Source organism: Benincasa hispida, chromosome 11 (genome assembly GCF_027475165.1).
Source record: "Benincasa hispida cultivar pf3 chromosome 11, pf3_genome.v1.1, whole genome shotgun sequence".
Taxonomy (NCBI): Eukaryota; Viridiplantae; Streptophyta; class Magnoliopsida; order Cucurbitales; family Cucurbitaceae; genus Benincasa; species Benincasa hispida.
The window spans coordinates 51,180,154-51,241,104 of record NC_143488.1 but is presented as its reverse complement, the minus strand read 5'-3'; the positions used below and the strand labels follow the sequence as shown (position 1 = coordinate 51,241,104).

Below are 60,951 nucleotides of genomic sequence, written 5' to 3'. Positions count from 1 at the left end.
ACCTTAGAAGGAACAAATATTAAAAGAATTTTAGCCCCTTTTTTAAGTAGAAAAGAATTTTAATTCAAATTTAGGGTGGGTTTGAATTAGATTTTTAGGTGTTTAATTTAAGAATAAGTCCTTTGAAAAAAATGGAGTATTTGACAACTATTCAAAATAGTTTTTTAAATATATTTTAATTATTTTTTTTTATCAAAAGTGTTTAAATAAAAATATTTTTTTTTTAAAAAAATATTTTTTTCTTAAGTCAATCAAAAAAGACCATTAGTTTATGATTTTTACTTGAGAAAAGAACACCACTCTATTTTTATTTTTACTTTTTTTTTAGAAAACAAACTGACCTTTTAAGTTTAATGTTGTTTTATCTTAAATATATAGTATATATTTTGTAGTATTTATAATACATGAAGTGAATTTGGTGGAGGATATTAAAGTTATTCCAACTTTGTTCATGATGCTAAAGTTTAGGTATAATAAGTTCTTTATTTTTATTTATTTTTTAATGTTGTATAGCAGTTGGAATTAAATTCTAAGTTTAACAACCTACCAAATACACAATTTACAATTAAAAAATGATTGGGCCCTTAAAAGTTCGTAATTTAATAATTGCTTTAATTTATCTTATTTTTCCAATGTTGAGATGATTGAGACCGAGTAGAGTAAGATCTCAACTACAATAGAATAACCCATGATTTTAGGGTAAAATCTACCAACAATAAAAGAAAAGTTTCACTAAAAAAGGAATTACAAATTTTCTTTCGATACAAAAAATAAATTCTCTTACAAGAATAAACTTTCTTTTAAAAAAATAATCTTTCTCTTTTTATCTCACTTAGATTTGAGATAGTTAATCATCAATACTTGCCTGTTTATAATTAATCAGGCTTTGTCATCAAATAAGAGTGTGTTTAGAATACATTTTCAAGTGATTAATTTAAATAATAAGTTATTTTGGAATAAATTGGAGTGGATGACAACTAATAACTTGTAGAAATACAAGCTATTCACTACAAGAAAAAGAGGCTCTCCCAATGCCTAAAACAACTGTCGAAAAATATATTGTCGAAAGAGAGGATCTTGCTCGACTACATAAGGGTAGCATTGGGAGTTAGTAATAAGCATCAGGAGTTCGGGAGATGGAAGCTAGCACTGACCAAACTACTGATGATTTAAGTAATTCGACAGAAGTTTGGTAGGAACTCTGGACGGAGGTCCCAACAGCTCACTATAGCCATCGGGAGATGGGTTTTAAAACCCCAAATCGAATAGGGCAGATCCAGATCTGCCTTTTTCATCTTCAACCCTAGCAGACCAGAGAACTGCGTCACGATTTGTTTGTCCGTCTTCCATCTTCTGTCATCCGTCCGTTTGTCCATCTTTTATCAGTAAGTCGATTGTTCGTCTGTCGTTAAGTCGTCCATTCGCCCATCATTCGTCAAACGTCGTTCGTTCGTCTGTCGTTCGATAAGCCTTTCTCTATTTTTTTTTATTGGACCTAAAATGCTTGATTTATTTACTCATTTTATTGTTTAGGAGAATGTTAGTTAAGGTAGCGACTTCTGATAACTCTATTTTTCATTTTATTGAGCCCTAATATAGGATTAAAATGTCTTGATTTTATGAAAATATATGTGAAAACATTCATGTGAATGAATTGATATTTGTACAGGATTGATTTTGTTAAATTGGATTTATAATTCTTCAATTTCTGAAAATATTAATGGAAGCATTAATATGTGGATGAATAACAAATAGTATCACTTTAGTAATTGGGTCTTTTTGTGGTTATGATCATAATTTGATTTTGTTAGATTGGATTTGTAGTTCGGACTCCCTTTTTTTATGAGCTTTTTTCTGTCCTTGTATATTTTTTTTATTATGTTCAATGAAACCTCACTTTCGTTTTATGAGTATATATAAGCCTGTAAAAGTTAACCACCATTCATTATGTATACAACACATGTTATAATTTGTTTTGGATTACAAGTTGAGTCAGAAAAGGTTTATTTTTAAGGATGAATAAAGAATAAGTCATTAGAGGTTGTGGAGCGACATTTATTAACATATGGAATATTCCCCTCATACTGTGAATAGGTATACCATGGAGAGCCAGTCAACTTATCTAAAAGTTTTGAAAGACATACAACTTATTCAATACATAATGATGAAGAAACTAGCATAGAGTGTAATGTTGTTGAAGAAAATGAAATGTTGAATCTTATAAACGATATACAAGTTCCAATTGAAAACGAAGACGCAAATAAAGAAGGTTTCGAGAATGAAACATCCTCTAATGGTCAAGAAAGAGATACCACAAACTTATTTGAGGATTTAATGGTTGAAGCATGTAATGAACTATACGCTGGTTGTTCGCAATTTTCGTCCTTGAACATTTTAGTGGAGTTATTATGTGTTTGTGGATGTTTATAAAATTTGAATGTTGTGTGGGTGAGTTGAGATTGGTTATACCTGTTTTGAAGTTCAACTTGGAATTTTTTGTTTGTTGTATAAATTTATGAATTTTGAATATTGTGTGGAGTAGGTTGAGATTAGTTATACTTGTTTTGGAGTTCAACTTGGATTTTTTTTTTAGTGGAAATTTATGAATTTTGAATGTTGTGTGAGATGTGTGGGATAGGTTAGGATGGGTTGTGTAGAAGTTTATGAATTTTGAATGTTTGTGGAAGTTAATGAATTTATGAATTTTTTGTTTCTTTTGGAGTTCAACTTGTGGTTTTTGTGTGTTTGTGGAGGTTTCAGGTTGAGAACATGTAGTCTTGGAAGTGTGTTCATTTTCTTCGTTTTGTAGGATTGTAATATTCATCTAATGGCTTTTGTTTGATTGTGAAAGTTTATGAACTTTGAATGTTGTTTGGTATGGGTTGAGATTAGTTATTCTTTTGGAGTTTAACTTATGGTCTTTGTGTGTTTGTAGAGGTTTCAAGTTGAGAAAATGTAGTCTTGGAAGTGTGTTGATTTTTTTTTTTTGGTTTTTGTTTTATAAGATTGTTACTCATTTCTTTGTTTTGTAGGATTGTAGGATTTTCTTTCTTTTATAGAATTGTATTGGTTTTTGTTTTATAAGATTGTTACTCATTTCTTTGTTTTGTAGGATTGTAGGATTTTCTTTCTTTTATAGAATTGTAGGATTTTCTTTGATTTGTAGGATTTGTAGGATTCACCTTATGGTTTTTGTTTGTTTTGTGTGATGTTGTTTGGAGATGATGTTGAAAATGTTGTTGGGGATGTTGTGTTGGAGATATGTGTTGCAGACGTCGTTGAGAGCTCTTTCTTCTATGTATTTGTGAAGACATTTATTTTTTAGACCATTTTGCCAACTTCTCTCTCTTTTGTTTAACAGAGAATACTATCAACTTTGTTAGTTTGTTTTGTTTCTTATGTGAATAATTTTTAGTTGCTTAACAATGTTATATATTTTAGATTATTCAGATCAAATTTAAAAAAATTAAAAATAAAAAAAATGACTATCTCCCGATGAAAAACGTTGGGTCCAGCTGTCGGGAGTTCAAATTCAGATTTTGAATTTCTGAAATTGAACTCCTGATGGCTTACTAACCGTTGGGATCTTGAAGAACTCCCGACGATGTCTATACATGTGTCAGGAGTTCCAAACTCCTGACGCCGCATAACAAACGTTGGGATTTATAAAAATTCTCAACGTTGTGTGTTGTCGTGTCGGAGTTGTACTCTGACGGATATATCCCCACCAAACTTTCGACGACTAGTTTGTCGTCGGGAGTGGATCTCCGGACGCATTTTTTACTATTTTTCAATGATTTGAAGCGTAAAAAAATGGGTGTTTTCTTCTAGTGATTGTTCTATCAAAGTTGAAATAATTAGGATTAAAATGATATAAACGCATTTATAATAAAGGAAAAATGCATGGAATTGCATTTATGTGATAAATTCATGAAAAAGTACTATTTTAAGTAGAAATTGTATCACTAACATACTTTAATGCAGGAATTGGGAGAATTTACTAAGTGTTGTAGACAAAGCCAATGCATGGAGCGTATGTTCGGCTAATTCGACGGATGGTATATACATTTGGCTCGTGCGATTAACATCAAATCACAACTTGCAAGCATGGACAACTGACAGGTGGCGTCTAAACGAGGCAGAATTGTAGGTGACTAACTCAAGGTATGGAATTTAATGCAGTCACATCACCAAGTGGCTAAGCTGATTGCTTATATAAGGAGAAGTTACTTATAGAAGTAAGAGTTAGACACTTAGAATATAGAGCTTAGAAAATCTGTAAATTCTTCATCTCTACCGATTGCAAGAAAGAAAAAAAAGGAACGATTGTCATCTCCCACCGTTGGTAACGAAGTGCTGCTAGAGGAAAGCTCGAGAACGTAGTTGTCAACAACAAGCACAAAAATGAGCCAAAGAGAACAAAAGATTGAACCTCGCGGCTTAACTCTTTTCCCTTACTTAGTATTTTCATTCATTGTCTTACTTGTTGAACTTGGATTCTATGTAACAAAACATATTTCTTTAATTCAATCTCCATTTCAACCATTTCCACATTTCCATCTATCGAATTACGCTAAGTTGTTTGTTTGTGGTGAAGTTTACTTGCTTGATATTTGCATAAAGTATATTGTTTGAGTCCACCTGATCAGTCGATTGAAGTAAAAGCACTTAGTTACTCGAGAGAGTAAGTATTTGTAGAACTCATCAAGCTAGGGCATTGAGTAATTTTTGAGATAAATTTATTCATGTCATTTAACTGCTCATTTTGACTAACGCATGCATTTTAGAGATAAGATAAATGTGGCATTTACATCGAGAGGTGTTAAACATAAATTAGAGAACATGTTAAGCACAAATTAGAGAACAGACTCTAAATGCATCGCGCACATACACAGATTCTAGCAGACATTTTTACCATCTCCACCTCAGTTTCACTATGCTTACATAGACTTGTTGTTATAACTAAGGAATCAACGCATACCATCTAACACCTAATCCATTCATCCACATATCCTCTTTCCCTTTATTTGAACTCCTACTTCCTCTTGCAAGCGTGCTAAGTTAGTTTAGTGTACATAACCAATGCATACATTTAATTAAGTAAACCACTGCAAATAGATCAATAGACCATCTTGCGTTAGTTTAGACTAGATTCCTTATGTTTGACCTTGGGCTTACCAAGATACTTAGGTTAGATTTATACTTGTGTCTAGCTTAAGAAAACTTGTATACAATTAGCAAAGTGTGCTTGAACATTAATTTATCATCTATCTAACGCATACCATTATCTTCACGCCATGAAATAGATTATTCATATTTCCACAATCATTTTCAAAATCAATCATCTCCAAAAGGAAGCAACAACAACTATTCAAAATAGTTTTTCAATGTATTTTAATCGATTCTTATCATGTTTGAATAAAAATGATTTTTTTGAAAATTACTTTTTTTTTTCCTCAAGTTAATCCAAATGGCACTCCGGCCACAAATTTGACATTTTGGGCAAACTGTAAATTTTTTATTAGTAATTAGAGGCTTATTTTATATTATAAATAATAATAATCAAATACTTATTTACTAATTTAATTACATTTTATGAATTTCTATCGTTTCATTATTTTTCCAAGTATATCTATTATATTGATATTTTATCAACGATTATATTGGCATTTCAAGTAAATTGCGCCCTCAACATTTACGCACACAACAGCATTAAATCCCAGAAGGGCTAACAAGTGATGATTTTATAAGATTTAACAAAGTTGAATGGAAAATGTTATTATTAATTCCCAATATTAAATTTCTGGTGTTTTTAAAAATTTGAATCAATGTTTAAAATATCAACATTAGATAGAAATATATGTCCACGATGAAAATATCGATAAAATATTGATATCATTAGATGTTTTTGAAAAAGTTGTAAAAACAAAATATTTAAAAAATATTTAAAAATATTTAAATTAATAAATAAATATTTTGAGCGTTTTAAACTATTTAAAATGTTTCTTATTTATGTTATACTACATTTTGTTATTTTTTTTTATGTTACATGAATTTTTTATAAAATAATAAAAATATTGATTCACTCTTTATATTGATATCAAAATTGTAAAAAATATTATAATTACACAAAATCTCTTTACAACCCTAATTATAGGAGCACTCTCTCGTAACATTATGCCACACACACAACTAAGCCATATATTAAGCTTAAAGTGCTCCAAATTGAGATGATTTGAAATTAAAGACATACTTCTTTTAGGAGTTTTTTGAGGAACTGAAATGTAATCAGGATTACTGAAAACCTAGGAGGTGTTGGAATATACGAGAAATTGAAGGTAGAACAGAAATTGAATCGTAAAACGTGAAAATCGTGGAAAAGAGAATTAGAATGAAAGTGAATTTAGTATATAAATCGAATCTAAAATACTCAATCCAAACATAGATTTTGGATTATATTACATTACAAGTTGATTCTATTAGGATTCTCCATCCATTAAAGTCTTTAAAAGTCATCACTTTCTTGAAGTTTATGCCTCTAATATTTTGTTAAAGTACAACAAAACAAATGTTTGAAATGAGACGGGAAGGTTTGAATGTAATGTGAAAGTTGACTAAAAGGCAAAGAAGGTGCAGTTTTTAAGAAACCTGATGCAAACACCAAAACAGAGAGAATCTTTTATTATTATTATTATTTATTTATTTTATCTTCATTGTGCAAAAAGTCAAGTTTTTTAGGCAAAAGAATATGAAGAAAATGTTGGATTCATTTTGTTTGAGTAAAAGCAAAGCATAGACCTTTTGTGAGTTTAAAAACATGAGGCATTTCCTCATTCATTTCCACCCACACATGTAATACAATCTTCATGTAATTTTCTTTAGAGACAACCATCATGGTGTCAAGTTTTCGAAAAATGTGCATTTATATTCACTTTATTCTTTTTTTAAAAAAAAAATAAAAATAAACTACAATATAAAATTTGTTTGAATAGATAATTTTTTTTTCCTATATCCATTAAATTCACTAGTATTAAAAGCCCATCACCCTTATTAATTTCAAATATGGCCATAAATCCAAATGAATTCCCGAATCTTGTCATTTTATCCGAACTCCCAACAGTCATTTATATTATTTTCGATATATTTGAGAGCAATTTTGAAATAATTAAAATTACTTTGTAACATGATTATTTAATTATTTAATTATGTTCTAATGATATAAAATAACAATTAAAAGTATAAAATTGAATATTAAATTGATTTTATGTGATAAAATACACGCTTTAAGAAGTAATTTCGAACATGACAAACATTTCAACTATTTCAAAATCACGACCAAATATGTATTTAGTCAATTCTATTGTTAGCAAAGAGTAAACAAAGTATAGGTAATCTTTAAGGGTTTAGCTTAAGCAAAATAAAATCATAAAGTTTATAAATTCTAATTGAATTGATTTTAATACAACTTTGCTCACAAAAGATGACAACTTAGCTCATAAAAATTTGTTGTTTGTATAAACATCCTAAGCTCGTTGTAAAACTTTATGTCCATATAAAATCATAAAGTGAATCATAGTTTGAATTGACTTTCTAAGTGTTTAAAAAAAAATTAAAACATTTTATAAGCACTTAAAAGATAATCCAAATATGTCATAAGTTTAATATAACTTTTATGCTTTATTTGGAACTTCATGGTTTTTAGGGATTTTAAATCATAACGGATTTCAAGTTATATGCTTTCTACTTGTTATGATTTTATTTGTTTCTTTAGCATGAACTAAGGCATAGCCCAAGACCTTACTATTATGACTATTTTGCCGAGTTTTTTGCATGGATGACGTTCTCCCACGCGCCTTTATGTTTTATTATCCGCCCTTCACTTCTAATGAATTATAACCTTTTGCTTACGTCAGAGAGCACTTTCAACTTTTCCAATGAACTCACGCTCGAGATGAGATCTCCAGCCCGATGCCTTTTTCAAAGCCCAAACTAGATACTATCATAATAATGCAACGGAGAAATTTAAAGGGAGATCCGCGGGCCTAATGATATAGGGTTGGGGATGAACTCACCAACCCGAATGCTTTTCCGAAGCCCTAACTCAATTTCAAGTATGCAACCCGATTGAATAAAATCCAAAACTCAAATGACATTACCCGTGACATTGCGACAGTGGTTAACGTCTCAGCCCGACGCTGCCTTTTTCGAAGCCCTAACCCGATCGCGACAATGGTGCCTTTTCCTTAAGAAAAAGTGCGAAGTATAAATTAAAAAACTTATAAATCCATTCAAGCTCTTTGCTCATTTGTCGACTGTTATGGACTCTACATTTTCATAAGAAGCATCTTTTTTCTATCTCCGCTCTTCTTAGTCGTCTTGAAATCTCTAAGCAGGTTAGTGGTCGTCAATTTTCCATTGTTCTGTTGGTCATATTTGAATGATTTAACGTTAATAGAATTGGATTGTTCTGTTTTGAAGAGTTCCTATCCAAAATCACGACTCATAATGAACTAGTCCATATATTTAATGTTCCTTCATATGAAAGTTGGATGATGGGTTACATGGATACACAATGCCCATATTCTTCTAAAACAGATGACTTAGTTATCCCAATTCCTCAGCATTCACACATTAGACGTGCAAACAAAGTTTTGAAGGAGAAGTTTTTGTTAACATAGTTGGACATGTTTAGGCGAACCACCATCTTTGGGCATTTGGTTGACCTAGACTTGGTGTTCAACGGTCCTCTTGTCCATTACATACTTCATAGGAAGGTGGTTGATGATTAGTTGGGTATCATGAGCTTCCTTATAGATGGAAATATTATCACATTCAGTAAGGAAAATTTTCTACTAATCACTAGACTATGGTCATCACCAGACTCCGGTGAAGACATCCCATCGAGTACACCCACCGTTATCTACGAAACAAGTACTTCAAAAACGTGGAGACCATGCATCCAACTGACATGAAAGCTGAATGTGTTAGGTTGAAATTTGATAATGACGAGGATGTAGTTAACCTAAGGGTAATACAAGATGGATTTACTCCTTCCAAGGTAAGTAGATGAATGTTCCCTTAAGTAGTGTCTCCGAGACTTTTCTCACTAGCCCGAAAGGGATTTCTATTTAATGGTTGGAACATAAATAGGTTGTTCATTAGGGAGCACTGATACTTAAGGATACAGAAGTAACCCAAGGGTAAAACGATAATTTGACCCAGTTGGTGTTACGAACATTCGTGAAGGACTAACTTGTTATTGGTCTATATCTGCAGTGAGAATAGTGCAGTTATAGGTTTTTAGTGGAATGTACCTACAATTAACGGACATTGATTTGTTTGTTAATGAGTTTAGCCAATTAATCTCATATCGTTAGAACTTTTGATCTGTAGGTTCATGAGGTCCCCTTCCTAACTCCTAAAGGGAATTGAGGTAACTATGTCTTGAATAGAGTTTGAAATGTTCAAATTCACTTAGGCAAATAGTATAATGATACATTATAATATAAAGTTTATATTTTGATCAAACTTTATAATATAAATTTAATTTTGGATATGATTCAAAATTAATCTATGGGAGAATTAAATATTTGAAGGAGTTCAAATGTTAATTTAATATGAATTGGATTCATATTAAAACTATATGTTAAAATTAAGGCGTATTTGATGCACATTAAAAGTATAGGTTATGAGAGAAATACAATTGAATATGATTCATTTGTAGGTTAAATTAAATATTTGGTAATTATTTAATTGGAGAATTAAATAATTGTTTAATTTAATTTAATTTAGTTTAAATTTGATTTAATTAAATTAATTGAATTAAAACTATAGGTTATCTGAGAGATGTTTCATTTAACATAACTTAAGTGAAATAATTAATTAAATTAGATCTAATTAATTATTAATTAAATTAATTAAACTAATTGATCATATAACTCTCATGTAGGGGAATTATCTGATATGGGAGTTATCTGAAACGTGGGCTATTCCACGTAACATCTTTCTTTCACTTTCCCCATTGGTTGAAAGACCTGCAAAAATTGGAGAAATGATACGTTTTTTGTTTTTCTTTTACAGAAAGGTTCAAATTTTAGAGGATAGGAATGTTACCCTTTTAGTGTTGTTCGTGATATCAATCCCAACTGGAGAATTGGCAATTTCATTCGAGTCTTCAAATGAAAGTAAGTAGCTATTTTCTTTCTCTGTAGAATTTTACTGTAGCATGTTTAACCTAGATTTAAATTACAGTAGGTTTAATTTTGTAAATCTATGTGATATTCTGAATTTCCCAGTGTACTGGTATTTCATGAATTCCTAAATTAATTTTGAATATGATTATATTTTCTTCCACTTCGTTAGGGCTTTGATCCCTACAGAAGGGACGTAGTCCAGGTCTGACGACATGTCGGATGTCTCCTTTTCTTTCTCTAGGGTCTTCTTAGTCCGCTCTGTTAGGGTTGATGCCCTAAAGTCTCATGTACTGTAGTTTGTAAACAGTATATACAAACACCGGTGATTGTTAATATATGATACTTACTTCACATCTTATTGTTTTGCTCGGTTATTTGTTTTATTTGTTTTACCATAAACCAATAAACATAAAATCCCTGGTTATCTGTATATGACTCAAGCATGTATGTGGTGACATACAAGTGGATCATGTCTTGAGTGATAACCAAAATGGTCTATAGTATATGGATAAAGGAGGGAAACCTTATTCTGGTAACGCTACAGACGCGGCCTTCTTTGTGGAATGGTCACAAGTGTTGTGACTTGTCACATATGGTCTGACCTTAATCATTCATGTTAGGAACATGCGAGCGGGGACGTCCTATACAAAGAGTTTGTATAATACTTGACCACGAAGTGTTAACGTCTCGTTATATAACACCGTTCATGACAGAGACTTCACTTCACTAGGATGACCATAGGTAACATGACCTCAATCCTGAATGAGTTAGGAACTCTTGCCATTAAGGGCGATCCTTTGATTTGTATGGGTACGAGTGGCCAGTTTGCCGATTCAAACCTACCATTTTGAGGATTCTTCTGATTTGGGAACTGGGAACTCAGCTACACAAGATGGAATTCACTCATTTCCTGAGGCAAGGGTAAGTAGATAGATGGCTCCCTTAAGGACTGATTCCGGAGCTTGAACAATGTGGCGCCACACCTTCTCTTGGCCCGAGAGGTGTTCACACATAGTTGGACTATGTTGTATTGATCATTAGAGGAATCAGTGGTATTTAAGGAGTGAGATGTAACTACAGAGGCAAAACGATAAATTGTCCCAGCTGTACTTACAAGCATCTGTGAAGGGTCATCGTACTCATGATTAGTTATATCCAATGAACATAGAAATATATCTGTGGTGAGAAGAGTTCAGCTGTTGGTCTTTAGTGGAATCACTGACAGTTAACGGATGGTGAATCTCGTGGCTAAAGAGTTTAGTCAGCTATTCACATACTATTGGAGATTCGAGTCACAGGTCCATTAGGTCCCCTGGGTAGCTTGGATAAAGTCGAGAACTAGTGTTTGGGTTAATTTGAAATGTTCAAATTGACAAGAGGAAGTACAATTATATATGATATAATTGGAATGGCTAATTATATATGATATAATTGGCTAAATGTATGAGATACATTATTTTGGAGGAAATTAGATATAAATATGATTTATATCAAGTATAAGAAAAATACTATAGTAGATATATGATATCAAACTATAGGATATAAATATAATATGTTTATATTTATTAAATAAATTAATTGATTAATTATTTTAATAATTAACCAATTTTACGTTTGAACGTGGGAACGTGGGCAGCGAAGGTTAAGGTAACCGGCGGAATAAAAAGTTGAAAATCGTTTTCAATTTAGAAGTAATTCATTCGTGCAATCGAGAAATCCCGCGTCCTAAAGAAACCGTGAAAGATTGATCACTGAGAGCCTATACGATAATTCTCAGTCGTCTAAACGATCGTGTACCAGTTTCCTAAATGATCGTCCTGTTTTTCCTAAGCGATCGTCCTAAACGATCGTGTAGTTTTACTATACGATAAGCGTCCCTGCTATACGATAGCAAAGTTCCTTCCGTGCGTACTTGTCGTCTACACGATTTTGTCTCCTCCGTCTTCTACCAAACTCACCAGAGCCCACTCTTTGGGTTTTTGATGCCGAGGATACTTGGGTCTCCCTGGTGGTGGTATTGTCCCCAATCCTTATTCGTCTACCTTCGGATCGTGCAATAACAGTCGACATACTCACCAGGTGCCAGTAGAGCGGTGGGAGGTTTTCCACTGTTGAGGGTTCAGAAGTTCGAAGATAGTCTTCAACTGGTATGTAATCCTTTCCCTGTTGTTTTATTGTATTCTGAGCATGCCGACAATAAGTTTTATATGCATAACTGTTAATATAGAATATATGTCGTTTGTATTCCAATCACTGTGAAATCGGAGCGATCTAAACTCGTCCATGGAACTCTCATTTTGAGATCTTTCACGCTCCACACGATGTTTCTCGAACTCTTCCCAAAATTCATCGGAGTTTGAAGTTGACTCACTCTTGATGGACTCTTACTCATTCGACGAATGAGCGGAAGCAGATCTTTCCAATTCATTGTGACACAATTTTCACATATACATTCAAACATATAGATATGCATTGATAACACTAAATTACTGGCATGCTTAAAGGATAAATAAACAAGAGACCGAGAGAACAAACTAGTTGAAGACTTTTCTTCAATTAAAATCTCGCTCTCTCCGTGAACGAACTCCTCTCGCTCTTGTTAGACCAGCAAGTAATCATCCAGCAACACCTCGATCGTCTACACAAACAACAAGAAAGGGGACGACAGCACCACTCGGAGCCCTCAGTATTCTCGTAGTGAGAATCCAAAGGATGGGCTTTGTTCGGACTTGGTAGAGGTAAGAAGGAAATGCAGTCGTGTACAAAGGATCAAGAAAGTGGGAGAATGGAAAGACTATCGTATAGTCGGGTGCTTGATCGTTTAGTGCGCAGTACACGATCATGTAGTAAAAACTGGGTGATCGTCTATACGATCGTTTAGTTCAGTGGAAGCGTTAAGCGATCGTCTAGGAAATGGTAGCGATCGTTTAGAAAAAGGCATGCGGGTGTGCGATCGTTTAGTAAACGCGATGCACTATCATATAGGCTTTCAAATACTATGCGATCAAAAATTTACACATTGTGAGAAATTATGCATATCCGTTGCAAACTGAAAACCATTTTCATTTTATTCTTCAGTTACTAAAACTGAATTGAACTTCCCACTAATACATGAATTCAGAGAAAATGATGGGAAATTATCTTATAACCGTCCAATTAATAAAATAATAAATATAATCATATTATATCTATAACCTATAGTTTGATATCATATATCAACCATAGTGTTTTCTTCTCAACTTGATATAAATCATATTTATATCCAATTTCCTCCAAATTTATGTATCTCATACATTTAGTCAATCATATCATATATCATTAACCAATTCAATTATATCATATATAATTGAACTCACTCTTATCAATTTGAACATTTCAAACTGACCCAAAAACTGATTCTCAACTTGTATCCAAGCTACCAAGGGGACCTTATAGACCTATGGCTCGAAGCTCCAACGGTACGTGAATAGCTTACTAAAATTTTTAGCCACGAGATCCACTATCCATTAACTGCCAGACATTCCATTAAAGATCGATAACTGAACTCTTTTTACTACAGATATATTTCTGTGTCCATCGGATATAACCAATCATAAGTACGATAACCCTTCACAAATGCTCGTAAGTACAATTGGGCCAAATTACCGTTTTGCCTCTGTAGTTACATCTCATTCCTTAAGTACTACTGATCCCTCTAATGAACAATATAACATAGTCCTACTATGTGTGAACACCTCTCAGGCCATGAAAATGTGTGTGGCGCCACATCGTTCAAGTCCTGGAATCAGCCCTTAAGGGAGCTATCTATCTACTTGCCTCTGCTTCGGGGAAGGAGTGAATTCTATCTTGTGTAGCTGAGTTCCCAGCACCCACATCAGATGAATCCCCAAAATGGTAGGTTTGAGTCGGCGACCTGGCCACTCGTACCCATGCAAATCAAAGAACCGTCCTCAATGGTAGGAGTTCCCAACTCACTCAAGATTGAGGTCATGTTACCTATGGTCATCCTAATGAAGTGAAGTCTTTGTCATGAACAGGAGAGAGCAGCCACCTTTCACCATTGATGCTCTATAAATACCAAGTGCATTCTTCAGAAAAAAAGTTTACGATATATATAATCAGTTGTCCAGTTCGCACGTCTTGTTCTTAGTTTTCTTCCATTTTAAGGCGGAGCAAGAGAAGAGTGGTGGCGTCGGAGATCACCCAGGACAACTCGAGAGAGAACCTTGGGGCGTAAGAGCAGAGAGTGGGCCGACTCTCGCGAGAGTGAGAATATCTTTAGAGCACGAGTAAAAATAGTGTAAACGCCTGGCAACAAGAAATTGCTACTAAGCTTTTTATTATACTTGCATTGTTATTTTGTACTTCATCTTCATATCTATTCAATGGATGTTCTATTTCTACATCTGCTCACTCTCTTAATACGCATGAATAGCTAAACTAGTTGAATGGGTTGAGAAGAACTAATCTAACATGACCTAGTAAGTTTATTGCTTGCGATTGTCTTATTTTATGCTGTGCAAAATATCCTATAGAGTTACTCGAAAGAGAGTCTAAAGAAAGAACCTAATGTCTCGAGAGAGCTAGGTTAGAATCTGGACTCGAAAGAGCAAGATTAGGCTTGATAAACAAGAGATAGAGACTTAGAGATAAGCTCTGTTTGTTAACTTGCATCGCATGCATCCTAGGAATGGGAATGATATTATGTGGTCACATATTTGTGGAATGTCATATTGTCATCGCATAAATAGAGATAGAGGTTTATGTGTAAACCCTGTAAACTTATCGCATATATATCGCATGCGTTCTAGCCTTAGAAGCCGTGGTATTCGCACCGAGAGGTGGTTTACTATTGTATGCATGTCGCATGATCGCAAGCTGAACGTATTCTAAGGAGTGTTAGTCAAAATCTTTCTCAACCCGTTCACTGCATACTCATCGCATTTCCTGTTTACCAACTCTTTTCAAACTTCGCCACATTTATTATTTATTTTTAATTAAGGCAATCAACAAACCAAACACTTTATTTATTTTCCCCGTTACCGCAAAGTTTTCATCAAAATTATCAACGTAATCTATTTTCACAAGTTCCTGTGTTCGACCTTGGACTTACTAGGAAACTCAGAGGAATTTACACTTGAATTCCGTTGGGGAAACTTGAGTGCACAACGCAATTCCATCAACGCATATCATCCATATTTCCACTTCATAAAATAATGCATCAGTCACCACATATCTGCTTAAGGTACATAAAGACAACCGGGGATTTTAAGTTTATTGGTTTTTGGTAAAGCAAATAAAACATTCAATATGCAAAATCAAGAAGTGAAGTAAATATCATTTATATATCACAAACTTTCATACAAACTGTTTACATACTACAGAACACGAGACTTTAGGGCATCATCCCCAACAATCTCCCATTTGTCCTAAAGCGAAGTGGGGTGTACAAAAACTAATACAAAACAATAAACTAGGGCACTAAGGCCCAGTACAACAAAATCTCCCACTTGCCCTAGTTCAGCTACGGGCGGTCCCGCAGACCCATGCTCTGAAGGTGAGCCTCAAACACTGTAGCCGTGAGGAGCCTTCGTAAACAGGTCAGCAACGTTGTGCTCCAAAACAATCTTTGCGACGATCACGTCCCCTTGATACATTATCTCGCGGATCAGATGATACTTTTGCTCTATGTGTTTGCCGCGCCTATGACTCTTGGGCTCCTTGGAGTTCGCCATAGAACCACTATTGTCACAATAGAGGGTGATGGACCTAGACATATCTAGAACAACTCCCAGTTCTGTCAAGAACTTCCTGAGCCAGACGGTCTCCTTAGCAGCTTCGCAAGCCGCTACGTACTTCGCCTCCATAGTGGAGTTAGCGATGCACCCCTGCTTAGTGCTTTACCATACTACAGCTCCTCTGTTAAGAGTAAAACTAACCCTGAAGTGGACTTGTGAAAGTCCTTATCAGTCTGAAAGTCAAAATCCGTATATCCAGTAAGGATCAAATCCCTAGATCCATACACGAGCATGTAGTCCCTCGTTCTCCGAAGATACTTGAGGATGTTCTTCATTGCGGTCCAGTGACCCTGGCCTGGGTTAGACAGATACCTACTGACTATTCCCACAGCGTAGTAGATGTCTGGACTAGTGCAGAGCATCGCGTACATCAAACTACCAACGACAGATGCATATGAGACCCGTCTCATTTTCTCAACCTCTTGAAGCGTCTTAGGACACATATCCTTAGACAAAGTGACTCTATGCCTGAACGGTAGTAGGCCCCTTTTGGTGTCCTACATCGAGTACTTGAGCAACATCTTGTCAATGTACGATGCTTGAGACAGTGCTAGCATTTTGTTCTTATGATCTCGAAAGATCTATATACCTAGAAAAAACTGGGTCTCTCCCAAATCTTTCATTTGGAATTGGGTCACTAGCCAGTTCTTAACTGCAGTCAGTAGACTTACATCATTCCCAATGAGTAGTATATCATCTACATACAACACTAAGAAAACTACTGAAGTGTTGATGATCTTCTTGTAGACACAAGGTTCATCAACGTTTTGGTCAAAGCTATACAACTTGATCGCAGTATCAACCCGTATGTTCCAAGATCGAGACACCTGTTTCATCCCCAACAGGTTGGTCGTTGTGGCCCTACCAATCTTTCAGAGTTAGGCAATTATATTCTTTGAGGTGAAAAGAAATACATAATATGTTACATATGTAACTTTATTCTTTATTAATTAGATTCGGGCAGATATTCAAATTGATATCTTCCATTATGGATTAACCCTTATCTATCCCCCAATTATAGTGTAGATGCATCATAAATCAAAAAAGGAACCTATGGGGGGACTGGACTAGTTTTGGAGGTGCTACGTGTTCTAGGTCCGGCTTGGAACAACCACCTCCAAATTCCATTTGAGAAAGATTAATCTTATTGATTAATCGGGTGGATCCATGCATGTATATATAAAGTAATAGTAAAGATGGTTCCTCTACCGAAATACTAACCCTAACGCAAAATAATTAAGTTCTTCCACCCGCAATAAGTTCATGTCGACTCTTGGGTTTTGAATGGACGCAATAACTGCACGCATTATTAATATCGCGATGTCTTCATCAGCTCGATGTCCAATTGCAATAACCATTCATATTCATCGTAGAATAAAAATATCGCACTCGCAATTTCATACTTACCTTAATCGCGATCAACTACTAGACACCATTAATTTAATCCACGCCAGCTTACTTGTTTGACCCATAACATGACTTGACATGCATAATCCATGCACATCCTCATCCATATCAAATTAACTAAATTTCACATTTTACTTTAAGGATGTCCTAACATTTGTATCCACTAGTATTATCGTGAAACAACCATTCTGAAGAACAAAATTCAATCATGAACAATACTGTCTCCAATTTTTTTTCAAGATGGCATCATCGGCAAGGGATGTCATTTTGAAGAACTTGTGCATCAATAATACAAAATATAAATTTGATATAGCTGAATGAGTAATGTTCTACATGAGAGGTTTGTACATTCGATTTGGTGGACAATGGAACAACAATAGAACCTACTCCATTTCTGGAACGTTGAAAGGGATATTGGTTCCAACAACAATAAATATAACGAATTAATAGCTTGTATTTGCAGTGCGTCTGGTATAGACCCCAATGAATATGATGTTGAAATCACCATTAAGGAAAATTTTGCGTAACCGTCCCCTCTACTAGACATATGGGATGATGACGGTGTGGAGTTCATCCTAGCGGACGAGCATTTATCGATAATCCAACTATGTATAATGACTACCTGGAAAGAACAAAAAAATACTGAGGATGATGATTATGGGGCGTATAACAACAATTTAGAATACGATGAGACCGTGAATTTAGACAATCATGACTACAGTGACTTCCATGATTCATGGTATGAGGCAGCCCATGATGAATGCAACGAACTACCAACTTGGGAACCAACTACGAAAATTTGTAGGACGCTTACATCCATCCTCCCGGTGATGATACATACCAATATCGGGGTGGTACTGGTAGGTGGAGGTCAACGTACAACTACAGATCCCATCCCACCTTAAATGATCCCGAACCCTCAAATGCAGTTGCACGACGAAACGCCAGTGCTCCTTCAACCTCACAACCGGACACTAACATCCCCAACACATGACACTTTTATCCAAACATGACATCACAACTCCCGATTGGAGGAACTGTACATATTTTCTATCAGAGAAAACTTTGAATTCCACATTCTTAAGTCGTGTAAGGATTTACTTACGTTTGCGTGTAAAAGTGACGATTGTCAATGGAGACTACGTGTCGTACGTATGAACGAATGTGGAATATTTAGGGTCTCCAAGTATTGACATTCATACACACTCCCGATCATTGATAAGCAATAATCACAGTCACGCAACTGCCTCACTGATTGGTAAGATGATTGCAAATAAAGTATGGGGTGTCGGTCGTGCGTATAAGTCAAATCACATTATTGAGAATATAGAGTCAATATAAGCTATGATAAAGCATGGCTTGCACGCGAGACAACATATTCACTAGTATGAGGCTCCCTGAAGACTGCAAACCCAAGTGTTGTATCTGACATACAATTAGAAGATACAATACACTTCAAAATATATGTTCATGCTCTTAGGCCCTTCTATCCGAGGGTATGCTAGCTATCGACCCATTAGTTATACCCTATCCAATGGAAAATATAAAGGTTGCATGTTGGTTACCATTAGTTTCGATAGTAACAATCAATTATACCCTCTCGTGTATGGAATAGTGGAGAAAGAGTTGGATGCATCATGGACATACTTCATGCGACACCTTCATCGTTGCATAAGCGAAGATCTGAACATGGTCCTTGTTTCTGACCATCACATTAATATATCAAACACAACGGATCAAGTCTTCCCAAACATATTGTTGGGTTTTATGTCCTAAAACTCGTGATTTATAAACAATTGAACTTATTCTGGAAATTCAATAAGATGTTATTGAATAGATGTTTGCTTAATAGAAATCCAATAAACCTAAAAGTCCCTTGACTATTCGATAAGTACTTGAACTTTATGTGGAGACATAAAAGTAGATCAGGTTCAAGTAAATAGTCAAAATGATTTATAGTATATGAATAAGGTTAGGTGCCTTATTCTGGTAACACTATTAGATGTGGTCTGGTCTTTAGTAATTACAAAGAGTTGTAAAGTGCTACAAACAAAGTGATCCTAATTCGTTCATATTGGAACATGAGGAGTGGGGGTGTCCTTGTGCAAAAGGGTTTGTACAAGATCGGATGACGAAATCAGTCACTCTTACTTTATAACGCTGTTTACTATTTAAGACTGATTATTTCAAAGCGATGACCTAGGTAACTTGACCTTAATCCTGAGCTAACTATGAACTCCTATTTATTCGGGATTATCCTTAGATTTGCATAGGTGAGAATTGGCTCAACAGCGCCGGCTCAATAACTTCCCATTTCAGGGGTAAAACTGGATAGATAGTTGGGGACATAGGGTGCAAGACGGAATTCACTCCTACCCGTTGCTAGGGATATTAGAGAGGTTGTTCCCTTAAGTGCTAATTCTGGGTCTTGAACAAGGGGCCCCACCCTCTCACTAGCCCGAGAGGAACTCGATTTGTTGATTGGATCACAAAACAATTGTTCATTAGAGGATTAGTGGAACTTGAGGAACAAGAGGTAATTTCGGGGGTAAAACAGTGATTTGACCCAGCAGTTATTACGAACAACCTGTGAAGGGTTAACTTACTAATCATGGTTATATAGAGTGGACATAATATATCTACAGTGAGGGGAGTTCAACTATTGGCTTTAGTAGAACCCATTAGTTAATGAATGGGGGTTAGTTCGATCTAATGAGTTTAGTCGATTAATCTTGGATCGTTGGAGCCCATAATCTGTAGGTCCGCGAGGTCCCCCTACTAGTTCAAAAATGGATTAGCTCTAGAGTAGCGTGATAAGTTAATTTGAAATGTTCAAATTAGAATTAAACGGAATTGGAGAATTTATATTTAAATATGATTTAAATATATAAAGATGGATTTGTGTAAAATTAATTTAATATTTGATATTAAATTAATTAGAATCATTTAAATTATTTAAATAATTATTTATTAATTTTATTAGAAAATTAATTTGTAAAATTAATAAACTTTGATTTTTGAATCAAATGTGATTTTAAAATCAAATTTAGTTTTTGGAAATAGAAAAATACACAAATGGAAAATTGAGTTTTTCCATCTTCATCTTCAAGTAGCTCACACTAAACCCACCATCTTGAGCTTCAATTACTCCAAGCATGAGCTGCATCTCATACAGCCATTCTTATTGCATGATGGTCTGCAATATATTGAAGATATTGGAGTGAATTTGAGGCAATGCAATCACAAGAATTTTTCTGAAAAATTCGATTGAAGAAGGAGTTCTTTATTGGGTTTCTTCTGTGAGTATTCTCCAAGTTCCCTTGATTCCAACTTATTTTGAGTCTCACAACTCAATCTAGAGCATCAAGAGGATAGTAGGAAAGATCTTGTGGTGGTCCGCACAAAGATCTTAAGAGTTTTTGCAGCTGGAAATCAAGTTTTCAAGAGTTCATCAAAGGTATGACTTGAAACCTATTAATTTCTACAAGAGCATACTTTATATTTTGCCAAAATTAATGAATTGGAGTGCTTATCGATCCTTGTTGCTTCCGTTGCGTGATGATACAATCTAACACATATTCCATGCATTGTATACTTACAACCCGAAAAACAACATAAGCAATGCACTTTCAGGATTGTACAATTTTGAAGTGTTTCAATGATGCAGCAAAAGTGGATAGACTATCTGAATCACGGGTATTAGAAGCAACTACGTGGATTCAAGAACGGGGTTGTGACGCAATATCTGGAGAACGTTGGCTTAGAGCGATGGACTTGGGTTCATCAATCTTCAAGACGGTATGACAATATGACAAATAATGGTACCAAGTACTTCAATGCACTTACAGCTAAGGTTAGACTCTTACCAATCATACCGTTGCTGGAATTTATTAGGGAGAAGCTGCAGAAATGGTTTTTCAAGCGCAGAACCCAATGGCCCACATGTACATCCTTATATTTGGATTACGCTGAAAAATAAGTAGCTAAGGAATTCGAGAGTGATAGGTGATACCAAGTAAGCCCGATTGACTGTCATACATTCATCGTGAAGGACGGTCACTTGGATGGTGTCGTCAACTTAAACACATATCAATGTACGTGCAAACTATTTAACTGCTTAAAGATTCCATGCTCACATGCAATAGTTGTTGCAAGGTCGAGGAATATTGACCCCTGCATACTTTGCAATCAATTTTATAGCGTGGAACCCCTAATCCTAGCATACGCATAACCAATATTCCTGGTCAGACATTCTTCTGAGTGAAGGAAACCACTAGACTTCGTAGAACGAGTTGTCCTACCACTGAAATTTGCAACCAGTGTTGGTAGGCCATGTGTCAACCAGATTCCGTCCAGCAGAGAACTGAAGGATCTCTTAACAAAGAATTCCATGAGCGCCGTCAGATCTCTCCAATTTTACCGTCACCGAAATATACCAAATACATTCAAACATATAGTTATGCAAGTATACAGTAATTAACGCCATGCTTTGAACACTAAAATGTAAGGGAAAGATTTCTCATACCAGTTAAAGACGTTCTTCAAGCTATGAAACTCAATGCAGTGGAAGACCTCTACCCGATTAATAAATGGCCAATAGATGCGTCGACTACAGCAGCACGAACAACCACAAACAAACAAACGTAGCGGGGATGACACCACCAGAAAAGAGCCCTAGGTATTTTTGGAATAAGAACCCAAAGCATGGTCTTTGGTGAGTTTGGTAAAGGTAAAAGGAAGAATTGATCGTATAGACGATAAGCAAGTGGGAGAGAATAAGAAGCTATCGCATAGCTAGATGCTTATCGATTAGAAGAAACTACACGATCGTGTAGGTTTTACTGAATGATCGTTTAGGAAAAGGTAGGCGATCATTTAGCAAACACGACACACTCCGATCGTTTAGGAATTAGTGTGCGATCGTTTAGGCGCTAGATAGGCGATCGTTTAGGTGCGAGGTATGCGATCGTTTAGGTGCTGAGCGACTATCGTATAGGCTCTCGACTTAAACGATCGTTTACGTTTCCACACCAACGCAAAACCTTCCGATCTTTTTCCGAACCATTCAAAATGAAACAAAATTTCATTTTTATTCTTTGGTTACAATAACTGACCTTGTTTTCTCACTAACGCACGTCCGAGAGAGATTTTAGGTTAATTATCATATAATTAATCAATTAAATTATCAATAAATATAATCATATTATATTTTTACCCTATAGTTTGATATCACATATCTACTATAGTAATTTCTCCTCTACTTGATATAAATCATATTTATATCTAATTTCCTCCAAAATAATGTATCTCATACATTTAGCCAATTATATCATATATAATTAACCACTCCAATTATATCATATATAATCGAACTTTCTCTTGTCAATTTGAACATTTCAAATTAACCCAAACGCTGATTCTCGACTTTATCCAAGCTGCCCAGGGGACCTAATGGATCTATGGCTCGAAGCTCCAACGGTCCGTGAATAGTTGACTAAACTCTTTAGCCACGAGATCTACCATCCATTAACTGTCACGCATTCCACTAAAGACCAATAACTGAACTCTTCTTACCACAGATATATTTTTTGTGTCCATCGGATATAAGCAATCATGAGTACGATAACCCTTCACAGATGCTCGTAAGTACAGCTGGGTCAAATTATCGTTTTGCCCCTATAGTTACATCTCACTCCTTAAGTATCACTGATTCCTCTAATGAACAATACAAAATAGTCCAATTATGTGTGAACACCTCTCGGGCCAAGAGAAGATGTGTGGCGCCACATCGTTCAAGCACCGAAATCAGCCCTTAAGGGAGCTATCTATCTACTTACCTCTGCATCGGGGAAGGAGTGAATTCCACATTGTGTATCTGAGTTCCTGACTCCCAAATCAGACGAATCCCCAAAATGGTAGGTTTGAATCAGTGACTTGGCCACTCGCGCTCATACAAATCAAAGGACCGCCCTCAATGGCAGGAGTTCCCAACTCACTCAGGATTGAGGTCATGTTACCTATGGTCATCCTAGTGAAGTGAAGTCTCTGTCATAAATGGTGTTATATAACGAGACGTTAACACTTCGTGGTCAGGTCTTATACAAACTCTTTGTATAGAACGCCCCCGCTCACATGTCCCCAACACGAATGATCAGGATCAGACTATCTGTGACAAGTCACAACACTTGTGACCATTCCACAAAGCGGGTCGCATCCGTAGCGTTATCAGGATAAGGTTTCCCTCCTATATTCATATACTACAAACCATTTGATACTGGGGTATGCCCTAGTTTATTGTATATTGTAAATTTTTATATTGTATTGTACATTAGTCTCCCGAGTCATTAGAACAAGTGGGAGATTGTTAGGATTAGTGTCCTAATTCTCCCGGAGTATCATTGTTTTGTAAAGATACACATTGTTCAATGAATAAAATAAATGTTATTTAATTCTGGCATTTACTCATATTCAATAAACAAAGCTCCTTGGTTATCTTATGTGAACTTAAGCATGTGAATGGATCATGTCTTAAGTGCTAACCTAAATAGGTCTGTAGTATAAGGATTAAGGTGGGATACCTGATCCTGGTGATGCTACGGATACGGCTCGCTTTGTAGAGGTTTGTAAGTGTTGTAAACTACTACAGATGGTAGATCCTGACCATTCATGTGGAGACGTGGAGCGGGGGTGTCATATACAAAGAGTTTGTATAAGACCTGAATCATGAGATGACTAGACTCTCTATATAATGCCGTTGATACTAGAGACTTGCATCTCACTTAAATGACCATGGGTGACACGACCTCAATCCCGAGTGTTTTACGAACTCCTGCTTTTGAGGGCGGTCCTTTGATTAGTATGGGTGAGAGTGGCCAGATTGCCAACTCAACATGCCTACCTTTTTGGGGACTTGTCTGATCTAGGAGTTGGGAACTCAATCCACAATATGAAATTCACTCCTTTCCCGAAGTAGGGATAAGTAGAGAGATTGCTCCCTCAAGGGCTGATTCCGGGGTTTGAACATAGTGGCCACAACTTCTCTTTGGAAGAGAAGACTCAGTCATAGTAGGACTATGACTTATGTTCATTAGAGGGATCAGTGGTACTTAAGGAGACAGATGTAACTACAGGGGCATAACGGTTATTGGCCCAGCTGTACTTACGAGCGATCTGTGAAGGTTGCCGCACTGCTCATTGGTTAAGATGGACACATAATATATCTGTGGTAAGGAGAGTTCAACTGTCGGTCTTTAATGGAGTGCCTGGCAGTTAACGGATGGTGGATTCCGTGACTAAAGAGTTTAGTCAGTTATTCACGTACCGTTGGAGCTTCGAGCTACAGGTCCATGAGGTCCTCTTGGTAGCTCAATGGATTCAGTTGAGGATCATTTCTTGGTGTTGATTTGAAATGTTCAAATTGAAAAAATGTATTTTTATTATATATGATATAATCGGTATGATGTATGAGATACATCTAGTGGAGGATTGATGTAAATGAGATTTACATTAAATACCATGGAATAGAAAAAAAAAACTATGGTTTATATGTTTCATGAGATGAAATATTAAAATTATAGGTTATAAATATAGTATGATAAGTTGGTTATCATTTATGTTTATAATAATATTAATTATTGGATAATTAATTCTTTTTCTTTTAAATAACTAAAGTAGTGGGTGGTTATTGGATCATGGTAACTGTGAGTTTAAAAGGAAAATGGTTTCCTATTTTTAAAAGGAAGGTTTTTCAAAAGATTAATTTTTTTTTTTTTTAGGTTTCTCTCCGTGCAAAAGAAACTCACGAAGTCGTCAAGTAAATTCGGATTCACTAAACGACGGTTGGGCGAGCAAAACGATCATGCAATATTTGCTAAACGATCGCTGGCCCAAGGTAAACGATCTGTAGTGTCTGTAGGCGACAGACCGAGCTAAACGATAGACTAAACGATCGCATAGCTTTTGCTAGACGATTTCATAGCTTTATCTAAACGATTAGGCATTGACCTATACGATAGGTCTCTGCCATCTCCCATTTTCCAATCGTGTATACGATCATTGTTTCCTCCATTCATCTGCCTTATACCAAGTCCGAACAAAGCCCACCCTCTGGATTCTCACACCGAGAATATCAAGGTCGCCTTGTTGGTGGTGTCAGACTCAACTCGACACCGTCGAGGTTTTCTGGAGGTCGTTCGTGGTGTTGTGGAGGTCGCTCGTGTTGCTGAAGAGTTCATGCCGAGGAGATCGTTGAGGACGAGCGCGAAGTGTTCGTGCGGTGTTGCGGTCGTGTAGATCAGGCATTCGAGGTTGCTGTTGTTCAAGCATTCGTGCAACGGAGCGTGGAGATATTTCTGCCTATGTGCGTAAAGTTTTTCTCATTGTTCATTTGAGATTTTCATGCTGTAATTTCTATATTATTTGCATAATTTCTATATTATTTGCATAAATTAGATATAAATATATGTTCATTTATGATTATAATTTGGAATATTCTTGTTCCGTTGCTCATGGAAATCTCACTTCCGATTTCCTTCACCATTTTGGTTATCACTCAAGACATGATCCACTTGTATGTCACCACATACATGCTTATGTTACATATAGATAACCAAGGATTTTAAGTTTATTAGTTTGTGGTAAAGCAAATAAAACATGCAACTCAGCAAAAAACAAGATGTGAAATAAATATCATATATTATACAACACAAGCGTTTGTACAAATTGTTTTAAAAACTACAGGACACGAGACTTTAGGGCATTAACCCCAACAAGAACACCATCCAACACAAAGGTGCACTAGGTGTGGAAATGAAAGACAATTAGGCAACATGCAGCCAATCATTATCAAGTAATATAAGTAGTGATCAGCGGAGATAGAGGTAATGTACATACTATATTTGATTTGGATTATGTTTTTTTTCTTTTCATTATGATTAATTAGTTTAACTTCTGTACTTTTTGTTTATTATTGGGTTAGGGCTTTGGAAAAGGCACCATTGGGTTGAGACATTCACCACTGTTGTAATGTCACGAATAATGTTACCCGAGTTTTGGATTTTATTCAATCGGGTTGCAAATTTGAAATTGAGTTAGGGCTTCAGAAAAGCAATGGGGTTGGTGAGTTCATCCCCTATTCGATATCATTAGGTCATCGGGTCTCCCCTTAAATTTCTTTGTCACATTATTATGATAGCATTAGGTTCGAGTTTTGAAAAAGGCATCGAGCTGGAGATCTCATCTTGAGCGTGAGTTCATTGGAAAGGCTGAAAGTGCCCTCTAGCATAAGCAAAAGGTTATAATTCATAAGATAGTGGAAGCGGGTCTTAAAACATAAAGACGCGTGGGAAAAGATTATCCGTACAGAAAACACCTATTTTGCCACGTTAAGTTTGTGTTAACACAATTTTTGTTGGAACCTTTTTCTTGAGTGTTTATTTTAATGGCTTGTGTTCGCCTGGTTTATTGATAATAAGTAATAGCATATTTAGGCACCAAGAGTGTATAGCATGTGAAAATATACAAAGTGAGCAAGAATGAATTGAGCTTTCTGTTTTAATTTTAATTTTTAATTTACAAATCATTATTTAAAGCCTATATCAATAATCTTTTAAATTTTCTTTTCTTTTTCAATTTTTATGCAAACATAAAGTTTTAAATACATTATGTTGAAAAATCTGGCCAAGAAAATTTATTTGATCTTCACATGCCATCGACTGAATTTATATTTTGAAGAAAAAGTGACATAAAAGAGTTACCATCTTTGACTAGAAAATAATACATCGTATACTTCTAATGTTTTAAATGTGCATACGACAAATTAGAGGAGCCTTTTGCATAAAAAATATTTATGTGAAATATTTTTAGAATTCAAAAGTCACAATGATGAGAAAAACTAAAATCATATTAAAAAACCAAATATAACTATTGAAATTATACAAAATATTCGAACTATTATAAATATTATGATAATAAATGTCCATTAGATGTTCATGTTTAGTGTATATTGACCATGTGTCATACCCTCATTTCTCAAAATGTTGTCCATGTGTCTCAACCTTACACATTACTAATGTTCATATAATCTACCTCCTGCTTGTCAAATTGCTTATAAGTAGTGACATTTTGTGGGTTTTGGAATACACATACATTGGGCAAAATCCAAAAAGATCGGAGAAAGTGAAGAAATCCATCATTTCTATTTTATTTACTTTTGTTATTTATATATTATGTTTAACCTATTTTAATATTTATTTATTTTATTAGTATATCATATTGTATTCATTTTAATATTATAGTTTATTGGTATCCGTATTTTCGTTGTGCTCCTCAAGTTCACAACACATTATCAGCACGAGCTCTTATCGTTTTTCCTGCTAAAGGTAGGTTCTAAAGATATGTCAGTTTTTTACTCTTCGTTATCATTAATAAATTAAATATTATTTTACATATTTGATATATATTAAATTTCTAATATAAATATAATATTTTGTAATGGTGTTACTATAAAAAAATATTAGAAAATTGGAATTTGTAGCATTTGATATTAATGGTAATAATTATTTGTCATTAGTGCTTAATGCCAAAATACACCTGGATGCCATAAAAATGTGATCATTATAAAATAATTTTTTTTCGGAAAGCTCGTCGTAAATGGATGCACTTGAGGTTTCAAAGTTTTAAATCAATATGTTAGAGAATAAATTTTTCTAAATTTTGGATATGCTCCTACAATAACAATATCGAGAGAAAAGTTTTAAACAGTATTATGAACTAATTTCATGTCTTTTCGTGGTTGAACAAAATAATAAGTCATTGATGAAAAATCATGAATCTTGACCAACTAGAACAACAACATTCCCCCAAGTGAATATTGTGAATGTTAATAATCGTAGTCGCAGTCGAGGTCGTGACTGTGGCAGAGGAAGAAATAATTATTATTTTCGTGGTGGTCATTCTAATCACTCGAATTTAAAAAAAAAAAAAAAAAAAAAAAAACCCACACAAAATGATGATTACAAAGAAAAAGCTCCACAAGATAATAGTTCAAAAAGTGTTGAAAATTAATGCTTCCAATGCAGAATGACTGAGCATTGGTCACGTACCTGTCGTATGTCAAAACACTTAATTGATCTCTATCAAGCATCCCTGAAGGAAAAAAAGAAAAACGTGGAAGCAAATTTTGCATACCAGGATAACGACATATTTGACCCATCCCAAATGATTAATTGGATGTGGTGGACTTCTTTAAATCTCTTCAAGAGAGGATTGACACAGTTGATGGAACATTAAGTGTTTCTTTTGATTTTGAGAATATCTAAACTTAAGGTGTGTTTGGAATACACTTTGAAATGTTTAATTTAAAAATAAGTTATTTTGGAAGAAATTGATGTGTTTGGCAACAACTCAAAATAGCTTATCGAGTTTATTTTAATCCGTTTTTATCAAAAGTGTTTAAATAAAGATGAGTTTGTTTAAAAAACCATTTTGTCTTAAGTCAATCCAAATGGGTCCTTAATGTTATTGTTTTCTTTTATCTATCTTCAGTTTTTTTCATCTCCATGTTTTTTTTTCCTCTTAGTAGATATTAACCTTTAAATATTCCAAATGTTGTTTTTCTTCTTGTGAAGAAACCTGAATCATCTTCATATGTTGGTGACTAAAAAATGAGTAAAGAAGATCTATGTTTGGCAGAAAGTGCAAACACATACAATACTTACAAACAAAAAATATTTGTCCAAACTGACAATGCTAAAAGCAAAAATCAATATGATTTCAGGTTTTATAAACCTGATTGAAGGCTTTGGAAAAGCAAATATTATTTTGCCTAGAGGAACAAAATTTACAATTGACAATGCATTGCTTTTTAGTCAATCAAAAAGAAATCTACATAGTTTTAAAGATATACGTTGTAATAGTTATCATATTGAGACTAATAGAAAAAATAATGTGGAATATCTTTATATCATATGTACTGTCTCATATAAAAAAAACGTATATTGAAAGAGTTGTCTGCTTTATCTTTTGGATTATATTATACTCATATACGAGTAATTGAAACATATGAAACAATGAACCTGAAGTTCATGAATCCAAACATATTTACAATTTGGCATGACAGATTAGGTCATTCGCGATCTATAATGATGAGAATAATTATTGAGAATTAAAATAGACATTCATTGAAGTGCCAGAAGATTCTTCAATCTAATGATCATGTCAAGCTTGCTCTTAAGGCAAATTAATCATTAAACCATCACTAGTCAAAGTGGGGATTGAATCAACTACATTTTTAGAATGAATTCATAGTGATATATGTGAACCTATTAACCCACCAAGTGGAACATTTAAATATTTTATTGTATTAATAGACGCATCCAGCAAATGGTCACACGTGTGTTTATTATCAAGTTGAAATCTTACATTTGCAAGATTACTTGCTCAAATAATTAAGTTAAGAGCACAATTTCCTGATTATACAATTAAGACCATTCATCTTGATAATGTTGGTGAATTTACATCCCAAGCTTTTGATAATTATTGTATATCAATTGGGATAAGTATTGAATATATTGTAGCTCATGTTTATACCCAAAATGATGAGCAAAATCATTAATAAAACATTTGCAGTTAATTGCTAGACCATTGCTTATAAGAGCTAAGCTTCCTACATCTATATGAGGACATGTTATTTTGTATGCGGCCTCACTTGTATATATTAGGCCAGTAGCTTATCATAAGTACTCACCATTATAATTAGGTTATGGCCATAAGCCAGATATTTCTCATCTGAGAATTTTTGGATGTGTAGTTTATGTTACAATTACTCCACCACAACGTACTAAGATGGGTCCTCAAAGAAGGTTAGGAATATATGTTGGATATGATTATCCATCAATTATTAAATATTTTGAACCCTTGAAGGGTGATGTATTTACTGCACGAACTGTTGATTGTCATTTTAATGAGACAAATTTTCTAACATTAGAGAGAGGAATAAAAAAGTTGAAAAAAGAAATTATGTGGAGTTCATCGTTATTGTCTCATTTAGATCTCCGTATAGATCAATGTGAATCTGAAGTCCAGAAAATAATTCATTTGTAAATATAGCAAATCAGTCACCATATGCATTTATAAATGCTAAGAAAGTGATTAAGTCACATATACCAGGTGCAAATGCTCCATTAAGTGCAGTAAGTTGTCACTAATTAGTCCGAGACACACCAAAAGCGTGATAGACCATTGGTTCCAAAGATAAAAATCCTCGAAAAAGAAATAGTCAATAAATGACTCAGTTAAGAATATGGATGTTTTAAAAGATATCCTAGATATGAGTACTCATAAGGATATTGAAGTAAATAATGATAATAATGAGATCTCAATAAATTATGAAACCATATAACTTGACAACATTTTTTCATACAATATTACTCACAATATTATTTATGAAAGTGAGTATGAAAAATATCGACATAGAAAGGAATGACTTATGTAGAAAGAAACAATCTAATATAAATAAACTCATTTTTCAAATCGTGAAGACTAGTATACCAGACATCAGAGAATGTCAAACATGTGGGATACAAGTGGAGTATTTGTAAAACAAATAGAGTGAAGTCATAATATATAAAACAAGATAGATCCCACAATAATTCTCGCAATAGACTGGTATTAATTATGAGAAAACATATTCTCTAATAGTCAATATACAATACCACGAGATATTCAATTTATCTGATTGTGTATGAAAAGTTTAATATACATCTTATGGATGCAGTCATACCACATTTATATGAATCTCTTAATAATGATATTTATTTATGAAAAATCCTAAAGAATTAAAGGTGTCATAATCTTATAATTCAAATATTAGATAGTTATATATATATATATATATATATATATATATATATATATAATAGAGATTCTTATAAAATATTCCTGACGAATGTGATATAATCATCTTATTCAATATTTGTTGGTATGATGGTACAAAAATTGTTGGGGTTGATGCCCTAAAAACTCATGTCCTATACTTTGTAAACAGTTTGTACGAACGCTTGTGTTGTATAATATATGATATTTACTTCACATCTTATTTTTTGCTGAGTTGCATGTTTTATTTGCTTTACCACAAACCAATAAACTTAAAATCTTTGGTTATCTGTATGTAACGTAAGCATGTATGTGGTGACATACAAGTGGATCATGTCTTGAGTGATAACCAAAATGGTCTGTAGTATATGGATATAGGAGGGAAACCTTATCCTGGTAACGCTACAGATGCGGCCCGCTTTGTGGAATAATCACAAGTGTTGTGACTTGTCACAGATGGTCTGATCCTGATCATTTATGTTGGGGACATACGAGCGGGGGAATCCTATACAAAGAGTTTGTATAAGACCTAACCACGAAGTGTTAACGTCTCGTTATATAACATCGTTCATGACAGAGACTTTACCTCACTAGGATGACCATAGGTAACATGACCTCAATCCTGAGTGAGTTGGGAACTCCTGCCATTAAGGGTGGTCCTTTGATTTATATGGGTGCGAGTGACCAGGTCGCCGATTCAAACCTACCATTTTGGGGATTCGTCTTATTTGGGAGCTGGGAACTCAGCTACACAAGATGAAATTCACTCCTTCCCCGAAGCAGGGACAAGTAGATAGATAACTCCCTTAAGGCTGATTCTAGGGCTTAAACGATGTGGCGCCACACACCTTCTCTTAGCCTGGGAGGTGTTCACATATAGTTGGACTATGTTGTATTGTTCATTAGAGGAATCAGTGGTACTTAAGGAGTGAGATGTAACTACAGGGGCAAAATGGTAATTTGACCCAACTGTACTTACGAGCATCTGTTAAGGGTCATCGTACTCATGATTGGTTATATCCGATGGACACAGAAATATATCTGTGGTAAAAAGAGTTCAGTTGTTATTCTTTAGTATAATACCTAACAGTTAACGATGGCGGATCTCATGGCTAAAGAATTTAGTCAACTACGCACGGACCGTTGGAGCTTCGAGCCACAAGTCCATTAGGTCCCCTGGGTAGCTTGGATAAAGTTGAGAATCAGTGTTTGGAATTCGATTGTATATGAAATAATTGAATTGGTTGAATATATATAATATAATTGACTAAATGTATGAGATATATTATTTTGGAAGAATTTAGATATAAATATGATTTATATCATGTGAAGGAGAAATTACTATAGTAGATATGTGATATCAAACTATAGGGTAAGAATATAATATGATTATATTCATTAATTATTAGATTGGTTAATTATATGACAATTGGCCTAAAACTTCTCTCGGTCGTGCGTTAGTGGGAGTAGCTATATTTGGTTACGGTAACCGAAGAATAAAATGAAATTTTGTTTCATTTTGCAAAAGTTTGAAAAATTGGCAATCGGTGTGAAAACGTTACGATTGCATTGTTTGAGAGCCTATACGATAGTCGCTCATCGTCTAAACGATCGCACACCTCGCGCCTAAACGATCGCACACTCGTCCCTAAACGATCGCATAGTGTGTCGTGTTTTCTAAACGATCGTCTACCATTTACTAAACGATCGCTTAGTAAAACCTACACAATTGTGTAGCTTCTTCTAAACAATAAGCACATAGTTATACGATAGCTCCTTTTCTCTCCCACTTGCTTATCGTCTACACGATTTGTTCTTTCTCCAACCTCTACCAAATTCACCAAAGATCACACTTTGGATTCTCACTTCAAGAATACCAAGGGCTCCATTTGATTGTGTCGTCCCCGCTATGTTCACTTGTTCGTGACTGTTCATGTTATTGTCGTTCATGTAAACAATCGTGCTACTGTAGCCGACTTGTTTGCTGGGCGATAGAGTTCACTTAAAGGTCTTTTGCTGCATCTGAGTTTAAAGCTTGAAAAGGGTCTTCAACTGGTATGAGAACTCTTTCCCTTATTTTTTAGTGTTCAAAGCATGTCTTTAATTAGTGTGAATTTGCATAACTATCTGTGTTAATGTATGTGTTGTATTTCGATCACAATGAAATCGGAAAGATCTGACCGCGCTCATGGATGCTCTTCGGCAAGAGTTCCTTCTAACCCTATTTGTTCATATCCTTTTATAAAGAAATCACAACCTGAGATTTACTATATGTTGATGATTTAAGCAGAAACTCTTGAAGAGATTTTAAAGACAATAAAATTTCTGAGGAAAGAAATTGAGATGATAAATTATGACTTAGCTTGCAAATAATGCATAGAGCAAATGAAATTGCATCAATTTATACATTAAAGATCTTTTGTGGATTATGTACATCATTGAATACTCCTATGGTGGTTCATTCACTTGATGTGAAAAGGATATATCATATGATCTCAGAAAGATGATGAAGAATGTTAGATCTTGAAGAATCATAAATTTTGAGAAATAAGTACACTTAGATAGCTTGACTAGTTTATGCACTGCACTTTGTAGTATTTTCAGTAATTTTTAGATATATATATGATATTCCTCCAAAAGGAGGATATTGGAGTAGAGTTAAACATATAGTACGTTTTATTTGAGAATTAATTTACATTGATTTATTTTATTCTAATAAATCTAATTATGATCTAGTTGGTTGTGAAGATGTAGATTAGTTATCTAACCCATACAAGCTAGATCTTAAATAGGTTACTTAGTACATGGAGAAGAATTTTCATATCATGACGATCAGTGAAACGAATCATAATGGCTACTTCCTTAAACCATGCTGAAATTCTTGCAATTCACGAGGCTAGTCGATAATGTGTATGGTTAAGATCAATGACTCAGCACATTCGTAGAACATACAGTTTTTCTTCTAGTAAAAATCTTCCAACGATATTATACGAAGACAACATAGCATGTATATCCCAAATCAAAGGAGAATATATTAAATAAGATAGAACAAAGCATATTTCACCAAAACTTTTATGCACTCATGATCTTGAAGAAAATAGTGACATCACTATACAACAAATTTATTCAAATGATAACCTAGCAGACTTATTTACAAAATCATTACCAACTGTAACCTTTGAGAAATTGGTGCACAATATTGGAATGCAACGACTCAGAGATCTCAAGTGATATTTCCATGAGAGGACTAAATATACTGTATTCTTTTTAAGAATATTAAATTATATGAAATATGTACTCTTTTTCCTTCATTGGGATTTTTTCCCAATGGGTTTTTTTCCTAATAAGGTTTTAATGAAGCATATTTCATATATATAATAGACATCTAAGGGAAAGTATTATAAATATTATGATAATAGATGCTCAGATGCCCATACTTAGTATCCATTGACCATATATCATGCCCTCATTTTCCAAAGTGTCGTCCATGTGTCTCAACATTAAACATTATTAGCGTCTATGTAATTCACCTTCTACTTGCTAAATTGTTTATAAATAGTGACATTCAGTGGATTTTGGAATACACACATTGAACAAACTCCAAAAAGATTGGAGAAAGTGAAGAAGTTCATCCTTTTTATTTTATTTACTTTTGTTATTTATTTATTTCATATATTTATATAATATGTTTAATTTATTTTAATATTTATTTATTTTATCATTATATTATATTATATTTATTTTAATATTATAATTTTTGGTATCCATATTCTGTTATGCTCCTCAAATTTATAACACGAACAAAATACTTCTACACTATTTTTCAAACATCAACATTTTGATTACCTTTAATATTAGTCTCTTGTATGAAATTATTATTTTTTTCCATGCTAAATATCCATCCCACTTCCAACACATGAATTAAGAACTCAAAGCTATTATTATGCATGACAAATTCACATCTCAATTAAAAAGAAAAACCACTCAATGGCTGTCACAAAACATTGTAAAAATTACATCATCAATTAAGCTTTGGCTAACTATTCAATTTTTTAAAATTCATCTTTTGTTTTGGTATCCATGTTTTTAAAAATCAACCTAAATAAAACTAAAATATATATATAATTCCTTGACACCTAGATATTGTATGATTAGACGGGTTGTCCTATGAGATTAGTCGAGGTGTATGTATATTGTCCAAATAGTATATATATATATATAAATTAAAAACATTAAACACTTATTTTAAGAGGCCTTAAATCACCTGTATGGGAAGCTCTTAAAACACGAGCTAATGGGAGAGTCCACAGTTTGCTAGAAGCTTTTAAAGCATGCGGGGGCAGAGAGAGAAGCCTTCCCATCCAACCTAAGCATTGAAAACCATCACCTACCAAATCTTTTTCAATAAATATGCCAAATTCATTCACCTGCTCCAAGTGGCAAACAGCTAAACAAAAGCTATATTCAATTAAAAAATTAACCATCTAGAAGACCTGGAAGCGGGAACAACATATTTGAACTATAACTCTGAATATCTGACCCACCCAGTTTTGAAATGAGGTAGGAGTTCAAAATAAAAAGCCTACTACTAATCCTAGATGAGATTTCCTTTTATACACTGAGTTGATTGTGTTAGGTATAAACAAAGTCCCATATTTAGGAAATAAAGAAATCTATGATATATAAGTGAGACAATTCTCCGTGAGGTACGATATAAGGATATAAGTATGATATTAGTAAGGGGTATAAGGGTAATTAGATAAAAAGTGAGACAATTCTCTGTGAGGTAGGCATTAGTTGAGTGGTTTAGAACTCGAGTCTATATACTGAAGCGGGTGGTAATATTCAAGTGCATTCCTTTATATTTCAATATAGTCCATATCTTGATTTCAATTAGGAAATATCCTAGCATTTACATAGATGACTTATTCTACTAAACAAGGTAAAAAAAAAGTGCAGTAGAAGAAGACAGATTTGTTTTAGCTAACCAGACTCAACTTTAGACAATGAGAAGTTGATAGTAATAGTGTACTGCTGCCAAATTCTCTGACGATCATCAACAAGGAACCGAACCCAACAATCAATTTTGACATGTTCAATTTGCTTCAGAAAAAAGAAAATATACTAGGAAGTACAGATAATTCATGTGAGGCAAAGAATCCGTATCAGATATCGATACTTTCAAATACTTTTCAAATACATATCTAACATGCGATTTAACATGTCTATTATTACGCTTACTTTTTTAAAGAAAAAAAGATAAGCAACTCATTTAATATTTCTCAATCTAAAACTAAACGGTCTATTTAAAAACTCACTACTCGAATTCAAAACTAAAAAGAAAAAAATAATAAAAGACCAAACCTTAAAATCATCTAATCTTCATCTTCACATTTAAATCCCTACAAAATCCACCAAAATATAACCCACTTGAATATCTTCAACAATTCAACGAAGAAGTTTTTCGTTTATCTTTATACTTCTCTCTCTAATATTCTTCTTCTCTGTTCAATATGAGTCTATTTTTATTGCATTTTATCAATTATTTTACTTCAACATCTTAGATGTTACTTTTTGTATTGTATTTTAATATTTGTATTGTATTTTGTACTACTGTCATTAACTTGTATGCTAAATTTATTTACATCCTAGATTTTTCTTAAGAAAAAAAAAGTATTTTCAACGTATCAATATCCTAATTTTTTAGAAACTGGCGTATCATTGTATCCGTATCTCATATTTGTGCTTCATAACATGTATATCTAAGTTAAGGTCAAGAGTGAGGATCAGGCTGCAGTGAGGTTTCTAAATGTACGAAGAATAACAAGTAACATTGAATAACTACTGAGTTCATCAAACTATTGGTCAAATGAACCATACTCTTAAGGAAAAAAAGATATAAAAAAGGACATGTACATAAAAGTAAGGATGAAACAATCAAGAAGATAATGCAATAGTCACGTAAAGCAAATGCTAAAACTAAAACAGGACCGGTGCCCGACACCATGAAAGAAGGTGCAACACAGACTCGAACAGTGTCCAGGAAAGTTGAAGGCAGTAAGTCCGACACCATGAAAGAAGGTGCAGCACGGACTCGAAAAGTGTCCAGGAAAGTTGAAGGCAGTAAGTTTTTTTTTTCTCCCCCTCTCTCTATAAGAAACAAAACTTTCATTGAGATGGATGAAAGGATACAAGCATAATACAGAAATCAAGCCCAAAAACAAAATAGCCCTCACACCTAGTTACAGAAAGGGGCTCCAATCCAAATTAATCATACCAAGCTGATAACTACAAAAAAAATTGTATTAACAAATGCCTACAATAGTGAGTTAAACCTAATAACATCCCAAAGATCCTCCCCAGACCGCTCGACCACAGGAAAAATTCTACTATTCTTCTCAAAGCCAAATACCCAGCAACACAGCAAAAAAAACAAGGATGCCAAAGAACCCTTCCTTTGTCATGAAAAGGAGGATTCAAAAACACCTCGTCAAACATCGAACATGGACCTCTATTATAAGCAACCACATGCTTTCAACAGAACAGATTTTCAGATCATGTGATAATTAAATGAGTAATGAATAGGTAAACCATGCCATGGTTAATTCGACCTCTATTATGAGCAACCACATGCTTTCAACAGAACAGATTTTCTTTTTTTCTTTCTTTTTTTTTTTTTTTTGTTTGTTTGTTTGTAAAAGAAACTATCATTGATATGAATAAGGGGAAGACCCCGAAGAACTACAATAGAGATTGCCAATTACTGACTAAGAAAGATAAACTGAAATGAATGAAAGGGTGCTTCAATTTACACCAAGAAAAAGCAGTAGACAAGACTAACTCAACAGAACAGATTTTCAGATCATGTGATAATTATATGAGTAATGAATAGGTAAACCATGCCATGGTTAATTGTAATTTTATGAAGGTATATTTATTAAATATTTCCTTTTTGCGTATCCAATGTAATGCAGGGCATTCACACGTTAAATTATGCAATGAATGCCTTTAATATGCATGTATGAATCTGTTCATGTACAAATACTTCTGCTTTCTGCAATATCTTTGAAATCGATGAAGACAATGCATAAAGCTTCCATCAATTAAACTTTTTACCTTCTAACACATCCGAGACTCGTTAACAAAAAGGGAGAAGCCACTTTTTGGCATTTACATTCCTCATGCATGCTTAGTATGATATAGACGGGAAGAACAAATAAGGGACAAACACCTTTTTCAATAATAAAATTTGAAGCAACATGGGAACTGAGCACAAAAGAAATGGGAGAAGTTACAAGAAAGAGCTTCCTGTATGATGATGCAAACCAGTAAAAGAAGAAACATAATCAAGAAGTACATATTAGCAAAAGAAGGAAACAAATAAACCATTTTAACAATTTTAATCCTACATAAAAGCAAACTTCACACTTTGCCAAATTTGACTTGCAGTCATCAATCTAATGCATAAAGTCCTCTTATTTCTAAGTCTAACCACAACAACAAATAAACACCAGAATAACAGAGTCCTAAAAGAACACTCTTCTTCAGATGGAAGTTTGCAGCTTTAAGTACAAAACAAGAAACATCAAACTGAAAAAGAAGTTTGAACTGAACTTCCCTCACCAAATGGAATCTAAATACTAACTAGCCAAGATTCAGAATGGCGTTTGACAAAAGTACGGAATCTTTCTTTGTTAGATATCAAACAAACCATGATAATTTAACACAGAAGCCAAAGAAGGTGTATGAACTTTCAAAGATTAAGCCATTAAGGGATTAAAGGTTAGAAGAAGATTTATAAAGGAATTTCAACAAAGATTTGAAAGAAAACACTTGAATAGAATCAAGCACCCAGCTTACTATCATCATATGGGACTAATGATGCCTGCACTGTATCTATATGGATAAAAAACTCGATAAGTGCCTCAGAAGCAAAGATTCCACTCAAGATTAAAATCAACTAAAGAAGAAACAATATAAACCACGTTGCATGGAAACTATATAAAACATGGTACAAGAGAGAATAAAATATGCCCACCAGAGTTTATGATGAAAAAATTGCAAGGGACAAGTGCAACTTATTAAATCAATCAATCACTAGCCCCATCTCAAGCAATGCACAAAGGGCAGAAGAAGGTAGAAACATTACTATTTGGTACATGTATTTCACGTAGTTTGGAGCAGCTATAGGAGTAGCCCATATCCAAGCAATCCTGCGACAAAAAACACCTTAAAGAATCCATTTTCTTCGTACATAAGATAAACAATAATGGAAGGAAAACTAAGAAAAATGAACAACATCAATAATCAGACCAATGACTAAACATAATCAAAGAAAAAACCCATGCTAAGGTACATGAAATGCGTCCTGTCAATGTATCCCCAGGTTTCACCAGTCAAACAAAACGTCAAACGAACGAGAAAACAAAGAAATTTACAATATCACGCGTCTAATTTTCACTGGTATAAAGATATAATAAAGTTTACAAGAGAGACCAAACATCCAATTGAATCAACAATCATTATACTACAACCCAGAAACAGATGAAAAGGGTAAAATATAATAGAATACAGGAAATCAATCGGAATGAGAATTGTAATCGTAGGAATCGGTGTCGTCGGAATCAGAATCGGAACCGGAGGAGGAAGAGGAAGAAGAAGAGAGGAGAGAGGGAGGGCAGAGGGAGGAGAGGATGGAAAGAGAGATATGGCGGAAATGGCGGAAAGGGAAACAGAAGATGAGGTAAAGAACATGGTGACTGCTGAAGCGCTCGGGATTACAGGCAACGTATTGACAGAGATCGGCAGAAATATTGGCGACCCAAAGGACAAGAGGACTGTTCAACACCATGGCTGAGCTTTGATTGAGAAAAATGGGAGATGGAATTCGGGACCTGGTTCTTCGTTGATCGCACCGCCAAGCTCAAACTCCCAACGCCGCAGGGACGACTCTACAGCCTCCTTCGCCGCCGGGGGATTGGATGAAATTGTCAACTTGGACTTTTCCTTTTCTTTTCCTTTTCCCTGTTTGGCTTTTTTTTCCTTCTAAAATTGTCATATAGATAATTACATTACTAAATTATATCAAATATCGCTAACTTTTATTTTATAAAATATAATGAACTTTTTAAGTTAGGATTCAAACTGGTGCACCAAACATCTCCTTTTATTTTTTATCTATCTTGTTGTAATTAATCAAACTTATTAAAAAATTTAGTCATATCATTACGATGTTTAGCTAAATAGTATTTCTAGTTAAAAGTCGGTTTGAGCCAATGATTGTGAGGCTCCCAACTTCATTGTATTTTTCTTTATTTATCCGAGTGTTATCTTATTCTTGTTTAAATTTTTGTGAGATTTCATTAATTGTTGAATGATGCCTCAAGTATATTGATTGCTTGTAATTATGTGATGCTTGATTTTAATTGTAAAAGAGTTGGTTCACAAGTGTATTTCTATGTCTTTTCCATGATTATTGTAGTTTGCATGGTAAATCATAGTATAAAAGAAGTGAAATTGGTTATGTGTATCTATCTCGCGCATATTTAGTTTTGTCTTAATCTTCTCATTGTCGTAATTAGTATCTTGTTAATATAGAACATCATCATGCCCAGTTAGTTAGATAACAAGAATTTGTTGCAATGCCTTGTTAAAATCAATAGACTTGGTGGAATTAAACTTATCTTGACTTTTTTGAGTAAGTAGATTAATTGTCTAGAATTTAATTGAATTGATTTAGTAGGTCTAGGATCATAATTACAATTTGATGAGATCCTACTTTTTTAGCATAATTAAGATAGAGGATTTGAATCACATACCTCTTGGTCATTAACGCACTCGATACAAGTTGATGCTCATTTTGACTGATAAGATCAACTTGAATCGAAAACATTACAAAGATTGATTTTTCTTTCCTCCTATTTATGTGTTATTTACTTTAGTGCAACATACCAAAGTCTCGCTATTTTTATCTTTTTGTTTAAATATAATTCTAACAAATTGACTGGTTTGTTTCCTTGAAATTTTGACCTAGTCCACTATTTTTACAAGTTAGAGTAGGAAATCAAAAAGTCATCACCTATATTAAAAGAGTTCAATTAAGTGACATTGAAAAGGATTGTCCCAACTTATATGCAACTTTTGTCTTCTTTTGAGATGAAAATTACTCCTTACCGTAATGTATCCAAATCCAATCATTGAATTGAAAAAATAGTTCATTATGTCCTTTGTTAATTCTTGTTGTAACTTTGGAGTTTTCAATCTCAAGCCTTTCCTTAACCTCCTTGTGCAAGGCCTTGATAAAATTTACCTTATTTGTGGTTGCATCATTCATAAAATATTAGAGGGAATAAGAAGTAAATAGAGTGGTATAAGTGGATTGAATCCATAAACAATTTGAAAAGAAGAACGAGGTATTGTACTATAAATTGTTTTATTATATGAAAATTCTACAAATGAAAAACACTCTTCCCACGACTTTCTATTCTAAGAAATAATAGCCCATAAGTAAGCTCTCAATGTTCTACTAACCATCTTAGTATGTCCATAAAGTTTGAGTTTTGACGAGAAGTAAGGTCGAGAGCTCCAAGAGTAAGGAAAAATGGAGGGATCCAAGAGATATGAGATAAAAATAGAGATATCAAATGTTGACACAATATCGAGAAATATTCATGTTAGACTGTCCAAACAAGAGATTTGTGATCATTAAAAATGGAGAAATTATCACAAATGGAGAGGAAATGATGACAACGATAATGGTGTTCTACAAATTTCAATCGAACCTATCACATGATCCAATACCAAGAAGATTCAGCAAGCATGAATTCTCCATCTACAAAATTGGATAGGGTTGATTCGACATTCATTTCATGTGTTACAAGATGCGAGTAAGAATGGACCATTTGGAGTTTTGGAGGTTAACATTTGTAAGGTTGACAAAGCACTTTGACGACTTCATTTATTATTTTCGTTCCATAAAGGTTAGTTTCAAGTTTAGATAATTAAAGATGGGTATTACCAAACTTGTCCATCATTACCATTACTTTTTTAGCTAATTTTTGGACATTTGGTGGTTAGGGGCTTCTTTTGTAGGAAGGCTATGGATACCAACAAATTTGGTTAATAAAAATCAAATTATGATCACGTGAAAAACAAATCAACTCTCATGTTTGAAACTTTTTTCTTTTAGAAATCCAAACAACCACCTTTGTCGTTTTCAATTTTTCTTACATTTTTTTTATGGGAGATTGCATCTTAGGTATTAAATCAAGTCTCGATCAAATTTGATTGTAGAGTGACTCAATTCAGAACAGAATTTCCAAATCTTGATTTTAGATCCTTAATCTTGAAAGGTAATCTAATTAGCCATATCTCTTGGCTGACTTGAGTTTTGCATAAGGAGATGTTAATAATTTTTTTTTATTCAAGAATTATTTCTTCAACAAAAGAGATTATTAGAATGAAAATTATGAATTTTTTTTATCAACTTCTTATCGAGATTCAAAATATCTGAATACTCTAAAACAGAAAAAAAAATCTCCATTTGTAACTTAACGATTCTGCTCTAACACATAACACAAGTTGCTTTAGTCTTAACAAGCTGATTTTCAGCTTTCAAAATGATGGAAGACACTTTGAAAACCTCCCTATACTTTTTTTAAACATTCTTCCTAACAAGCTAAATTTGAAAGGAAAATTTGTGGATGACCCACTCTTACTACATGTGGAAAGGAAGTCAAGGGTAACCACATGGGCTCCAACTCATAATTTCATTCACTTTGACTAAAATAATATACATTTTTTATTCATTACGTAGCTTTCAAGGAGAGAGCAACAAGAAAATGATGAAAGTGCTCTTTCAACGTGTTGAAGAAGATGAAGCCAAATAATATATGTGAATCAAGAAGAAACAAGATCAATCACATTCTTTTAATGCTTGATTTTTTTTAGATGAATACAAATAATTTTCACTCATATACTCACTATTGGAATATTTTAAATTTTTTTTTGAAGATTAAAAATATTGATACAACTTTAGAAGTATCATTCAATTTGTTCACCCATTATAATTATTGACACCATAAACTCACGCAGGCCTTGAGTGCTACTTCAACCTACTATTTTGGTCTAGACACATCATTTGAACGAATTTGCAAGATTACTTGCACTAGTGTGATGTCGAGCTGAGTATACTTCAATGTCTAAGTTAGTATACAAAATATTTAACTCTAAGCACACATAAAATTGCTTACACATTGAGACAATTGACATCGGGTATTTACAAGGCTCATTATTTGACTCCTGCTTGTGGACGTGTGTAATATTAGAATAAGTATTGCCCTCAAGGTTATAGAGTGCTTGTAGCAAACTCGGCTTGATCATTTTTCCTTTGATGAAACTACATGAGTTCAGTTGGTCGACCTAAAACTCGATAGTTTGACCATGCACGTACTCCTATGCAAGCTTCTATTCTATTTTTCATTAGGCTTATATCTGTCCTGGACTTGAATCTTGCCTTAGGCAACCCTCAACGATAATTTTCTAATAATCAACACCCATGCAAATTCCTTCGACTTGGGAACCAATAGGAGGAGTCCACGTCAGCAAAAGGGATGGGGGGTTGAAGGAAGCAAACGTAGGTATTGGATTGGATTGGAAGTGTGGTTCCATTTCAGGAACAGAAGAACAAGAGAGAGAATAGAATATGGGATGCGATGCTCTTCCACGCGCGAAACCGATGGAATGGAATTGGAAAACTGACGATTCTGAGTGAATTTAGTGCGCAACAGTCGCTAAACGCTACCCTTGTCCAGATTCTTTCATTCCTTTCTTCAATTCCTTCTTCTCTATTGCCTTCCATCACTCTTCTCTCTTCTGGGTTTTCTCTCTTTTTTCTCTTCTGGGCGTTGATTTTCTCTTCTGGGTATTGTTTCTTTCTCTCTCTTTGTTAATTTATTTCGTGTTTCTTTGTTATTTGTTCTTAATATCACGATTCATTGCAAATGTACATTTCTTTATTTGTTATTTGTTATTTGTTCTTAAAAAATGTGTTTCTTGGTTGTTTGGAACTTTGGGGCTGATTTTGTATCTGTATCGTTAATGGATTGAAATCTAGTTATTTAATCGTGGTAGTTCTTATGAATCCATTAACATGGTAATTCAGAACAATTGTGGCGAATGAAATTTGTGAGCAGTAACATCTTTGTCCATGGTCATTGTGCATTTCGCTTTATTCTTTTAGCTGTATGATTACTCCATTTTTTAAGCTGAAGAGAGAAATGGACTAAGAATTGTGGAAGGTAACACGACATCCTTTAGATTGTACAATAATCGAAGGATATGTTCTGGCTTTAAAAAGAAAGGTTTCTGACGTTCTAAGTTAATATTAAAGTTCAGGAACAATTAAAACGGAGTTGGAGATGGAATGTGCAACCATCAATATTATGTAGAATATCTTTTATGGCCTGTAAGAAGCCACGGACCCCTTCATTACCAACCAATGGTTTTATCTCGCTAATAGTAGCATTTATGAGTAGAAACAAAACCTTTTTAAAAGTAACAAAAGATAATAAAACTGACAAACTGGTCATTGGAGAATAGGTTCTAAATTTCTAGTACAGGCACTGAGCATACATAGAACATCCACAAATAACACACAAATATACAAATATACAGTGTGAGGTTTTTCAGAGTACAAGGTATTGGCTTGGCAACGTCCACAAGAAAGTTGGGTGGGGGCTGGCAAGCAATCCACTTTTGGAATTTGAGATTAATCAAAATAAAGAGTCATGTATAAGAGTTACTCATGTTTATACCTTAATAATTAAATTTCATCATGTTTCCAACCATTTCACCTGTCAAAATAAGTACAGTAACAGAAAAGAAAGTACTCTTTGAAGACCAAGAAGCAGAAGTGCCTTGTGGGAGGATAACTAAAGAAACGTTCTGTTTTTTCATTTTCTATGGTAAATTTAATAAAAAAATTCTTTATTAAGTATATGTGTTGTTTCTCATGAATGGCTGATAAATCAAGCTTCCTTTCTGTTCTCCACACCCACCCACCTCCTAGCTAGAATTGACAACTTCGGATTCTTAAGGTACGATATTTATTTCAACATCAACCAATATGGAATCTCTTCTTTCATTTATAGGATTATGATATTGATGGATAGCTTTTGTGCCCATATAAATTGCAAGATAGAATGAACACTATAAATATGGCCGTAAAAATATTGCAGTAACAAAAATTAAAAGTAGACTGTGCACAAACAAATAGCATTTTATATTGTTATATATGATAGAGGGAATAGATTTTACTAGTTTCTTCTTCAAGAGAAAAATGAGTTCTCTTTTTGAGGTGATTGAAGAGAATATGAACCATGAACACAATTTCCCTCTGGATCCAAGCCACACATTGCCATAGAGCTATTAGGATGCCGAATAAGATTCATATTGAATTCCCCTTCTAGAAAACCTATAATAGATTAGATTTTGGAATCTTATCTAGTTTTATGAAATGTTTTAGAAGTTAAGATGTTATTAGACAAGGACATTATAGTCAGATGACTTGGTGACCCTTTCTCCCTATGCACGCCTTACTGGCAAATATGGCTATAAATTTACAAGAGATGGGGTTTTCTGTTGTCCTATTTTATTTTTGTAAGAAATGATGCCTCTTTATGTGGAATTTTCACCCCCTACTATGGTCAGTGCCATTTTAATACGCCTTCTAAGTTCGCTCGTGGTTACCACTTAACATCTGGAGCGAGCGAAAACAAGTTTAACTTTTGCATACATAAGCTACTAGGTAATTGAATCTGGACTTGACGGAGAGTGCTGGGTACAGTGTTGAGCCAGATGCTTTTATTGGTGTCATGGTGGGTCATCTGAATTTGTTTCTATTAAATAATGAAATCAAAGATACCCAGAGAATTTCTAGGAACAATTTCTTTTCTCATGGCGTTTTTGTCGTTCAAATTCATGATCGTCACTTCCAGTCAAGTTGTGGTAACTCAAGATTTTCCTCCAACCTTTTTTTTTTTTTTTTTTTTTTTCTCAAAACTACTTGTCATGTTATATGAGATAATATTCAGTCTTAAGTTCTAACCATTCTTGTAATTTCTCGATCAATCATTTATTTTCTTATATTCCAGTCTCCTTGTTCAATCGCCATATGCCATAAAATTTTCTTTCTAAACTGTTGGCTGTAGCAATGAAGTGAAGGAATAAAAGAGATTTTAAGCTGACATGACTTATAGTAGTGATCCCAATTTAATTATTATAAGAGTTCTAGATGAAGAATATTCTGGGTAACTTATAACGTTGTTAAATGATCAATTACTTGTAGATATAGAAGATCAATACACTCAAATGTCTGCTGTGGGAAATGGAAATAATATTTTCTGGCACAATTGTCCCGTCGGAAAGCCTGAAAGGGAGAAGCTTCTCAACCAAAAAGGCTGTGTTGTATGGATCACAGGCCTTAGTGGATCAGGTCTATTCTCATTTCTTTATTACACATTAGCCATATAAGGATGAAATGTTGTATTTTTTTTTTCCCTGAGCTTCGCTCATAGTATTGTCCTTCTTTATGGACTTTTGTTTTTTAAAGACATTATGGGTCATTTTCTGTTATTGGTAGGGTGTTTTTTGGATTCCATTGGAGATTAGGCGATGAATTGATTTAGAAGTGGCTTCATTTTGTTACATTTGCCATTGGCTTGTATTTCTTAGCAGCACTATATGTATATATTTATATATATATATAGAGAGAGAGAGAGAGAGAGAGAGAGGATTAGAAACCGCCTGATAAATGAAGTTACAAGAGACTAGAGAGGATCACTAGAAAATAGGATTGTTCAAGACAAAGGAGCCTATAAAAAAGAGAAGAAAATATACAAAATGTAGTTAAGAATAAAAATAAACAGATGACTACACCCAAATTTTTTTATTAAAAAAAACATGCTTTGTAGTGAACACCCAAAAAGAAGCATTGTAGTCTGTTACACTCCAATTCTCTTTTCAAGATTTCTTAAGATCTTTGAAACTTCTGTTTCTCTCGAGGTGCCTCTTGCTGAAATAGCCATCCTTTTTAACTAAAAGGAGGATGGTCAAGCTCCTCATCCAGCATACCTTGACACCTTTGTTATGAGAAACTAACACCAATTGTCTCAAGAGATCTACTACAAAATTTTGTGACCAAATGACATCTCCATGAAATATTATCCAGATTCTTAGATCCTTGATTATACAAACCGCACAACTAAGGCCTAAAATCCAAAGATGAGGTCTCTGGGCATAGTCCAAGGTGGTAATCCTCCCCAAATGACATCTTCATGAAATATGAAGGGAGGAGGATGAGTGTTTGACAAATAAAGAAAGTTTTCTTTCGAACATTTTTCTTTTATATAATCTATTTTATCTTTCAGGGAAAAGCACTGTAGCTTGCTCATTGAGTAGAGAGCTTTATGCGCTAGGGAAAATTTCTTATGTGCTAGATGGAGACAACCTCCGGCATGGACTAAACAAGGATCTTGGTTTTAAAGCTGAAGATCGTGCTGAAAATATTCGCAGAGTTGGTAAGTATGTTTCCTTTTGAAGTAGTACTTGATTTGAATAGAATATTCATTAGGATCTTTATTTCATGTTAGATGAACCTGGAAACAACATCCACAATAATATAACTCTGTCTAGTTTTTTATTATGTGATGGATTTGAAGCATCACAATGCATATGTGTCTATTGTAGTTCATCTCGCTGAGTTGGTTGTTAATATTCCTTTTACAGGTTATTGTTTTATGAGGTTTTTTTTTTTTTATGGGAGGAGGTTTGTGTGAGGGAAACAAGGAAATTGTTAGAGTGGGTAGAGGGCTAGAGCCCACGTTGAAAGTGCAAAAGTCATCACCTTGTGATTGCCGGCTCGTCGTTCGGTCACTTATAGAATTCTATCTTCCCTTTTTTATTTTTCTTTCTTTGTTTTTTTTTTTTTTTTTTTTTTTTTTTTTTTTTTTTTTGTTTGGGAAGAAACCAAACTTCCATGGAGAAAAATGAATCCCATCACTATCGTGGCTATTATTGCTTGTTTGAAGTAACATGAACGAATGGATGTTGGATATGACTATTGAATCTAGTTTCTGAAACTAAAAATGGTTTAGTTTTTCTTTCCTTATGGCTAATTAGAAACATCTTTCGTATACCATTTCATTGGTTTCTTTTATACCCTTGGATATTTTCGAATTTTCATTCTATCACTGAAATTGTCTCTTATCCCAAAAAAAAAAAAAAAAAAATGTCCTTGTAGCTCATGGCCAAGCTGGAGCTTGAACTATAAAACCTTGGAGAGCATCTCTAGGCATTCCACGTCTTTGTGCACAAGACTTTTGCTTAACCTGCCCACAACTTTCATATAACATGCCATTTTCTTGTCATGTACTACTAAAATGTGTTTATGCATATTTCAGATATTTAATTTTTTTTCCTCCTTGTTTGGGTGTCCATCACAGGTGAAGTAGCAAAACTTTTTGCTGATGCTGGTTTAATATGCATTGCTAGTTTGATATCTCCATATAGAAGAGATCGGGATTTCTGCCGTGAATTATTGCCCGAGGAAAACTTTATTGAGGCAAGATTAAGTAATGGCTGAATCAGATGTTGTTTTTGTTTTTGTTTTTGTTTTTGTTTTCATGAACATGGAATTCCCCTTTGTTTGTTCAGGTGTTCATGAACATGCCTCTAGAATTATGTGAGGCAAGAGATGCAAAGGGTCTTTACAAACTTGCCCGAGATGGGAAGATCAAAGGTACACTTGAAGAATCCATTTTTTTGCTCCTTAAAAGCACTTGCAGAAAGAATAGAAATGAAATGTTTGTTATCAAGGAAATGCTTCTCATCTAAAAAGAGCACTTGCAGATAGAAATGAAAATGAACAATCACATTGCATTGCAGGTTTTACCGGGATCGATGACCCCTACGAACCGCCTCTGAACTGCGAGGTACTATATCATAAACATTGCATTTTCATCAAATCCTTGTCCAACATTTTCATTTCTTTAGCAATGTAAGTCTGTACCTGATGCTTTTCCAGATTGAATTAAGGCAGAATGATGGAGTTTGCCCAACCCCATGTGCTATGGCGATGCAGATAGTGACTTACTTGGAGGAGAAAGGATTTCTTCAAGCCTAGCGACAAGCTCTACTTGCGAAGACTTCTCCAACCGTCGGCTCAACCACCCGTTGGCTACATCAAATGGTTCGATCTCTGATGGCAAATATGTTAAAGAATAGACTGATAGGTAATCAGTATATAATATAAGATGAGGTTCCTAGAACAAGGAAGAATACAAAATGTAATTTTAGATTTTTTCTAAAGATGTAAATCTGATCTTTCTTTCCTGGTAGAGATAGATGATCTTGATTTTATGGAATTGCTCACTTATTCTTTCTGTTAAGCAATGTAATGTAGATATGAAGTCAAATTGGAAATGCTTCTGACTTGTAGACCAAACTGAAAATTTACCTCCATAATTCAATATTTATTTGGAAATCTGTGATGGATAGCATTTCAAAATATAGCATATTTTTATTATGATTTAGAATTATGTTGGATTTATTTTAGTTGATATTCTAGTCAAGGCAATCAAATTGACTGATTTTAAATCATTGTCTAGTATGGTATATTTGATGTTAACATACCATTTTGGTTATTATTGTGTATGTACTTTCGGTTATCCAATTTTAGTACATGTTTTGTCCATAAACCTTAAACTTAGTCCCTCTTGTTAGTTTATTGTTGATTTAAAAAAAATATATTATTTAGCTTTTTTCACTATAAATTTTGAAAACATATTTATTATAATATAATTTCATTAATTAAGGTCTTGTTTGATAATTATTTAGGCCTCGATCGATTATTATGTTTTGTCTTTTGTTTTTTAAATTAAGTATATAGATATTATTTCTACCTCTAATTTTTTTCATTTGTTATCTACTTTTATCAATGGTTTTTTATTAATGGTTTAAAAAATCAAGCCAAATTTCAAAAACTAAAAAAAAAGTAGATTTGAAAAACTTGCTATCAATTTTAGAATTTGGTTAAGAATTTAACCATTGTACAAAAAAAATGCAAATAAAAAAATGTCCCTAGTTTTCAAAAACCAAAAATAAAAAATGAAATGGTTAAAAAAATAGGGTCTTAATTTTTAGTGTTTGAAAATTAAGTCTATAAACACATATTCTACCTATCTATAATTTTTTTTTGTTTTGTTATATATTTTACCTATATTTTAAGAAATCAAGTCAAATTTTGAAAACTAAAAAAAAAAAAAAAAAAAGTTATTTTTATTTTTAAAATTTAACTCAGAATCCAAATAGATAGATAAATATGCTTAATTTTAAAAAAGTATCTCAAAACACTATAGAAATTGAGATAAAATATGCTTAATTTCTTAAAAAAAAAATATGTTATCAAACGAATCCTAAAATTTTTAAATGGATTAAAGTTTTAAATTAATAATTATCAATCTAAATTGTAATATCTTGTACGATAATTTTTTTTTTTTTTTTTGAAAAGATAATAATAATTTTGTTTTAATTTTTTATGTTATGAAATTTATAATTTTTGCCTCGATTTGATATTTTAATTTTATATTTGTTTCAAATGTAATAAAATGAAATTAAAAAATTTACAAATATAGCCAATTATTTTCAACCTTTCTTCATTTAAAATAATTTTTCTTTATTTTCTTTTTAAAAAAATCTCTCTTTTTCGTTTTTATTTTATCCCTCTTAAGAGATTTGATAAAAGAATCTTCTCCATGACATTTGGAAAGATAGAGAGGAGTGGCACAAAACAGACATGGTTAAACTTTTTAAACTTCTAAAGTTTCATTTAATAATTCACAAACAATTTCTAAAACAACTTGATAACATACGTAAAATTAAAGAATATTAAAACCATAATAAACGTAATAAAAACTATCTATTAAGGTTTGATTTCTTCGTTCTTCATTTTCAAAATCAGTCCCAACAATTTAGAACGCATATCAAACTCAACATAATTACAATCCACGCTCTCACAAATCCCATCTTTTTCTTCGTTTCGAAATCGATCAACATTGGAATAGCATTCACAGATAACCCTAGAAATTTCCATTACATATAATCCACAATCGTACCAATTCCTCTGTTTAGGTGCCAGACACTCCATGAATTTGGCCGAATCATGGATAATATAGTCATTCAAAGATTCATATATTGAGAAAGCTAATTTGCAGTTTACCTGATTCACACTATCGTAATGCATAAATAAATTTCGTTTTCTACAATAGACAAAAAGGCTCCAGTGAGAATTGTCATTGTTGACAGTGAAGAAGATGAGTTTCTTCTTCTGAAGGTCTAGGGATTTAATTGTGGATGTGAAACTGTCCAAATCGATAGCATTAGCTAACAAAAATGAGACGCTCGTCGGAATTAGGAGGATTTCATCATATTGGTAGTAAACAGAGAGATGAACAAAGTAGAAATCAATTACAGTGTCGTTTAAATAGTTTTGATCTTCAAGACTTTGCAAATCTGATCTTCGAAGCACAACATTTTTGTAGGTCAAGAACTTGGGGTCCTCCATTTAGAAGTTTGAGAATAATTTTATGTGGAAATTTCTAAAATCATGGATAGAAAAGACGAGTTGCTAGAAACTAGAAAAATTTTACTTACAACCTTACGATGAAATTCTTTTCTTACTCTCAAACAAGAGAATATAGGACAATTTGAAATTAAAAATATAGACTACTTTTATACTACTTTGGATGATCATCCTATGTATTTTAGAAGTAGGAATAAGTTATTTTATTATTCATTTAACAGGGTTAATTTACTAATTTCGTTTCCTTCATCCAGAAGGAACTTTGACAAAGTAAATTATTTCATGCGGCTTTTTATTAGATAAAAATAAAATTTAAATTTTGTTCAAAAAAATTAAAAGTGTATTCGAATTTTGGAGGCAAATGCAAAATTGATTTGTTAAAAAAAAAAAAATTGTTATGATACCTTTTTGAAGATTATAGTTTATAAGTAAGTGAGTGATTAATTATTATTATTATTATGAATTAACCACTAATAGCTATGTTGAATGAGAAATTTTGGACCAATCGTAAATTGCCATGTCATTTATTAAATTAATGACGAAATTCCAAATAATTGAATTCGAGACTAATTAGAAGTTGACATTTGTCCCAAATTGAAGTTGAAAACATAAATTGGCGAAGTCTGATGATGCCACATGTTTTCTTCGTAACCGTTGGATTGAATAAAATTACTTCGGTCCAATTTGATATTATTATTTGGGCTAAAAGTCCAATTTAGCCCATAAATAGGCTTAAGTTGACCAAAATGTCAAATAAGGCCCAAATCTAATTGCCCATGGACCGACCAAGCCCAAGCCTATGAATTCTAGTGGAGAACTCTATGAATAGAGGAGTTCTCCTTATTTGTGGGGCAACAATTCTATACTCTAGAGAGCTTATAGGGAATTCTTTACAATCAGAAAACTCTTTGACTCCTGAAGCTGACCACACCTGAAGACTGAAGTCCTTTAAAGATGCAAGCATTCTGAAGACTGAAATCCTTTGAAGATACAAGCCTTCTAAAGACTGAAGTCCTTGGAAGATACAAACATTTTCTACATTCAGAGAGCTCAGAGAGAATTCATCAACAAGCAGAAGACTCCTAAGACTCCTGAAGCTGCACTCCTAGAAGACAGAAGATCCTTGAAGACCCAAAGACTTTTCCAAGACTTCTACTTCAAGAACGTTCGGTGCTTTTCTTCTTCAAGTCAAGCACATTCACCCAACTGAGAAAGAATCAGAGGATCAAGTACTAGATATCGATCAGAGGATCAAGTACAACTTTAACATCAACACCAACTTAAGTTCAACTCCACGAAACAAGTTTCTCCAGAAGCCTCGTGCGAACACTAATCCTCCAATAAGATCAACAAGCCTAAAGGCCGATCATCCAAGAAGATCATTAAGCCCAAAGGCCGATCATCCAAGAAGATCATCAATCCCAAAGGCCGATCATCCAAGAAGATCATCAATCCCAAAGGTCGATCATCCAAGAAGATCAACAAGTCCAAAGGCCGATCACCCAAGAAGATCAACAAGCCCAAAGACCGATCACCAAGAAGATCAACAAGCCCAAAGGCCGATCACCCAAGAAGATCAACAAGCCCAAAGACCGATCGTTCAAGAAGATCAACAAGCCTAAAGGCCGATCACTCAAGAAGATCAACTAGCTTAAAGTTTATAGTTTATTTTGAAAGCATCAAAATACTGTGTATTAGAGATTGTACTAACTTTCCACAAAATTAATACAAATACAAAGTTCAAGTTCCACGAAATAAATTTCTCTTGGAATCTTGTGCGAACAAATTGGCACGTCCAGTGGGACATCTCTACCTCTCATCTCTCTCTCGTCATCCAAGTCTAACAAATCTAAAAATGGCACAAAAGAAAGTTTCATCCAAAGCTACCATTGCAAGCAACACTTACATAAGCTCTGTCATCACGGAGGAAATCTGGGACCAGTTGATGGAATCTCCTAAAGGTGGGATCGTCATCAGAAAAAATCCCTTGTTCGACAACTATGCTTTTGCTACTGATTTATCAGAGAAAGAATCACATTTTGATGTAGTGTCTGTCATGATGACTGACGTAACAGCAGAATTGTGGCCGTGAGGCTTTCCTCTCATACCATGCCTGTTTCAAAGTAGTGATCTCTTGGCATAGCTGAAACTCGATGTCAGAAAGCACGTTCTTCGCATAGAACTGAGTCGACCATGGCAGAGATGGAGGTAAAGATAAATCTTCTAATGAAGGCTGTAGAGGAGCGAGATCGTGAAATCGCTGCTTTAAGAGATCAGATACAAGCTCAAGATACTGCTAAATCAAGTCAATCCCCAGCTACAAAAGCCAATGACAAAGGAAAGACTGTCTTGCAGGAAAGTCAGCCACCACAATTCACCTCTGTTGCCTTCTTGTCAGTTCAACAGCTCTAAGATATGATCACAAACTCTATAAGAGCTCAATACGGAGGACCATTGTAATCTTCCTTTATGTACTCGAAGCCATACACCAAGATAATCGACAACCTGAGAATGCTAACTAGGTATCAACCTCCAAAGTTCCAGCAGTTCGATGGAAAGGGCAATCCAAAACAACATATTGCACACTTCATTGAAACCTACGAAAATGCAGAAACCAGAAGAGACTCGTTAATCAAGCAGTTCGTCCGTACCTTGAAAGGAAATGCTTTCAATTGATATACTGATTTGGAGCCAGAAGTGATTGGCAGTTGGGAACAGTTAGAAAGGGAGTTCCTGAACCGCTTCTACAGTACAAGGCGCATTGTTAGCATGATGGAGCTGACGAACACCAAACAGTGAAAGGGAGAGACAGTCATCGATTACATCAACCGATGGAGAGCTTTAAGTATGGATTGCAAAGATAGACTTAATTATCTACAGTGGAGATGTGCACTCAAGGGATGCACTGTGAGCTTCTCTATATCCTACAAGGGATAAAACCTCGTACGTTTGAGGAGCTGGCAACACGCGCTCATGATATGGAGCTAAGCATTGCCAACAGGGGAACTAAAGATTTCCTATTCTCTGAAGGGAAAAAATACAAAAATGATGCCAAGGGCACTGAAAAGATCGTGAGTAGTGCTACAAAAGAATCTATGGTCGTTCATGCGACCCCATTGAAATTTTCCTCCAAAGAAAAACAAACAAAATTTAAAAGAAGGCACAATGAGGGCGAGAAACGTCGTCCAACTCTTAAAGAACGACAAGAGGAGGTTTATCCATTCCCTGACTCTGATGTGGCAGATATGTTGGAGAAACTACTAGAGAATCAACTTATTCAGCTACCGGAATGCAAGCGGCCGAAACAAGAAGGAAAAATAGATGATCCTAACTACTGCAAGTATCATCGGGTCATTAGTCACCCAGTTGAAAGGTGCTTCGTGCTAAAGGAACGAATTATGAAGTTGGCTCGTGAAAAGAAGATTGAGCTAGATTTGGATAAAGTAGCTTAGACAAATCATGCTACAGTAGCGGCAACTTTAAATGTTCTAATACTGTCTGTGTCCCATGCTCAAAGACAAAGCCCGATCCAATTTGGAGAATTCGAGCCTATAGTTGTTCGGTTCCAACAAGAGATTCAAATAGCAAATTCCGAAAAGAAAGATGAGCTTGTTGAAGATGACAACGAAGGGTGGATAGTAGTGACCATCGAAAGAGAAGATAACCAAACTCCACCCAAAAAGAGTCGCGTTCCTATCGAAGCCATAGAAGAAGAAACAAAACTCATAAAAAGAAAGGCAAAAAGATGACACAGAAGCCTAAACCTGCTAAGAAAGAAGACAAGGACTTCCCTCAATTTCGACGGCCAACAACTTCGACAGAATTTCTCCCAAGGAGCTTTCTCACTAATCATCCGGAGAAAGTATTAGAAGTTATTGCATGTCACACTGTCGGCATAGTGGAAGTCGAAAACAATCATGTGACTGTTGAAGAAGTCAACGACTCAGAAGAAATGAAGCAAAGAACTTCTGTCTTCGATCGTATTAAGCCTTCAAGTGCTCGATCTTTAGTCTTTCAAAGATTGAGTATGGTCATGGTAGGAGAAGAAGGCTAATGTCCAACGACTACTTTTGCTCGAACTTCAACCTTCAAAAGGCTAAGTACATCCACATTAAAGAAAGATCAACCTTCAGCATCTACTTTTGATCTTCTCAAGACAACAAGCAATCAACGTAAAGGAAGGATGAAAATCTTAAAGCCAACGTCATTCCATGAAGAAAACAACGACGAAAAGATTCACAGTCGTGTACCTTCACGCATGAAAAGGAAATTTTCTGTTGACATAAGTACAGAAGGTTCTTTAATAGTGAAGCCAATACTCATCATATTGATGAATCCTACAAATGAAGAGGATAATCAAAACCATGATGAAATAAGAGCTTCTGATGTTTAAATGAAGAAGCTCCTCATCGCAAAAGCCTAAATTGCATGATACTCCTAGACCGCATGAGCTTAAAATGTGAACGGCCCAAAAAAAAATTGTACAAACTACGTTATGACTTGATCCCTGTCATTATAAAGGGTACGTAGGCAACTTAAAGAAATTTAAGTTCAGTCGCGCATAAAAAAAAAAAATTCTTTTCGAACTACATTATGACTCGATCCCTATCATTAAGAAGGGTTATGTAGGCAGTTTGAAAGAAACTTCAAGTTCAGTCCAGTTAAAAAAAAAAAAAAACTTGAACTACGTCATGATTTGATCCTTTTCTTTAAAAGTACAAAGGAAACTTAAAGAAATTTAAGTTTAGTTCATCATAAAAGGTACCACAACCACCTAAGTATAATACTACAAGATTGATGTTGATCATCCTCGTTAAAGAATGACACTCCAGATTGAAGATGTTCATCCCTATTGGAGACAACACAATAGATTGAAGATGTTCATCCCTCGTAAGGAGCCAACAAAGTAAATAAAAGGCACACATTTGGAATGCACTTCGCTTCCTCTTTAAAATCAAACTTAGATGCTCCTCCATCTTTAATTTCAGAGGCTTCGTCGATGCTCTTCAATCTTCAAGTTTAGAGGCTTCATCGATGCTCCTCCATCTTCAAGTTTAGAGGCTTCATCGATACTTCATCTTCATGCTCAAAGTCACAAAGTCAAGCCTACTGCCAAAGATTCATTGATGCTTCATCAAACTCAAATGCGGAAGATTCGTCGATATTTCAAACTTAAATGCGATTGATTCACCGATACTTCAAGCTCAAGTGCAGAGGATTGGCTGATGCTTTGTCAAGCTTAGATGTCAATTATTTATCGATGCTTTATCAAACTCAAAGCATCATCTCCAAAATGTTGACGCAATTTCGCATTATCTCCAAAGTCTGGCGTGGTTTGCTTCATCTCCAAAGTTATGGCATGGCTTTTCTTCATCTCCAAACTAATGGTGTGACTTCGCTTCATCTCCAAAGTCGTGGTGCGATTTTGTTTCCTCTCCAAAATTTTGGCGCGACTTCGCTTCATCTCCAAAGACGTGGTGTGGTTTCGTTTCCTCTCCAAAATGTTGGCGCGACTTCGCTTCATCTCCAAAGTCGTGGTGTGGTTTCGTTTCCTCTCCAAAATGTTGGCGCGGCTTCGTTCATCTCTAAAGTCGTGGCGTGGCTTCGTTTTATCTCCGAACTGATGGTGCGGTTTCACTTCATCTCCAAACCGATGATGCTACTTCACTCCATCTTCAAAGTCGTGGTGCGATTTTGTTTCCTCTCTAAAATATTGGTACAACTTCACATCTTCTCCAAAATTGGTTAGCTTCGCTTCCTCTCCAAAAATGTGGGTGTGGTTTCACCTCATATGCAAGATCAAGTTTGGTTTACCTAGCTCTACCTCATATGCGAAGATGACTCTGGTCCATCCGGCTCTACCTCATATGCGAGGATAACTCTAGTTCGTCTGGTTCTGCCTTGTACGCGAGATCGACTCTAGCCAACCTGACTCCGCTCAAAAGCTTGATGGCACATTCTTCTCATCTTCAAGGTTTGATGGCATATCCACCTCATCTTCAATACTCGACGGCATATTTCCCTTATCTTCAAATTTTGATCTAGGAGTAACATAACGAGGTATGACCTTATGGCATTTCCACCTCATCTTCAATACTTGACGACATATTTCCCTTATCTTCAAATTTTGATCAGAAGTAACATAACGAGGTATGACCTTATCGGGATCCTCCCTAGGGTGAAAGCATGGGAGAGTTGTAAGCCTTGTAGGGCTCTTCCCATGACGATCAGGATATGCGAACGACACTATAAAGCAGACCTTTGAATCCTCCCTAGGGTGATTGAATTGGAGAGTTGTAAGCCTTTGCATCTTATCGGGAACCTCTCTAGGGTGAAAGCATAAGAGAGTTTTCGAACGACGCTATAAAGCAGACCTTTGAATCCGGGAGAGTTGTAAGCCTTTGCGAGCTTATATGAAAGAGTTGTAAACTTTGTAGGGCCCCTCCCATGACGATGTAGACCTTTCCAGGATGGTGATCAAATGGGCCCCTCCCATGATGATCAGGATGCACAAGCACGAGAGGCAATACAATATTTCCAATAGTTCTAGGGTCATCCCTTTGTATACCAAGGAGACGGTCATGTATCTAGGAATTGCTACAAAAGAAAAAATAATAATAAATAAAACATCACCTCCTATAAACAAAATTAAAAAGAAAAAAAAAAAGAAGAAAAAGAAACAAAACAAAAAGAAAAAGAAAAAGAAAAAGAAAAAGAAAAAGAAAAGGGAAAATAAAAAAAACATGTGAAAAAAAGAAAAGAGGAAAAGAAGAAAATAAAAGAAAAAAAGAATGAAAAAAGAAAAGGAAAAAAAGGTACAAGAGAGGAAGAAAAAAATGAAAAAGAATTTATTAAAAAATATAAGAATAATATGAACAAAATAAAAAAATGCGAAACAAAAAAAAAAAGTTAGTGTAATAAGAAAATTCTAAATAAAAAAGAAAGGAAATTAAGAATGAAAAATAATACAAAAATAATACAAATTTTTTTTTTGTTAAAAGATAAAACTAGACTTTTATTAGAAAAAAAAACCTAAATCTTTTTCTTCTCTACACATCCAACCAATCTCTCTCTACTATGTCAGAAAGTTTATGTCAGCAGGCCCTATCCTTAAAATTAAAAAAAAAAAAAAAAAAGAAGACTCTATTATCTTCTAGTCACACACATCCTCTTAGAACTATGAAAAAGTGGTAAAAAAAAAATCTAGTAGAAGCAAAAGCCGATGTTGTCGGTGACCACACATCAAGTGCAACATAATGCTGATGGGTTTCAAAGGAGATGATCAACCACAAAATCCATTAAAAAAAAAAGTGAGGAAAAAGAAAGGTTGAAAGCATGCCGAAGAAATTAGAAAAGAAAAAAAAAAAGAAAACAAGAGAAGATCGGTCACGAGAGAGTAAAAAAAAAAAAAAAGATCGATCACGAGAGAGTGCTCTGTTTCCATCGACTCGGCGAAGCAAAACAAGAAGCATAAAAAAAAAAAAAACTGAAGAAATAATAAAATGGTCTTAAAAAGTTTTAAGAGATGCAATGGAGGTGATTCACTCAATGTGAATTCTATGAGGTTTTTGAGTTCAATTTATAGATGAATAAGCAAAGGTGGTTAAGATTTAAAAACCAAATTTGGATAAGAAGTTTAGATTTTATATTGACTAAACACATAGCATTTGAGAAGATCTAACAAATTTTGGGTTAAATTGATTTTTTTTTTTGGATTTATCCAATTTAACAAAAAGAAGGTGGTTTTATTTTCGACAAGTTTGAAGGCTCATATTCAACTTCACTAAATAATAATAATTTAGGTCGGAATAAGATTCGAATCCATATTTATCCAAATATCAAGTTCAAAGTCCTAGATTATCCAAGCTTCATATCAAAATTAGTTTAAGATTATAATTCTATCCAAATCAAATTTTGGATTTCAATTTCGGTTAAAATTCAAATTTGCGCGTATTCCAAATTTTATTTCAATTTCATCTAGGTTCATATCCTTAGTTCCAAATATTGTGGTAAGATCTAAAACTTCTCTCAAATTAAAATTTGGCCATATTCCAAATTTTATTCAAAATTAAATTTTCAATTTTGAGATTAAATTGTGGATAAAATCTCCAATTTGGACATCTTCCAAATTTTATATGAAATTCATCCAAACTTAGGTTCTCTCATCCCTATTTTCAAATCAAATTGCGGGAAAAATCTAAAATTTATCCCAAATTGAAATTTGGTCATATTCCAAATTTTATTTTAAATTCAAATTATTCAACCTTGAGTTTTTATCTTCAATCAAAATAAATTGCGGATAAAAAAAATGTCTCAATTAGTCTCTTATTAAAATTTGGGTATATCCCAAATTCCCAAATTTTTATCTCAAATCAAAATGGATCGAGATTCAATTTCACCTCAAATTCTATTCCAAATTCAAGCCAAGATTTGGGTACCAATAAAATGTCATCCCAATGTCAAGACCTTGACATAATCTAAGTGTTGCCTCAAATCAAAATAGAGGCACACTCCAAGCATCCACCAAATCAAAGTTGAAGGAAAGATAAAGACAAGATGACAAATTCTACTTCAAATTCACGTGAAATCTAAAAAAAAAAAAAATGATTGTTAGAATTTGGAATATTAAATTAAATTTGAAATTAAAGTGGAACATAAATTCTACTTTAGTTCAAATTAAAGTTCACTTGGGAGCAAGAAAGTCAAGGACTAAAATTCATCTTTTGTTTACTTAGCGAAAGTGTGTCAAGAAAACAAATTTCAAATCAAAATTTTGAGCTAAATTCTCATATTTTGATCAAAATGATGCATCAAATTCAAGGAGTTAGAATCATACTTTGATTACGAATTATCTAGAATCATACTTTGATTACGAATTATCTTTTTCGAGATCCACCCACCGTATAAACGTGCATAAATCTCGAAAATGGACATTTGTTGAATGAGAAATTTTGGACCGATCGCAAATTGCCACGTCATTTACTAAATTAATGACAAAATTCCAAATAATTGAATTCGAGACTAATTAGAAGTTGACATTTGT

The 60,951-nt window shown here is 34.1% G+C and overlaps 2 protein-coding genes and 1 long non-coding RNA gene across 6 annotated transcripts; 1 reads left to right on the top strand and 2 right to left on the bottom strand.

The window, feature by feature from the left end:
• Window positions 1-37,080: 37,080 nt before the first annotated feature.
• On the bottom strand, window positions 37,081-40,513 carry LOC150032714 (uncharacterized). 2 transcript variants are annotated; one of them, XR_016524910.1, is made up of 2 exons: window positions 37,509-40,513; window positions 37,081-37,420 (listed from the first exon to the last, which is right to left on the bottom strand). It is a non-coding gene; the product is annotated as an uncharacterized LOC150032714 (long non-coding RNA). The 2 variants fall into 2 exon arrangements; XR_016524911.1 differs by having other exon boundaries at window positions 39,420-40,513.
• Window positions 40,514-43,787: 3,274 nt separating this feature from the next.
• On the top strand, window positions 43,788-49,811 carry APK3 (adenosine-5'-phosphosulfate (APS) kinase 3). 3 transcript variants are annotated; one of them, XM_039047763.2, is made up of 7 exons: window positions 43,788-44,192; window positions 46,617-46,763; window positions 47,698-47,847; window positions 48,772-48,890; window positions 48,983-49,067; window positions 49,214-49,260; window positions 49,353-49,811. In XM_039047763.2, the coding sequence occupies exons 2-7, from the start codon at window positions 46,640-46,642 to the stop codon at window positions 49,449-49,451; spliced, it is 624 nt and encodes a 207-aa protein (XP_038903691.1). In that variant the 5' UTR covers window positions 43,788-44,192; window positions 46,617-46,639; the 3' UTR covers window positions 49,452-49,811. The 3 variants fall into 3 exon arrangements, with proteins under 3 accessions (XP_038903691.1, XP_038903692.1, XP_038903693.1); XM_039047764.2 differs by having other exon boundaries at window positions 43,879-44,192; window positions 49,368-49,811; XM_039047765.2 differs by having other exon boundaries at window positions 43,879-44,192; window positions 49,364-49,811.
• A 1,437-nt stretch (window positions 49,812-51,248) lies between these two features.
• LOC120090707 (NEDD8-specific protease 1-like) lies at window positions 51,249-51,890 on the bottom strand. Its single transcript, XM_039048423.1, has one exon. It carries the CDS (start codon window positions 51,888-51,890, stop codon window positions 51,249-51,251), a length of 642 nt encoding a protein of 213 aa, XP_038904351.1.
• Between the last annotated feature and the right edge of the window lie 9,061 nt (window positions 51,891-60,951).

Bases quoted from the DNA above. Each gene is read 5' to 3' on its own strand.
- APK3 (XM_039047763.2), top strand. From the start codon at position 46,640: ATGTCTGCTGTGGGAAATGGAAATAATATTTTCTGGCACAATTGTCCC. The intron at 48,891-48,982 runs GCAAGATTAAGT...TTGTTTGTTCAG, and splicing joins CCGAGGAAAACTTTATTGAG to GTGTTCATGAACATGCCTCT. The intron at 49,068-49,213 runs GTACACTTGAAG...ATTGCATTGCAG, and splicing joins CCGAGATGGGAAGATCAAAG to GTTTTACCGGGATCGATGAC.
- LOC120090707 (XM_039048423.1), bottom strand. From the start codon at position 51,890: ATGGAGGACCCCAAGTTCTTGACCTACAAAAATGTTGTGCTTCGAAGA.